Source organism: Salvelinus alpinus, chromosome 12 (genome assembly GCF_045679555.1).
Source record: "Salvelinus alpinus chromosome 12, SLU_Salpinus.1, whole genome shotgun sequence".
Classification (NCBI taxonomy): domain Eukaryota; kingdom Metazoa; phylum Chordata; class Actinopteri; order Salmoniformes; family Salmonidae; genus Salvelinus; species Salvelinus alpinus.
In genome coordinates, this window is record NC_092097.1 from 36842624 (window position 1) to 36913903 (window position 71280).

A 71280-nucleotide genomic window follows, 5' to 3' on the forward strand; every position below is an offset into this window, starting at 1 on the left:
TTGTTCAATGACCCTAAGTACACAGCCAAGACAACGCAGGAGTGGCTTCGGGACAAGTCTCTGAATGTCCTTGAGTGGCCCAGCTAGAGCCCGGACCTGAACCCGATCGAACATCTCTGGAGAGACCGGAAAATAACTGTGCAGCGACACTCCCCATTTCAAGCTGACAGAGCTTGACAGGATCTGCAGAGAAGATTGGGAGAAACTCCCCAAATATAGGTGTGCTAAGCTTGTAGCGTCATACCCAAGAAGACTCGCGGTTGAAGTCTCTGCCAAAGGTGCTTCAACAAAGTACTGAGTAAAGGTTCTGAATACTTATGTAAATGTGATATTTCAATTTTTCATTTTTAATATATTAGCAAACATTTCTAAACACCTGCTTTGTCATTATGGGGTATTGTGTGTAGATTATGGGGGGAAAAAGCTGTCATCAAGGCAAAGCGTGGCTACTTTCAAGAATCAAAAATATAAAATATTTTCATTTGTTTAAAACTTTTTGGGTTAATACATAATTCCATATGTATTATTTCATAGTTTTGAGGTATTCACTATTATTCTACAATGTAGATAATAGTAAAAATAAAGAAAGACCCTTGATTGAGTAGGTGTTCTAAAACAATTGACCGGTAGTGTATGTTGTATATTGTAAACGTTTGCCATATTGTGGATTCAGAGCTGTCTATCTAATATAACTAAGAGGGTTTTATTTAATGGAAGCTTCTCTAATGTCAAATATGTAGGGTGTGGTGTACCACTGGGTAGCTCTCTAGGTCCTCTACTCTTTTCTATTTTTACAAATTACCTGGCACTGACATTAAACAAAGCCTGTGTGTCCATGTATGCTGATAATTCAACCATATACTGTACGTGTCAGTAACCACAGCTAATGAATTCACTGAAACCCTTAATAAGGAGTTGCAGTCCGTTTTGGAATGGTTTGCCCATAATAAACTGGTCCTGAGCATCTCTAAAACTAATAGCATTGTATTTGGTACAAATCATTCCCTAAGCTCTAGACCTCAGCTGAATCTGGCAATGAATGGTGTGGCTATTCAACACTTTGAGGAGACTAAATGACTTGGTGTTACCTTAGATTGTAAACTGTAAATCGTCAGAACATAGAGATTCAATGGTTGTACAAATGGGGAGAGGTCTGTCCATACTAAAGAGATGCTTTGCTTTTTTGACACCGCACTCCAAAAAGCTAGTCCTGCAGGCTCTAGTTTTGTCTTATCTTGATTATTTTCCAGTCACGTGGTCAAGTGCCTCAAAGAAAGACCTACTTAAGCTGCAGCTGGCCCAGAACAGAGCGGCACATCTTGCTCTTCTTTGTAATCAGAGGGCTAATATAAATACTATGAATGCCAGTCTCTCTTGGTTAAAAGTTGAGGAGAGAATGACTGCATAACTTCTTCTTTTATAAGAACCATTGTGTTGAAAACCCCACCAGACATGCCACCAGGGGTCTTTTCACAGTCCCCAAATCCAGAACAAATTCAAGAAAGCCTACAGTATTATATATTCCCATTATTATATGGAACTCCCTTCCATCTCATATAGCTCAAATTAACAGCAAACCTGGTTTCAAAAACAGATAAAGCAACACCTCACGGCACAACACCTCTCCCCTATTTGACCTAGATATTTTTTTGCTATATGTGTCTTTTTTTAATGTATGTAGTTCTGTCCTTGAGCTGTTCTTGTTCTATTAATGTTCTGTATTATGTCATGTTTAGTGTGGACATAGGAAGAGTAGCTGCTGCATTCACAACATCTAATTGGGATCCTATTACCAAAAAAAAGACCCATAACATGATGCAGCCACCACCATGATTGAAAATATGAAAGTGGTACTCAGTGATGTGTTCAGGATATAAAATATATTTATTTGACATGTTTTTTTAAAGTTTAAGTTTAGACACTATTATTGAACACAGAGTGAGTCCATGCAACTTATTTTGTGACTTGTTAAGCACATTTTGTGGAGTAACTCCAATGTTCTTGATTCATCCTCAGTTTCTCCTATTACAGCCATTAAACACTGTAACTGTTTTCAAGTCACCATTGGCCTCATGGTGAAATCCCTGAGTGGTTTCCTTCCGCTTCGACAAATGGACGCCTGTATCTTTGTAGTGACTGTGTGTATTGATACACCATTCAAAGCCTAATTAATAACTTCCCCTTGCTCAAATGGATATTCAAAAGAATATTACATGTGGGATATTCACCCATCTACCAATAGGTGCCCTTCTTTGTGAGGCATTGGAAAACCTCCCTTGTCTTTGTGGTTGAATCTGTGTTTAAAAATCACTGCTCGGGTGAGGGACCTTACAGATAATTGTGTGTGTGGGGTACAGAGATGAGGTAGTCATAAAAAAATCATGTTAAACACCATTACACACAGAGTGAGTCTGTGCAACTTATTATATGGCTTGCCATAACAAAGACGTTTTGTACGTATTTTTTCAAATTAATTTGTAAGAAATTCTAAAAACACAAGGGGTCTGAATACTTTCTGAAGGCACTGTATGTTGTTCAACAGCACGCTGGCTAAAACATGGCCTCTGGTATTTAGAGTACATATCTTAGTGATGTAGGAAGGCCTTCTTGCAACTCTTTTCCAGGCAGCTACTGATGTGAAATACCTGTCTATTGTCTCATCAGATCTGGCCACACCACTGTCATGACTGTCCACGAGAATCCAAATATGTCAGATCAGGTTTGCAATGAATAACTTCAATCAGACCCCCTCTCACCCTTTAGGGGGAAGGAAGAACTAGTGGGGGTTAACAACCCACGCCCTGTTGTAAATCAAGGGCGCAGATTCAGGTCTGCGCACTCAAGATTCACCAAAGGAATGTGCTTTGTTTCAACAGACTATTCCCGCTGAAACTCTAACACGTTCAAAAGCGAATACTGGAAAAATATTTCAAAACATAGAATGTGGAGAATGGTCACAGGCGATCTATAGATTACTAATGTCATGTTGTTTGTTATTTTATGATTTCATAAAAAAATGCTATAAAGGAAATACTGTAACTTGGAAAGTATACCCCCTGCATATACGAAGTTTCCATACTATGCGTATGTGTTTTTGATAAAAGAGGGATGTGATTTGAGAAACTATGAGAGATTATTGTTTTCCATAAACTTTGCAGTAGTAGTCACCGCCCCGAAGTGAGGTCAGAGAGGTTGTTAGCTGTCCGGAACCGCCCCTTTTGAGCAATCTGCATGAATGACGGGTTGAGAAAAAAACACATTAGACAAAAAAACGTTAAGCTGCATCTGCACGTTTAAAGTGGTTTGAACTTTGAATCTCAACACGAGGTGGAGACGATAAATGCACTTCCCGGACAATCACTGGTACGGCTGATTAGCTGTCTTAATTAAAGTATATTTGAAAGTGAATTTAAGTAGGACTATCCTGTTACTCTGCTCAAACCATCGATATGGCTGGCTAGCCTATCTTCAAAGAAGCCTCTTCAAGAGTGAATGGAAGAAAAAGTCAACTCTGTAGTTCTGTTCAGGACTACATGACAAGTCACTGAATACAGGACAACTACAAAGAAGGACAACTATAGAAGAGCTTTACACGCGTGACCATGAAAAGGCCCAATCTTCTTTCCAAGGCTGCTCTTTTCAGCGAGAGACCCCGGCGAACCCAGGCATTTCACGTAAATACATTCCTGATTTCTTACTCAAAGTGGGCGGCGGTTCGTGTGCAAAGTATGTACCAATGTGAAGTGCCTCTGTCCCTCTCCATCTCTTCTTTAACAAGCATCAATGTTGTTGTCATTCTACTAGGGACCTGTTTTCAGCGTATTACGTCTCCAGTCAATAACCGGTGCAGAGTGTGTATGTTTATCCTGTGTTCCCATTTAATTAGCTAGTAAATAAATAATTTTACCAATTTGTGTAGTACTGAATCATAAGCAAGGCTCTGGTTTTTGCAGATGCAAAGAGGTTACGACTGTTCAGAATGATGATATGATACGATATGAGGATATGATTAATAAGTTTACTGTTTATAGATGTGATAGATGTAACGGCTGATGTCCTCCTCTTCGTCTGAAGAGTGGTAAGTGTCCATGTTTTAATATAATCCACTGAACACAACAAAAAATACAAAATAACAAAGTAACCTAACCGAAACAGTCCCGTGTGGCATGAACACAGACACAGGAAACAAACACCCAGAAACCAACAGTGAAAACAGGCAACCTAAATATGGTTCCCAATCAGAGACAATGCAAAACACCTGTCTCTGATTGAGAACCATATCAGGCCAATAAACAAACCTAAACATAGAAACACATAACATAGACTGCCCACCCCAACTCACGCCCTGACCATACTAACTAAAGACAAAACAAAGGAAAATAAAGGTCAGAACGTGACAATAGAGTTTAATTTGGGAGATGGTAACTTTTGAAAGAACCGCTCTCGTGGTGCCCCAGATCCTAACGAGTTAATTGTTGCATGATTCATTTAATTTGGAAACAATTAAACATAGTTAGCTAATTAGATAAATAAGAGTCTTCAAGTCACGACACCACACACACACACACACACACACACACACACACACACACACACACACACACACACACACACACACACACACACACACACATTCCCAGTAGCAGGCTGTGTGTTGATGATGGTGACAGAGTGACTGCATCAGCTCTGTCTGTCATGCTCTGTAAATAAAACTGGTTTCTATATATAGAACAGAACCCACTGAAACTGGATCCTAAATACTGTATATGTTTTGCAATAGGATCATGTAGGTGATTATGACAAGACCAACTATCCAAATTTCTCTCAATAAAATACCCCCCAACCGCCACGTGGTACCTTCCTTGATCGCCAGTTGATCGCTGATGAGTCTGCTTAGAAGGGTATATAACCATACCTAAAGCATCCCTGACAACAATTGAGCCAGAAGACACTAGACTGCAGCTGGAGCAGATTCTCCACTTTTCATCTCAACCACTCCCTGGTTAAAGATGCAGAACGGCACTGAAGGAAACAACTTCTACATCCCCATGTCCAACAGGACTGGACTTGTAAGAAGTCCCTTTGAATACCCTCAGTACTACTTGGCAGATCCATGGCAATTCTATCTGCTTGCCTTCTACATGTTTTTCCTGATCTGTTTTGGATTCCCCATCAACGGTCTGACCCTACCTTTTTTTCCTGATATCCCCCACACACATGCAATACAAATATATTTTTTCCTACTAGTTCAGACTTTTCTCATAACTTCTGTATTAAGGAAAATGTGCTTTCTAAGACTGCGATATGTGGTTATCTCACTGGATAAAAGCTTATTTCTGTAATACAGCCAAACTAAATTAAATTATTGTTATTTTGTTGCTATATTTACATAATACCATTTATGTCTCAAGTAACCGACTGATATAAGCAACCAATCCTGGTCTACAAAACATTAATTGTTTGAGATACACACATTGATGGAGATGCTGGAAGCCAAATGGAAAACATGTTATAACTACTGTATTTCTCTCTTTCCTTGTCTCATTGAAGGTCAGGTTTCTCTGTGGTCTCTGGTGGTGTTGGCCATTGAGGGACACATTGTGGTCTGCAAGTCCATGGGAAGCTTCAAGTTCAGTACCACCCACGCTGGTGCCGGATATGACCTGTGCTGCCCCCCCCCCCCCATTGGCTGGCTGGTCTAGGTCACTCAAAACTTTGATTAATAAGACGTCTCACAAATCTATACATTGCAAGGGGGTAACTGATGTTGGGCACCACAAATGTCAGTTTCTGTTATTTGCTAAAGAAACCATGCCACATCAGCCTTTATTGTGGAGAGGTGAGGAAAGATAATGCCAATTTTAGGCTAGAGATGATTGCATTGCAAGGATAGTATGAACATATTTCGAATTTAACCATGTCCAACCAGACCCAACCAGGCCCAATCTTGAGTAGTTTAGCAAATTATAACCTTACCACGCTGCATTCCTATTTTTGGCCAAGTATGTTTCCTCGAGGTAGTTCACTGAACCTTAGCTGAGACGTTGAGTTTGGGAAACCCTGGTCTGAGTTTGGGAAACCCTGTCTAATGTAGTCTTGAGGTGTGAGTACCACCAGGGTTTGATACCTTGTTGATCACATTGGTGCAAATTCTAACTTCCATTTAAGTTTCACCTAGTCAGTTTTTGATTTCAATGGGAGACTAATTGAACATTTTAGATAAGTGGAAATTAGGATTCATCCATAATGGATAGATAAATTACAAACTGTGCCAAATACCCAGTCTGATTAGTTAATTCATAATTGGATGAGAAGTAAATTATTGATATTGGTTTGGTACTGTATGTACACTGTAGAGAGGGCAGGCAAGCAATCTGCAGGCAATCTGCCACCCTTCCCCCATTTCAATAGATTTAGAGCTTAAGACTGGGAGAGTTTAAGTAGTTCTTTACTACAGTACTGTAGAGGAACTCTTGTCAACCTTGGCCTCTCAGTTCTCTCAATTTGTTGTTTCAATGGTATTCATAAAACTTAACAGGCACAGTAAATTGACCACTTCCTCTTCCAAATAAGATGAAAATTGTATTTGGAATAATGAATTCCATTTACACCAGATATTTAAATCCTATCTGGTACTCTAAGATCCAATCATAGTGGCCAGGAATGTTTTGGGAAAGATTGTGATCTGATTTGTTGAGACTACCCCCTGAGGTGGAAGTATACATATTGAGTTTGTGTTTTTAGGATGTTGACAATAGCCTCTCAACATTCTGCCCTTCAGGATTGGATTTGGCACTAAAACAGGGCAAAACCATCCCATCTGCTAATACTGCATACATATAGTTAAACAGCATCTAAGTCAATAATCGTATTAATGCATTTGACAAATATAGTATTTATAGTAATGGCCCTTGAGAAAGAAGTTTAAAATTTAAAGACTTCATTCAAGGGATAACTGTGATAACCTTTTATACATTTTAAAGTAAAATATCTTAACAGGCTTATTTGTCTTTCCCACATAGATACATCCCCGAGGGCATGCAGTGTTCATGTGGACCTGACTACTACACAATGGCCAAAGGCTTCATCAATTAATCATATGTCTTGTACTTGTTCTCCTGCCACATCTGTGTTCCTGCCATCGCCATCGTCTTCACTTAAAAGGTCCTCACAGTCAATGCTATCAGACCTCAGGATAAGACCCAGATACAGACAGTTTGAAGTAACAAAAGTTTATTACAAAAACAGGGGGCAGGCAAACGACAGGTAAAGGGCAGGCAGAGGTCAGTAATCCAGAGCAGAGTCTGAAAGGTACAGAACGGCAGGCAGGCTCACAGTCAGGGCAGGCAGAGGTCAGTAATCCAGGGCAGTGTCACAAGGTACAGCATGGCAGGCAGGGTCAGGGCAGGCAGAATGGTAAAAACAGGAAAACTAGAAAACGGGGACTAGAGAGAAAAACATGAGTACGGGAAAACGCTGGTAGGCTTGACGAGACAAGACAAACTGGCAACAGACAAACAGAAAACACAGGTAGAAATGCACAGGGGATAATGGGGAAAATGGGCGACAAGCACAAGACAGGTGAAACAGATCAGGGTGTGACAAAAGAGGTAATTGTAGTACACTGCTCAAACACATCCACACAGACACACAGTATGTCTACCTTATTTTGCTACACATAACAAATCAATCAATCAATATTTGGTGGTTGAAAGTAGTTTAAATACATTGAGTGTAAAAAGTGCACGGTGGGGAGGGGTGGTCGAGGTGAGGAGGATTATTTAAGATACTGTTTGAAGAGGTAGGGTTTCAGATGTTTACAGAAGATAGACAGAGACCTGAAGTAGCAGAAGGGAGTGCTCAGTGTAGGGTTTGAGTATACCTTGAAGGTAGGGAGTGGCAGTTCCTCTTGCTATTCTGTAGGTAAGCACCATGGTCTTGTAGTGGATGCGAGCTTCGACTGGAAAGCAGTGGAGTGTGCGGCGGAGCGGGGTGACATGAGAGAACTTGTTAGGGTTAAAAAACCAGGAGGGCTGCAGCATTCTGGAGAAGTTGCAGGGGTTTCATGGCTCAAGCGGGGAGCCCAGCCAATAGCGAGTTGCAGTAGTCCAGGTAGAGGACAAGTTCCGGGATTAGGACTTCCGCCTCTTCCTGTGTGAGATAGGACAGTACTCTACAATGGATGTTGTAGAGCATGAACCTGCAGTAGTGAGACATTGCTTTGATGTTAGCAGCGAACGACAGGGTGTTGTCCAGGGTCACGCCAAGGTTCTTTTCACTCTGGGAGTGCGACACTGTGGAGTTGTCAACCGTGATGGAAAGGTCTTTGAGCGGGCAGGCCTTCCCCGGGAGGAAGAGCAGTTCTGTCTTGTTAAGGCTGAGCTTGATATGGTGGGCCGGAATCCAAGTTGAGATATCTGCCAGGCACGCAGGGTGTCAGAAGGGGGGAAGGTGGAAGGCAGTTGTAGAAGGGGAGAGAGTAGTGGGAGAGAAAGAGCGAAGATTTCAATGGTGCATGACCATCTGGGTAGGGGCTGAGTGATTAGGGCTGGAGGATAGGGAGACAGAAAAGCAAACAATGTAGTGATCAGAGACCTGGAGGAGGGTTGCAGTGAGAATAATAGGCGAGCAGCCTGTAGTAAAGAGGAGGTCAAGTGTATTGCCTTTCTTGTGAGTTGGAGGAGACTGGGAAATGGTGAGATCAAAAGAGGAGAGGAGGGGAAAGAGAGAGTTGGAAATAAATTATTTGAAGACAGACATCGGGAGGTTGACGTCGTCAAGTACGAAGAGCCATCGTCAGGAAATGAGCTTATCAAGATGTCAAGCTCATTGAGGAACTCTTTACGAGTACCTGGTGGGCGATAGATGACAATAATGTTAAGCTTGGGTGAACAAGTGACAGTGACAGTATGGAATTCAAATGAGGAGATGGACAGGTGAGAGAGAGAAAATAGAACATTTCCACTTAGGAGAAATGAGTAGACCTGTGACACCACCGCAATGACCAGATGCTCTCGGACTATGAGAGAAAACATAGTCAGAGGAAGAAAGAGTTGCTGGAGTAGCAGTGTTCTCTGAAGTGATTAATGTCTTAGTCAAGGGACAGAAGGGCAGCATAGGCTCAGATGAATTCGGTGTTCTTGACTGCAGATCGGCAGTTCCAAACGCTGCCAGAGACCCTGCATTCCACATAGGATTTGTGTGCAGGGTACACTAAATTAGAAGGGTTGAAGCCAAGGGGTGGGGAGCGTATGTAATGCCTACCGGACAGAGGTGGGAACAAGTATAGAAAACACACACATAGTTGACAAAGCTGCAAAATCTGTAATCTGCAAATATCTAGGTGAGTGAGTCATGTCGCGCCTTCCTCTCTTTCATTCCTCAAACAACTCGGCAGAACCGTCTATGTTTTGGCGATGGTCTTAGATTTGCGACAAAACCACCGCTGACACGACCGCCACTTACACCTGTTGCTGAGAAACCAGGGGAGACTGAAGAACTAACACTAATTGCCTAGCAGAGGTGGAGAGTACATCTCCCTGTACTAATTGCTGATTGCTTAGGAGAGGTGAAACCACTCCCCCCAAATACAGCCACTGATTAGCAAAACAAGTCACAAATTGCCCTGCCCCTTGATCCTGGTTGTGTCAACAACTATCTGTAAATTAAGAGCAGTCAGCAGTTCACACTCCACGTCGGCAACTGGGAAGACAGGCAGCACTTAGTGTAGATGACCCTAGCAATTAAAAATATAGTACTAGACCACAACAGATAAAGACAAAAAACACCTAAAAACGGTGTGCCCCGCACCTACTACCATGCCCTGTTCAAAGGCACTTAAATCTTTGTCTTGCCCACTCACCCTTTGAATGGCACACATACATAATCCATGTCTAAATTGTCTCAAGGCTAAAAAATCATTCTTTATCCTGTCTCCTCCCCTTCAGCTACACTGAACAAGTGACATCATAGCTTCAAGGAAAGAGAATGTGTTCCTAATGTTTTGTACGCTCAGTGTATACTGCCCATACATTTTTTCAAACAATTACTTAATTACCTGATTTCATGTGTCTTTCCTTGTTTGTTTTCAGGCTGCAGCTTCCCAGCAGGACTCAGCATCTACCCATACGTGACACGTATGAGGTTTGTTATGGCTTGTTTTGTCACGATCTTTCAAGATCGAACCCAGAAGCAGACCAGGACAAGGAGCGTAGGAAGAAGGTGAGTATGTATTTACAGTGAAATGTGAAAAGGTAGATATATCCAGATGGCGTAACGGGCAGCGGTGGTGAGTAGATGAGAGGAAATAGGTGAATCCAATGTAGTAGCAGAATCCTCTGTCAACCAGGCGGGAATGGAGTGAATGATCCAGGTGAGTAATATTCATGGCTAACGATCCGGCAGGGAATGGAAGTCAGGTCAGAGCTTTTGAAGGGTAGAGATGATGATCAGGACAGGTGTGCAGATTACTGACGGGAAACAGGTGCGGGTGAAACCAATCTCCCAATGAGCTAATTCGCCCGGCAACCAGACAGGATGCGTTCCAGGACACCTGAAACACACTCCAGGACAGACACACAGGCAAACCCAGACTCAGGAAGCGGGATTCGTGACAGTACCCCCCCTCCGACGAACGCCACCGGGCGGACTACCTGGAGCGCCAGGATGGAGGCGGTAGAAGTCACGAATCAGGTCGTCATCCAGAATCTGTCGCCGAGGAATCCAACTCCTCTCCTCTGGACCATATCCTTCCCAGTCCACTAGAAACTGGTACCCTCGACCCCGCCGTCTGGAGTCCATGATGCGGCGCACCGTGTAGACAGGACCACCTCCGATCATCCGAGGAGGAGGAGGACGAGGAGGAGGAGGCAACAGAGGACTGAGGTGAACCGGCTTGAGACAGGAGACATGAAAAGTGGGATGCACTCTAAGTGTTGCAGGCAACTTGAGTCGAACCACCATAGGATTTATGATTCTCTCCACTACAAACGGACCAATGAACTTAGGTGACAACTTCCTTGACTCCGTCCGTAGAGGAAGATCCCATGTAGCCAACCAAACCTTATCTCCAACCGTATAAGCTGGGGCAGGAATACGGCGACGGTTCGCCTGTATCTGATACCGGTCAGAAACTCTAAGGAGAGCCTTCCTGGCCCGATGCCAGGTCCGGTGGCAACGACGAATATGGGTCTGGACAGAAGGAACCGAGAGATCCCTCTCCTGAGAAGGAAACAAAGGAGGTTGGTATCCGTAAAGGCATTGGAAGGGGGACATCCCAGTGGCAGATGAAGGAAGGGTATTATGGGCATACTCAACCCAGGGTAATTGAGATGACCAAGAGGTGGGATCAGAGGAGACAAGACAACGCAGCGTGGACTCCATCTTCTGGTTGGCTCTCTCCGCTTGACCATTAGATTGTGGGTGAAATCCAGAAGTGAGACTGACTGTAGCTCCAATGGCCAAACAGAAGGATTTCCAGACAGCAGAGGTAAACTGAGGACCACGGTCAGACACAATGTCACTGGGCAATCCGTGAACCCTGAAAACCTCCCTGACCAGGATCTCGGACGTCTCCGTAGCCGATGGAAGCTTGGAGAGAGGAACAAAATGAGCAAACTTGCTGAATCTGTCCACAATGGTCAGAATGACCGTGTTCCCAACAGAAGGGGGCAATCCCGTGACAAAATCCAGGGCCAGATGCGACCAAGGTCGCCGAGGAATAGGTAGGGGATGAAGAAGCCCAGAGCTGGGCCGATTGGTACTCTTGTTCTGGGCACAAACAGGACATGCGGCAACAAACCTCCGGGTATCTTCTCCCATGGCAGGCCACCAAAAACGTCTGCGCAGTAGTGCCATAGTCCGAGCAACGCCAGGGTGACAAGCTATCTTGCTGGCGTGGGACCACTGAAGGACAGCAGAACGGACCGACTCGGGTACGAACAACCGACCGGGTGGACCGTTACCGGGGCCGGGCTGCGTCCGAAGGGCCGCCATCACATCCTCCTCTATCCTCCATGTAACGGCTCCCACGACAACATTCTGGGGAAGAATCGTCTCAGTCTTGACCCCACTCTCCTCCGTCTTAGAGAACATCCGGGACAGGGCGTCCGCCTTCCCGTTCTTAGACCCAGGTCGGAATGTCAGGGAAAAATTGAAACGTCCAAAAAACAAGGCCCACCTAGCCTGACGGGCGTTGAGACGTTTAGCCGATTGTACGTAAGCCAGATTCTTGTGGTCAGTCCAGACCACAAACGGTTGCTCCGCTCCCTCCAACCAGTGCCGCCACTCCTCCAAGGCAAGCTTCACAGCGAGAAGCTCCCGGTTACCCACATCGTAGTTTCTTTCAGCTGGAGAAAGACGACCAGAGTAGAAAGCGCAGGGATGGAGTTTACCGTCAGTGGAGCTACGCTGGGACAGGATGGCGCCCACACCCACATCAGAAGCATCCACTTCCACAACGAACTGACGGGAAGTGTCAGGTTGAGAGAGAATCGGGGCGTTGGTGAATCGGCTCTTCAAGTCCAGAAATGCTCGGTCTGCCTCAGGAGTCCAACAGAACTTTCTGGTGCAAGACGTCAGGGCAGTTAAAGGTGCAGCCACCCGGCTGTAGTCACGGATAAACCTCCGATAAAAATTCGCAAACCCCAGGAATCTCTGGAGCTGCAATCTTGTACCGGGCTGGACCCAATCCCGAACCGCCCGAACCTTCTCTTGGTCCATCTTGATCTCTCCCCTGGATATGATGTACCCGAGGAAGGACGTTGTATGGGCGTGAAAATCACACTTCTCCGCCTTCACGAACAGACGGTTCTCCAATAACCGCTGCAGGACCTGCTTGACATGCAGAACGTGGCTAGAAAGCTCCTTTGAGAAGATGAGGATATCATCCAGGTAAACGAACACAAAAATCCCAATCATATCTCTCAAAACGTCATTCACCATACTTTGGAACACCGCCGGAGCGTTGGTCAGTCCAAACGGCATCACCTGGTACTCAAAATGTCCCATCGGAGTATTGAACCCAGTCAACCACTCGTCCCCCTCCTTGATCCGAACCAAATGATAAGCATTACGTAAATCAAGCTTCGTAAAAACCGTAGCACCCTGTAAGGAATCGAAAGCCGAGCTCATCAAGGGCAGGGGATACTTGTTCTTAACCGTAATCTCATTCAAACCCCGATAATCAATACACGGTCGAAGAGAACCATCCTTCTTGCTCACAAAAAAAAATCCTGCTCCCAAAGGTGATGACGATGGCCGAATGAGACCTGTAGCTAGAGACTCCTTGATGTAGGTCTCCAAGGCCTCACGTTCCGGTCGAGAGATACTGTATAACCGTCCCTTGGGAAAGGCAGATCCAGGAAACAGATTAATCGCACAATCATAAGGTCGGTGGGGAGGAAGAGACAGAGCCTTCTGTTTACTGAATACCTCACCCAACTCGTGATATGTTTCTGGAACCAGGGACAAATCAGGAGGAGCAGAGTCACTGACCTGACTGGAAACAGCAGGAGAACAGGCAGTCCTAAGGCAGTTAGCATGACACTCAATGCTCCAACTAGTTACCTTCCCTGTCACCCAATCAAACGAGGGATTGTGTTCCTTCAGCCAGGGGTAACCAAGAACCAGAGGAACATGGGGCGAGGACAAAATGAAGAAAGAGATAAACTCTGAATGATTTCCCGACACCAACATCTTAACCGGTTCAGTCCTCATAGTGATCCGTGCCAGACTACTGCCGTTCAGAGTGGTTGCTTCAATGGCTTCCGGCACTTGCTCCTTGGAAAGCCCCAGCTGTTCCACCAAGTCGGCATCCATAAAGTTGCCATCGGCACCTGAATCGATAAAAGCGTTCAGGTCAAAACTCTGATCCTTATTCATAAGGGTCGCAGGAAAACGGGGTCTGACAAGATCCTTGAGAGATTGAAACTGGCTCGCTAAAATTCCTCCCAAATTTAGCGAGCCGGGCAGTTTAACGGGCGCTGTGGACAAGCGGAGTTGTAATGTCCCGATCTACCACAGTAGAAAGAGCTATTGGTCTCACGTCTACTTTGGCGCTCCTCCTTAGTTAGCCCGTGTCGCCCCACTTGCATTGGTTCAGAATCTGGTGGCAAGACTCCTCCACTAATCCCTTGTGGAGAATAACGATCAATACGTCCTGGTTCACCTCCTGAACCGAATGGTAACCGAGTTACAGATTGATTGGATAGACCCCACTGCTTCTCCCTCCTTCTCTCTCGGACTCTATTATCAACCCGAATAGATAAAGCGACCAAGCTGTCTAAGTCACTAGGCTCTGGATAAGAAATCAGCTCATCCTTAAGTTCATCTGACAACCCCTTGTAAAAAATCGCTTGTAGTGACTCCTCATTCCAACCACTCTCCACAGCCAATGTCCTGAACTCAATCATAAAATCTGCCACCCTGCGATCTCCTTGGCGAAGAGAGAACAAACGTTTAGCTGCGTCCTTACCTCGGACTGGATGATCAAAAAGCTTCCTCATCTCTCCCGTGAACTCCTGATATGAAGCCGTGCAGGTTCCCTGTCGTTCCCAAACGGCTGAAGCCCATTCCAGAGCTCTTCCACGCAACAGTTCAATAACAAAGGCTATCCTAGCCTTGTCAGTGGCGTAAGAATGGGGCTGTAGATCAAACACTAACCCACACTGCATAAGAAACGAACGGCATTTTCCCAAATCCCCTTCATATTTATCAGGCGTCGGTACCTTGGGTTCACGAAATGGAACCGCTTCAGACACGGCAGGTGAGATGGGTGAAACCGGTAGTGAATGAATCACCTGCAAACTGAGCTGATCCTGGACTTGTGTCAAGCTAGCAGATAAATTCTGGATCGAACTCGCTATCTCCTGTAGCGCCGTATTGTGTTGTCCCAATTTCTTCTCCTGCAGGGTAATGGCATGGCAAACGGAGTCCAGGTCCGCTGGGTTCATTACTGGCCGGATCGTTCTGTCACGATCTTTCAAGATCGAACCCAGAAGCAGACCAGGACAAGGAGCGTAGGAAGAAGGTGAGTATTTATTTACAGTGAAATGTGAAAAGGTAGATATATCCAGATGGCGTAACGAGCAGCGGTGGTGAGTAGATGAGAGGAAATAGGTGAATCCAATGTAGTAGCAGAATCCTCTGTCAACCAGGCGGGAATGGAGTGAATGATCCAGGTGAGTAATATTCATGGCTAACGATCCGGCAGGGAATGGAAGTCAGGTCAGAGCTTTTGAAGGGTAGAGATGATGATCAGGACAGGTGTGCAGATTACTGACGGGAAACAGGTGCGGGTGAAACCAATCTCCCAATGAGCTAATTCGCCCGGCAACCAGACAGGATGCGTTCCAGGACACCTGAAACACACTCCAGGACAGACACACAGGCAAACCCAGACTCAGGAAGCGGGATTCGTGACATGTTTCCTGATTGCCTGGACCCCCTATGCCAGCTTTGCTGCCTGGATCTTCTTCAACAAAAGAGCTGCCTTTGCAGCGATGGCGGCACATATCCTAGTGGTTAAGAGCGTTGGGTCAGGAACTGAAATGTTGCTGGTTCAAATCCCTGAGTCGACTAGGTGAAAAATCGGTCGATGTTCCCTTGAGTAAGGCACTTAACCATAATTGCTCCTGTAAGTCGCTGTGGATAAGTGGGTCTGCTAAATGACTCAAATATAAATGTAATTACACTGCACACTTCAAAGCACCTCTACTCTTTCACATATCTGAACTGACTGTAATTTATGTTAAGACAGTGACATGCATACCAAATTAGGACCATTTTTCATTGCTTCATACAAAACCTTCTAATTGCTTTTCATAGCTAAGGAGGTAAGAAACCTACTGTGAAATGATGACCTTGGGATGACATAGTGAACTACTCTCATGTTTTGTCTTGAAGGATTGAGATTTTATTGGTAGAAAGTGAGAACACATACACTGAGTGCACAAAACATAAAGAACACCTTCTTAATATTGAGCTGCACTTTTGGTCCTCATTCTTTCTCTACAGTTTCATACATGCTGGCCATGTTGTTTTGTGGAAAGAACTCAATGGGTGATGAGGGGGCTTCTTCTGTGTCAACAAGCAAGACAGGACTCTTCTCTTCTGGGCCAAGCACAGAGTCTTCTGTTGTCTTTTGGGACTCTGAATCCTCTCTTCATTCTATTCTAAGCTGCTCTTATGTGTCTGACAGTCACTGTTGGTGTCAGATATCGGTGATTGATTGTGCTGACAGTGACACTAAGCTCTGTGTTTAACCTATAGTGTCACCATGGATTTTCTCAATCAGCTAATGTATAAACGGAAAGGCCATATTAACCTTTTACTGCAGTGGGCTAAATCAGGGTCACACACAGTGTTTCTTGTTAGTCTTAAAGAAATCTACTTTGAAACAAAAGTATACACCTCACACACATGGTTATTGGCTTACAAAAAATAACACACCTGTACCATGTCAGATATATAATTGAAATGCATTCAATTTTGAGTTTGTATTCCAATATTACACTTTATATACATCACAGAAGACTGAAAAATAACAAAAGTGTTTGACATAGAATATTTTTTTTTTTGTCATAAAAAACAAAAAAACATGTTTATTAATGATTAAATAATGAAAAATATTAATAACATTCCACCCATGAGGCCAATAGGTCATTTAACTACAGGAGAGGGTTTTTGCACCACTCTGTAACTGTATATAAGAAGGTACACCCCAGGCCAGAAGCGTTCTTTTTAACGCTCCTCTAAAGGTTTGCTCAAACGAGTTGTTTTTACTTGGTGGTAAGACATATGTGGAACTTTATTTAAATGAACTTGGATGCATTAATACCTTCTGAGAAACCATTGAATATATCTTTATATTTATGTACTGTAACTGTTAGGCCAGAATCTAATAATGTACGTACTTTATTATAAAACATACAAATGTAGGTCGGGACAAATAAATGGATGCTTAAATCATGCATCCAATCATGCATTATTTTTTACTTTGCTATTTCAATTTGTTTAGCTGATCACTTTACAAACGATTCGTCAGTGAAATTATGAAATGTTGTATCTGGAAATACACCCAAATGAGGGATCAAAAGCATAGTAATGTTATGATACAATCTCACTGACTTTTGACCATTTTCTTTTATAAATGTCTTCAGTGGTGGAAAAAGTACCCAAATGTCATACTTGAGTAAAAGTAAAGATACCTTAATAGAAAATGACACATGTGAAAGTCACCCAGTAAAATACTACTTGAGTAAAAGTCTAAAAGTATTTGTTATTACATATACTTAAGTATCAAAAGTAAATTGAATTGCTAAAATATACTTAAGTATCAAAAGTAAAAGTATAAATCATTTTAAATTCCTTATATTAGGCAATCCAGATATCCCCATTTGTATATGTATGGATAGTGAGGGTTACACTCCAACACTCAATTTACAAATGAAGCATTTGTGTTTAGTGAGTCCGCCGGATCAGAGGCAGTAGGGATGATATGGGATGTTCTCTTGATAAATGTGTGAATTGGACCATTTTCCTGTCTTGCTAAGCATTCAAAAAGTAAAAGATGTCAAAAATATAAATAGTAAAGTAAAGTACACATACCCCAAAAAAACGACTAAAGTAGCACTTCCAAGTATTTTTACTTAAGTACTTTACACCACTGAATGCCTTATAACAAAAGCCTTTCTCCTGAGGTCTTCATCCTTAATTTCAGAGGTGGTTCGGAGAAATCTTGCCTGAAGAGTTGTGTTACCTCCCAAAACTAATGTATAGGCTTTAGCTCAAGGGACTTACACTCTCTTGTGGCATGTAGGAGACCCGGGTTGAACCCCAGTTGGTCACATGTTAGTGGTCATATCCTGTGTCTGTATCTAGTACCTTGTTCACTGATTTTTGGTTCTCATTCTCTCCCTTAATTTCCGTAACTGCATGCTGTGATCACCTTGTTCTGTAGCAAGAACCCATTGTGTGATGAAGAAGCTTCTTCTATGTCAAATAGCAGGACAGAGGTGCCTTCTGTGGACCCTGCATAGAAACATACAGTATCCTCATATATGTCCTCATTGGTGTCTGGCAGCCATTGGTTGTGTCTGGGATTTGTATTTGTGATTGACAGTACTGACACTAAACTCTGTGTTAATTAAGCAAGGATGGATATTCTCATGAAGCTAAGGTGTACACCTATAGGTCATAGAGGCCTTTCCTGCAGTCAATGACCGAAACCAGCCTCTTTGGCTTCATGGGTGGAATGCTATTCATCATTTGTATATTTTTTTTAAACAATGGAAATCTGGTGTTTATTTATCAAGACACTTTGTTTTATTTTTAGTCTCCTCTGATTTAAATATATAAAACATAATATTGGGATGCAAACTCAAAATGTAATATATTTCAACTCTTTATATCTGACATGGTACAGGTCTCTTCTTTTTTTTCCTTTCTTTTTTGTCCAAAACTATGTGTGTACTTTTGTTTCAAAATAGATTTGTTTTTTAAACTACCAAGAATCACTCCATGTGACACTGATTTAGCCCACTGCAGTAAAAGGTTACTTTCACCACATTTAAGCACAACACAATAACTGTAAATAAGACGGTAAAGCCCAGTCAATACTTCATGAAATGACTGCTCTCAACTAGTTTGCTGAACTGAGTTGTTATTCTTGTTGTGGAATACATGTGGTAGTTAATTTAAACATCTGAAGAATGGATGTCTCAACCTTGAGTTTGTGATCTGCACATGGATGCGTTGAAGCATCGTGAGAGACCTTTTCCAATCTATGGTGTTTTTGTGAACTTTTTGGGGCCTTGAATCAAATGCTGTAGATATTTTGTAAAATCATAAAAATGTAGAACAAATAAAGGTATGCATAATAATGTGTTTGGTGGTTTCGTTTTTTGTTGTTTTGCTTTTTGTATTTGTTCAGCTGATCAGTTGGCAAAAATATAACTTTATTAGATTCCTCAGGTTGATCAAGACCATTGAAATTGTATGATACAAAATAACTGACCATTGGTTTCAAGAATTTCCTTTTGTATATGATATAAACAAGTAATAGACTATTCCAATCATGAATTGTTCATGGGAAAGCAGTCTACTATCTAGCTAGCTAACCGACAGACGGTTAGCTTGCCAGCAACAGATCTATAACAGTGCCTTCTATTGGTAACATTATGCAAAGTGAATATAATCCAACATTCTATTTTCATTGTAAATAATAGCCATACACAGTACATACTGTATAGATTGTGACAAGCAGCAAAAACTATTAGTTATATTCAGTTATTAAATAGCTGTAACGACTTTCCTCTTCTTCTGACGAGGAGTAAGAGATATCGGACCAATTTGCAGCGTGGTAAGTGTCCATTTTAATATGTAAAACTGAACATTACAAAAATACAAAATAACAAAGTGAATGAACAAACGAAAATCGAAACAGTCCCGTATGGTGCAAACACAGACACAGGAAACAACCACCCACAAAACACAAATGAAAACAGGCTACCTAAATATGGCTCCCAATCAAAGACAACGACTGACACCTGCCTCTGATTGAGAACCGTACTAGGCCAAACACATAGAAAATCACCTACAGAACAAAACATAGAAAAACAACATAGAATGCCCACCCCAACTCACGCCCTGACCAACCTAAAAATAAAGACATAAAAAAGGAACTTAGGTCAGAACCTGACAATAGCTACATATTGGTTTACTGAATATACTGTATGTTGCTTCTTGCTAGCTAACCTGCAGCATACAATACTGGTCTTGAGATTATCATACTATATACAACTATTAAACATTAAACATGCAATTTTTAAACATTCAATGTAAATGGGTGTTTATCATTCAAAATACATTATTGATTGAGATGACAAGCAAGAACCAGTCAGAAAGGAACTGATAGTTGTACCAGAAGCAAAAAACATATTTTGGTTGATCCTGAAAGCTGCAATAAATATACATATATACATTTTAACTATAAACCTTACTTTTTGCTCAACATACAAACACACAGCGTGTAATAAATAAGCTTCAATTTTAATTCAGCATCAAATCATTTTGATATTCTGGTACTCCTTTTGAAAACCATTGAGAGATAAATGTGTCTCTGGCTGATTGAGATAAAGCATTAAGCCCCATTTTCTCATGTGAAAGGTGCACACACACACACACACACACACACACACACACACACACACACACACACACACACACACACACACACACACACACACACACACACACACACACACACACACACACACACACACACACACACACACACACACACACACACACACACACACACACACACACACACACACACACACACTCTCAGTAACAGACTGTGTGTTTGTGATGGTGACAAATCAACTGCATCAGCTAAATCTGTCAGGCTCTGTGAATAAAACTGGTTTCTATATATAGAACAGAACCCACTCTGAACTGGATCCTAAATATATATGTTGTTGTGATAAGATCATCTAGGTGTTTATGACAAGACCAATTATCCAAATCTTTCTCATTCAAATCCCCCCACCCCCCACGTGGTATTCTCCTTGATCACCAGTTGATCACCAGTTGATCCCTGATGAGGCTGCTTAGAAGGGTATATAAACATACCCAGAGCATCCCAGATAATAAAGGAGCCAGAAGACACTAGACTGCAGCTGGAGCAGATTCTCCACTTTTCATCTCAACCACTCCCTGGTTAAAGATGCAGAACGGCACTGAAGGACACAACTTCTACATCCCCATGTCCAACAGGACTGGACTTGTAAGAAGTCCCTATGAATACCCTCAGTTTTACTTGGCAGATCCATGGCAATTCTATCTGCTTGCTGTCTACATGTTTTTCCTGATCTGTTTTGGATTCCCCATCAACGGTCTGACCTTGTATGTCACAGCGACAAACAAGAAGCTCCAGCAACCCCTCAACTTCATTCTGGTCAACTTGGCTGCAGCTGGAATGATCATGGTAATCTTTGGATTCACCATTACATTCATTACCGCCATCAAAGGCTACTTCGTCTTTGGACCTATGGGCTGTGCCATTGAGGGTTTCATGGCTACAATCGGAGGTAAGAGAACATACAGTCACATACACACACCCCCCACACGCAAGACAGTTTTGTATTTTCCTACTAGCACTGACTTTGTTCATAACTACTGGATTATGGGAAAATGTACTTTCTATGACTGTGATATCTGGTTGTCTCACCTGGTCTCACTGGATAAAAGCGTATTTGTGTAATACAGCCAAACTAAGTCAAATTCTAGTTATTTTGTTGCTATATTTACATAATACTTTTGTGTCTCCACTTACGACTGATATAAGCAACCAATCCTGGTCTACGAAACATTAATTGTTTGAGATACACACATTGATGGAGATGCTGGAAGAAGTCTCAGCTACCAAATGGACAACATATACAGTGGGGAGAACAAGTATTTGATACACTGCCGATTTTGCAGGTTTTCCTACTTACAAAGCATGTAGAGGTCTGTAATTTTTATCATAGGTACACTTCAACTATGAGAGACGGAATCTAAAACAAAAATCCAGAAAATCACATTGTATGATTTTTAAGTAATTAATTTGCATTTTATTGCATGACATAAGTATTTGATACATCAGAAAAGCAGAACTTAATATTTGGTACAGAAACCTTTGTTTGCAATTACAGAGATCATACGTTTCCTGTAGTTCTTGACTAGGTTTGCACACACTGCAGCAGGGATTTTGGCCCACTCCTCCCTACAGATCTTCTCCAGATCCTTCAGGTTTCGGGGCTGTCGCTGGGCAATACGGACTTTCAGCTCCCTCCAAAGATTTTCTATTGGGTTCAGGTCTGGAGACTGGCTAGGCCACTCCAGGACCTTGAGATGCTTCTTACGGAGCCACTCCTTAGTTGCCATGGCTGTGTGCTTCGTGTCGTTGTCATGCTGGAAGACCCAGCCACGACCCATCTTCAATGCTCTTACTGAGGGAAGGAGGTTGTTGGCCAAGATCTCGCGATACATGGCCCCATCCATCCTCCCCTCAATACGGTGCAGTCGTCCTGTCCCCTTTGCAGAAAAGCATCCCCAAAGAATGATGTTTCCACCTCCATGCTTCACGGTTGGGATGGTGTTCTTGGGGTTGTACTCATACTTCTTCTTCCTCCAAACACGGCGAGTGGAGTTAGACCAAAAAGCTCTATTTTTGTCTCATCAGACCACATGACCTTCTCCCATTCCTCCTCTGGATCATCCAGATGGTCATTGGCAAACTTCAGACAGGCCTGGACATGCACTGGTTTAAGCAGGGGGACCTTGCGTGCGCTGCAGGATTTTAATCCATGACGGCGTAGTGTGTTACTAATGGTTTTCTTTGAGACTGTGGTCCCAGCTCTCTTCAGGTCATTGACCAGGTCCTGCCGTGTAGTTCTGGGCTGATCCCTCACCTTCCTCATGATCATTGATGCCCCACGAGGTGAAATCTTGCATGGAGCCCCAGACCGAGGGTGATTGACCGTCATCTTGAACTTCTTCCATTTTCTAATAATTGCGCCAACAGTTGTTTCCTTCTCACCAAGCTGCTTGCCTATTGTCCTGTAGCCCATCCCAGCCTTGTGCAGGTCTACAATTTTATCCCTGATGTCCTTACACAGCTCTCTGGTCTTGGCCATTGTGGAGAGGTTGGAATCTGTTTGATTGTGTGTGGACAGGTGTCTTTTATACAGGTAACGAGTTCAAACAGGTGCAGTTAATACAGGTAATGAGTGGAGAACAGGAGGGCTTCTTAAAGAAAAACTAACAGGTCTGTGAGAGCCGGAATTCTTACTGGTTGGTAGGTGATCAAATACTTATGTCATGCAATAAAATGCAAATTAATTAGTTAAAAATCATACAATGTGATTTTCTGGATTTTTGTTTTAGATTCCGTCTTTCACAGTTGAAGTGTACCTATGATAAAAATTACAGACCTCTACATGCTTTGTAAGTAGGAAAACCTGCAAAATCGGCAGTGTATCAAATACTTGTTCTCCCCACTGTATATATAACTACTCACTTTCCTTGTCTCATTCTAGGTCAGGTTTCTCTGTGGTCTCTGGTGGTGTTGGCCATTGAGAGATACATTGTGGTCTGCAAGCCCATGGGCAGCTTCACGTTCACTACCACCCACGCTGGTGCCGGATGTGCATTCACCTGGGTCATGGCTATGACCTGTGCTGCCCCTCCATTGGTTGGCTGGTCTAGGTAACTCAAAACTTTGATTACAGTTTTTTTTACAATGACTAGGACCCATTTCTCAATACTTAGGTCACCTTTTCAAAACTCTTCAAACAGCAGTCTATGTGGGCTAAACTGTGGATACTTTTTCATTGCTTTGGCACAACATGCATTCAATGACTACATCTTTCAAATTTCATGAATAATTTTCTCAGACACAATCACCACCAAAACTCTGTTTAGTTAACATACTCTTTTCAAAACTGTTAAACTTAAGTAAAAAACCTAACATAACACAAAATTGAATAAGACAGCAATTTGCTATATTTCTACAGTAATACTCTATTGAAATATATTCCAAATCTAAAAAATGAAATACTATCAAAACAATTAGACCAACCACAGCTGATTCCCATTGTGGCTGAACACCTACCCGGGTGTTAGTCTTTCAATGTCATTACCATCTATACAAAGGTGTACATCTTTCGAATAATGCTGTACTGTAATGTAAACATGGACCCAGCCAGAGATAGAGAAGTGGCTGACAGAGGAAGAAGAGTGGCTGGGAGTGGGAGAGGGAGAGGGAGAGGGAGAGGGAGAGGAGTACATACGCGTGGTGAAAGAAGACTGAGAGGAAGATCAAGAGCTGTAGTGTCAGATGAGATTAGGGCCACTATAATTGATCATGTAATAAATCATGGTCTATCAATGAGAGAGGCTGGTCTAAGAGTGCAGTCAAATCTGCAACGCTCAACAGTGGCATCTATTGTGAGAAATTTCTGGCAAAAAAACAGGTGAGATGTGCATTCTGCAAGGGCATCTGACTGAACTGCACATTACAGAAGTAAATTGAGCAAAGCCTCCAAATCCACTTGTGTGTAAATGTATTTGTATTTCTGCTTAGAACCCAACGGTTACCTCCCACAGGTGGGAGAGGTAGAATTTTCACTGCTGTGCAGGAAACTGCATTCGTTGATATGGTCATCAGAAACAATGGCATAAAACTCACAGATTTTCGCGACAGAGTGTTGGCAGACAACATTACATTTGGAAATATTCACAATGTAAGCATAACAAATATTTCTAGAGTCCTGAAACAACATCAAGTCAGGATGAAGCAGTTGTACACTGTCCCCTTTGAGAGGAACTCCGAACGAGTCAAGCAACTCAGAAACCAATATGTCCAGGTAAGATGACTGTAAAATATAGAACTGGTTTTGAACAAAACCAAACAGGGCAGAGGCACACAATGGCATGTTTTTAGGTATAATGTAAACTACCGTAATATTATTTTAGAGAGTCATGGAGATTGAAGCCAGGGAAACACCCCACATATTCATCTTTCTGGATGAGGCTGGTTTCACTTGGCCAAAACACGGCAGCGAGGAAGGAATGTGATGGAATGTGATTGGGAAAAGAGCCACAGTAGATGTCCCGGGCCATGGGGGTGACAACATCACAATGTGTGCAGAAATATCCTCTGATGGATTGCTGTTACACAAACCGCTAATTGGGCCATACAACACAGAGCGTCTCATTTCATTCCTGGATGACCTCTATGGAAGGGTTGTGCCAGGTGAGGAAAGGGTTGCAGTGAGGCGAAATCGGCTAACGTTTGTAATTGTATGGACAATGTGGCATTTCACCACTCCCATGCAGTCACAGAGTGGTTTGCAGGCCATCCCAGGATGGTGTCATTTTTCCTCCCACCTTACTCTCCATTCCTCAACCCCATAGAGGAATTATTTTCCTCATGGAGGTGGAAGGTTTATGACCACCATCCACATGATCAAATGTCCCTCCTGGATGCAATGAATACTGGATGCCTGGACATATCTGCAGAAGATTGCCAGGGATGGACCAGTCATGCCAAAATATTCTTTCCCAGGTGTATTGCCCAAGATGACATAAGATGTAATGTGGATGAGAACCTGTGGCCAAATGCAGAAGACAGGGTTGACTAGTATTGCTACTGTATCTGTATCGGTGGATGGTGTATATATAAATTCTTTTATTTTGGAATGACTCAATGCCAAAAAATGACAGAAAACATATTGAAGCATATTGCATCATGTCTGATTCATTCCTGTAACATATACTGCAGTAGATTCTAAACAGTAGAGAGGTGTCATTCTTGTTTTGTAAAGACATTTTACAAAAGAAAACATTATGTAATGCTACGTGTTGTTAGTTTTTTTTAGGTCATTGTTTTATGAGTGACAAAGTGTGTTTTTTAGGTGACAACCTTTGCTAGTGTTATGGAAGAATGAGTTGATTTGAGACATGTATGAAGTGTTTTGGTAGTTTTACTGCATTTTGTATGTGAAATTAATTACTGTGCCAGGCTGAAAGTTGGTTAGGAGAACTGTGTGAAGAGTTTTTTTTAAAGTGACCTAAGTATTGAGAAATGGGTCCTAGCGATGGTACAAACCTGTAATAAGAGGTCTCACAGAACTATACATTGCAAGGGGGTAACTCATCTTGCTCACCACAAATGGCCTTTTCTGGTTTTACTCAAAAAACCTTGCCACATCAGCCTTTTTAGTGGAGAGGTGAAGAGGGATAATGCCAATTTTAGGCTAGAAATGATTGCATTGCAAGGATAGTGTGAACAGATTTGAAAACCAGACCTAATGAGGCCCAATCTTGAGTAGCTTAGAAAATGATAGCCAACAAAAGAATGCAGGGTGTTAAGGCCAAGTATGTTTAGTCGATGTAGTTCAGTGAACCTTAGCTGAGACCTTAGCATGAACCTAAATACTCTCTCCCATAGGCTAGGCTAGACCTTAGGTCAGTGGGATAGCTTACATGATCTTGAGGTGCATAGGACAACCTGAGTTGGATATGTGGTTATCTGACTCAGATCACTTTACTGATGTTGTAACTGCAACTTAGCTTGTCTGATTGTTAACTTCAAATCATTCTATAGCTAGAAGACTCCTGATATCTCCAGGAGTGATAAGTATCATGTTTTGGTCTTTTTCTGTCTAGTACTGTCTTCCCAGTGGCCTACTTGGTGTGTGAACTGCTGACTGCTCATCATTTGCCGACAGTTATTGACACATCAACCAGGATCAAGGGGCAGGGCAATTTGTGACTTGTTTTGGTAATCAGTGGCTGTATTGGAGGGGGAGTGGTTTAATCTCTCCTAAGCAATCAGCAATTAGTACAGGGAGGTGTGCTCTGCACCGATGCTAGGCAATTAGCAATTAGTGTTAGTTCTTCAGTCTCCCCTAGTTTCTCAGCAGCAGGTGTAAGTGGTGGTCGTGTCTCAAAACTAAGACCATCACTGAAACATAGACGGTTCTGCGGCGTTCTTCGAGAGAGAGGAAGGCTCCACACCACTCTGTCACTTGTGTATCTTACCTAGTTATTTACAGATATCATTTTGCTCTTTTGTAGCTTTGTCAACTGTGTGTGTATGTTTTCTAGACTTTAGACTTTACAGATGCTCCCCACCTCTTGGCTGCAATGATTTGTCATTTCTCCTAAGTGGAGATATTTTCTTTTCTCCCTCTCTCATCTGTCCATCTCCTTATTTGAATTCCATGCTGTCATTGTCACTTGTCCACTCAAGCTTAACATTATTGTCATATATCACCCACCAGGTGCCCTTGGAGAGTTCCTTAACCTCATTTCTTGATGATGGCTCACCGCTCTTCGTACTTGGCTACTTCAACCTCCCGTCGTCTGACCTTGATTCATTCCTTTCCAACTCTCTTTTTCCTCTCCTTGCCTCTCTTGCCCTCTCCAGGTCTATGATCACTACATTGTTTCCTTTTCTGTCTACCTTTCCTCTAATCCTAACTAATCTTCCCCTACCTAGATGGTAATGCGTCATTGCAGTCTTCGCTCTCTCTCCTCTTCTACCCTATCATCTCCCCCTTCTGCTAAATCATTCTCACTCCGGTCTCCTGATTCTGCCTCTTCGACTCTGCTCTCCTCCCTTTCTGCATCCTATAATTCGAACTGTCTCCTTTATTTCTGGCCGGCTCAGCCCTCCCCTCCTGCTCTGTGGCCGAGTGACTCGTTACAAGCAAAAAGAGCTTACAGAACAGGGGACGCTGAGCGAATATGGAGAAAAACTAAACTTCTGGAGGACCTATCATACTTTCACTCCCTCCTCTGTATCCACTGCTAAAGGTCACGTTCTACCATTCTACATTTCAAGCTTCTGTGTCTAACCCTATGAACCTCTTCTCCCTCCTTAATCCTCAACCCCTCCCTCTCCGTCCTCCTTCTCTGCGGATGACTTTGTCAACCACTTTGAAAAAAGGTTGAGGACATCCGCTACTCATTCACTCAGCCTATTGAGTCCACTTGTCTCATTTACACAGAACTACCCCACGCCTTGACCTCTTTCTCTCCAGATGACATCCTGTGACTAGTGAGGTCTGGCCGCCCGACAACCCGCCCACTCGACCCCATCCCTTCCTCCCTTCTCCAGACAATCTATGGAGACCTTCTTCCATTCCTCACTTCCCTCATCAACTCATCCTGACCACTGGCTGCATCCCCTCTGACTTCAAACTGGCCCGAGTTGCTCCCCTCCTCAAGAAACCAACACTCGACTCATCTTACATCAAAAACTATAGACCTGTATCCCATTCTTTTCTTTCCAAAACACTTGAGCGTGCTGTCTCAAATCAAATTATATTTGTCACATGCGCCGAATACAACAGTTGTAGACTTACTGTGAAATGCTTACTTAAAAGCCCTTAACCAACAATGCATTTCAAGAAATGGAGTTAAGAAAATATTCACTAAATAAATTAACTAAAGTAACACAATAAAAAAGCAATACTGAGGCTATATACAGGAGGTACCGGCACCGAGTCAATGTGCGGGGGGTACAGGTTAGTCGAGGTAATTTGTATATGTAGGTAGGGTTAAAGTGACTAAGCATAGAAAATAAACAGCAAGTAGCAGAGTGTAAAAATAAAGTGGTGGGGTTGGTCAATGTAAATCGTCTGGGTGGCAATTTGATTAATTATTCAGCAGTCTTGTGGCTTATGGGTAGAAGCTGTTAATGAGCCTTTTGGACCTAGACTTGGTGCTCCGCTTGCCGTGCGGTAGCTGTGAGAACAGTCTATGACTTGGGTGACTGGAGTAAAAAAAAATTCGGGCCTTCCTCTGACAGCGCCTAGTATATAGGTCCTGGATGGCAGGAAGCTTGGCCCCAGTGACGTACTAGGCCATACGCACTAACCTGTCGTGCCCTCTTCACGACTGTCTTTGTATATTTGGACCATGATAGTTTGGTAATGTGGACACCAAGGAACTTAACTCTCAACCGCTCCACTACAGCCCAGTTGATGTGAATATGGGCATATTCGGCCTTCCTTTTCCTGTAGTCCATGATCATCTCCTTTGTCTTGCGCACGTTGAGGGAGAGGTTGTTGTCCTGGCACCACACTGCAGGTCTCTGACCTCCTTATAGGCTGTTTCATCGTTGTCGGTGATCAGGCCTACCGCTGTGATGTCAGCAAACTTAATGAGGGTGTTGGAGTTGTGCTTGGCCACACAGTCGTGGGTGAACAGGGAGTACAGGAGGGAACTGAACACGCACCCCTGAGGGAACCCCGTGTTGAGGATCAGCGTGGCAGATGTGTTGTTGCCTACCCTTACCACCTGGGGGCGGCCCATCAGGAGATCCAGGATCCAGTTGCAGAGGGAGGTGTTTAGTCCCAGGATCCTTAGCTTAGTGATGAGCTTTGTGGGCACTGTGGTGTTGAACACTGAGCTGTAATCAATGAACAGCATTCTCACATAGGTGTTCCTTTTGTCCAGGTGGGAAAGGGCAGTGTGGAGTGCAATTGAGATTGTGGATTTGTTGGGGCGGTATGTGAATTGGAGTGGGTCAAGGGTTTCTGGGATGATAGTGTTGATGTGAGCCATAACCAGCCTTTCAAAGCACTTCATAGAGACCGACGTGAGTGCTACGGGTCGATAGTCATTTAAGCAGGTTACCTTCGCTTTCTTGGGCACAGGGACTATGGTGGTCTGCTTGAAACATGTAGGTTTTACAGACTCGGTCAGGGAGAGGTTGAAATTGTCAGTGAAGACACTTGCCAGTTGGTCCGTGCTTGCTTTGAGTACACATCCTGGTAATCCGTCTGGCCCTGTGGCCTTATGAATGTTGACCTGTTTAAAGGTCTTGCTCACACCGGCTACATAGAGCATAATCACACAGTCATCCGTAACAGCTGGTGCTCTCATGCGTGCTTCAGCGTTGCTTGCTTCGACGCGAGCATAAAAGGCATTTTGCTCATCTGGTAGGCTCACATCACTGGGTAACTTGCGCTGACTTTCCCTTTGTAGTCCGTAATTGTTTGCAAGCCCTACCACATCCGATGAGCGTCAGGAACCGTGTAGTAGGATTCATTTTCATTCCTGTATTGACGCTTTGCCAGTTTGATGGTTCATCTGAGGGCATAGCAGGATTTCTAATAAGCGTCTGGATTAGTGTTCCGCTCCTTGAAAGCGGCAGCCATAGCCTTTAGCTCGGTGTGGATGTTGCCTGTAATCCATGGCTTCTGGTTGGGAATGTATGTACGGTCACTGTGGGAACAATTTTGGCAACACACCTGTTGACGCAGCCGGTGACTGAGGTGGTATACTCCTCAATGCTATTGGATGAATCCCGGAACATATTCCAGTCTGTGTTAGCAAAACCGTCATGTAGCTTAGCATCCGTGTCATCTGACCACTTCCGTATTGAGCGAGTCACTGGTACATTCTGCTTTAGTTTCTGCTGGTAAGCAGGAATCAGAAGGATATAATTATGGTCAGATTTGCCAAATGGAGGATGAGGGAGAGCTTTGTTTGCGTCTGTGTGTGGAGTAAAGGTCTAGAGTTTTAAACGTTTTTTTCCCTCTGGTTGCACATCTGACATGCTGGTAGACATTAGGTTTTCCTGCATTAAAGTCCCCGGCCACTAGGAGCACCACTTCTGGATGGACACTGTCTCTGATCAACTTTCTCGTTATCTCTCTCAGAATGATTTTCTTGACCCTAACCAGTCAGGCTTCAAGACGGGTCACTCAACTGAGACTGCTCTTCTCTGTGTCACGGAGGCTCTCCGCACTGCCAAAGCTGACTCTTTCTCCTCTGTTCTTTTCCAACTAGATATATCCGCTGCCTTCGACACCGTGAACCATCAGATCCTCTTTTCCACCCTAAAAGCTGGGCATCTCAGGCTATGCAGGCCGCCCCTACCAGGTGACGTGGACAGGATCTGTCTACACCACGTACTCTCACTACTGGTGTCCCCCAAGGCTCGGTTCTAGGCCCTCTCGTCTTGGCTCTATGCACCAAGTCACTCGCCTCCGTCATATCCTCAAATGGTCACTCCTGTCATTGCTATGCAGATGACACTCAACTACTTTAATCCTTCCCCCTTTCTGACACCCAGGTGGTGACACGCATCTCTGCGTGCCTGGCAGATGTCGACCCACCACCTCATGCTCAACCTTGACAAGACGGAAATGCTCTTCCTTCCGGGGAAGACCTGCTCGCTCAAAGACCTCTCAATCATGGTTGATAACTCCACAGTGTCGCCCTCCTAGAGTGTGAAGAACCTTGGCATGACCCTCGACAACACCTTGTCATTCTCTGAAAACATCAAAACAGTGACCCGCTCCTGCAGTTTCATGCTCTACAACATCCGTAGAGTACAACCCTACCTCACACAGGATGTGGCGCAGGTCTTAGTCCAGGCACTTGTCCTCTCACGTCTGGACTACTGCAACTCGTTGTTGGCTGGGCTCCCCACTTATGCTATCGAACCCCTGTATCTTTTCCAGAATGCTGCAGCCCGCCTGGTTTACAACCTTCCCAGGTTCTCTCATGTCACCCCACTCCTCCGCACACTCCACTGACTTCCAGTCGAAGCTTGCATGCACTACAAGACCATGGTGCTTACCTATGAAACAGCAAGAGGAACTGCCCTACCTCTAAACATCTGAAACCCTACCTCTTCTAACAGTCTCTTAAATAATCCTCCTTGACCCCCCCCCCCATTCTAGATCTGACTGTACTGATAGTTACGTTGAGGAACATTTGTATTTTTATGCCTGTGATATGAGGTTGTCCCACATAGCCATTTTAAGATTAATGCTCTAACTGTAAATCGCTCTCGATTAGAGCATCTGCTAAATTACTAAAATGTAACTGAGACGTTCTGGAGACCACTGTACTCAGAAATAATGGAGCATGAATAGGTCTTCAAACTAAAAAAATATATTAAAGTCGTTTTACGTGGTTTATTCATTCAGCCTTAGTGGAAAGACTAGAAGAAACATGTTGGCCATATCGGCTTAAACCAGTGAATGCATCAGTGCAGCCTTGCCTTAGAACCGGAGACCCCAATGGTCTAATATAGTCTTGAGGCGTGAGTACCACCAGGGTGTGACACCCCGTTGATTACATTGGTGCGAATCGCAACTTCGACTTAAAGTTTCACTTTTTTGTGCATTGGTTTAAATAGGAGACTAAGTGAATATTCGAGATAAGTGGAAGTTAGGATTCACCCTCAATGGATAGATAAATTGCAAACTGTGTCAAATACCCAGTCTGATTAGTTAATACTTAACTGGATGAGAAATTAAAGATTGGTTTGGTACTGTAGAGGGAGCAGGCAATCAATCTGCAGACAATTTGCCAACCTTTCCCCACTTCAATAGACTGGGGAAAGGCAAGTCAGTTAATAAGAACCAATTCTTATTTACAATGAAGGCATACCCCAGCCAAACCCCGATGATTCTGGGCCAAATGTGCACCGCCCTATGGGACTCCCAATCACGGCCGGATGTGACGCAGCCTGGATTCAAACCAGGGACAGTAGTATCGCCTCTTGCACTGAGATGCAGTGCTTAAGACTGCTGCGCCACTCGGGAGCCCACTTGAGTAGCTCTCTACTACAGTACTGTACAGTAGCTCTTTTCAGCCTTGGCCTCTCAGTTTTCTCGTTGTTATGTTATTCATAACTTAACTGGCACAGTAAACTGCCCACTTCTTTCAAATAAGGTGACACATTATTCTAGATTCAGTTATTTAATTTACACCTGAAGTTAAAATAGTATCTGGTTCTCAAAGATCCGATCACAGTGGCCAGGAAGGTTTTGGGAAAGATTGTGATCTGACCTGGTGACATTTTGAGTTTGTGTTTTTAGGATGCTGACAATAGCCTCTCAACATTCTGCCCTTCGGGATGGATTTGGCACTGAGACAGGGCAAAAACCATCTCATCTGGTTATACTGCATCAGTATAGATAAACGGCATCTAAGTCAATAATCTGATTTTATACATTTGACAAGTATTGTATTCATAGTAAACTCCTTTCTGAAAGACTATCATTCAGAGACTTAATTCGAGGCATAGCTGTGATAACCTTTTATACATTTTAAAGTAAAATATTTCAATACAGGCTCATTTATTGTCTTTCCCATATAGATATATCCCAGAGGGCATGCAGTGCTCATGTGGACCTGACTACTACACCTTAGCCGAAGGCTTCAACAATGAATCATATGTGATCTACATGTTCACCTGCCACTTCTGTGTTCCTGTCATCACCATCTTCTTCACGTATGGAAGCCTTGTCCTCACAGTCAAGGCGGTATGACGGTTAATGCTAGTACACTGCTGACAGACAGACAGTTTGTCTATCCCTTTTTCCTAAACACAACAAATTAATCCCTCGATATTCGGTGGTTGAACGTAGTTGAGATATACTGCCCATACTTTTTATCAAACAATTACCTGATTATCTGACTTCATGTGTTTTCCCTTGTTTGTTTTCAGGCTGCAGCTTCCCAGCAGGACTCAGCATCTACCCAGAAAGCTGAGAAGGAAGTGACACGTATGTGCTTCCTGATGGTTTGTGGTTTCCTGATTGCCTGGACCCCCTATGCCAGCTTTGCTGCCTGGATTTTCTTCAACAAAGGAGCTGCCTTTACAGCCACAGCCATGGCTATTCCAGCCTTCTTCTCAAAGAGCTCAGCCATCTTCAACCCAGTCATCTATGTGCTGATGAACAAACAGGTTGGTAACATATTTTGATCTCTCTCTTTTTGTGCATCATGGTTTATGTTGGGCAACTTGAGAACGTTAACAATCTATTCCTCTAATTATCCTTCTCTCTCTACAGTTCCGTAGCTGCATGTTGGCTGCTGTAGGAATTAGTTCAGGAGCTGATGATGAGACCTCTGTGTCAGCAAGCAAGACAGAAGTGTCCTCTGTGGGCCCTGCATAACAACTTCAAAGGATTACATTTTTTACATGGACTGGCATATTTTCAATTAGGTAGATTGATTTTATAATCAGAAGATGCCCTCTTACAGTACAGTCCTCAAAACATTGCATAATCAATCATAGCCCATTTTTATTCTGCATTTTATGTTGCAGTTTCTTAGATCACCGAAGCACAGGAGAACTTTCACACTGTGATTTTTCATTTTTTCCCAGCAAGGTGAATCCTCAAGAGTTTTCATGAATAACCACTTGAAGGTTTGGTTTATGCTCCATAGCTTTGGGCACCCGTCACATTGAGACACAATTCCCCTCTGAGCATCACCTGCTGTAAAGGACAGCAATACCACTAAAAGGCAAGTCATGCTACTGTGACAGAAAGTGGATTCTTGCCAATTACAGGGGAGGGGGGCAGCAGGTAGCGTAGCGGTTAAGAGCGTCGGGCCAGTAACCAAAAGGTTGTTGGCTTGAATCCCAGAGCCGACTAGGTGAAAACTGTTGATTGAGCAAGGCACTTAACCATAATTGCTCCTATATGTCACTATGGATAAAATTGTCTGCTAAATGATTAGAATGGAAATGTAATTACGCTTCAAGGCATCTCTACCCTTTCACAAATCTGCACTTGGTATACTGACTGTCATTCTTTTTCAAAAGAATGACATACATACCACATTAGGACTCTTTTCCATTGCTTCACACAATACCTTCTCTACATAATTGCTTTCATAGCTGAGGTGGTAAGATGCCTGTTGTGAATGGATGACCTTGAAATGGCATAGTGAACTACTCTCATGCTTTTGTCTTGAAGGATTGAGATTGAATTGGTACGAAATGAGGCTACATACACTGAGTGTACAAAACATTAAGACCATCTTCCTAATATTGAGTTGCTGATTGTGCCCCTAATGTCCCTTCACATGTGGGAAATCCAGGAAGAGAGAAGTCTCCAATAACAACTATGTGGATTGTTGGGAGTTTTAAATTGCTTAGGAGCCGACAACCATAATTGTTCTATTTATTACACACCTTTGCCCTCAGAACAGACTCAATTTGTCAGGGCATGGACTCTACAAGGTGTCGAAAGCATTCCACAGGGAGGCTGGCCCATGTTGACTCCAATGCTTCCCACAGTTGTTTTAAGTTGGCTGGATGTCCTTTGAGTGGTGTACCATTCTTGATACACATGGATAACTGCTGAGTGGGAAAACCCCAGTAGCGTTGCAGTTCTTGACACAAACTGGTGTGCCTGTCACCTTGTACCATACCCTGTTCAAAGGGACTTCAATATGTTGTCTTGCCCATTCACCCTCTGACTGGCACACATACACAATCCATGTCTCAATTGTCTCAAGGTTTAAAAACCCTTCATTAATATGTCTCCTCCCCTTCATCTACACTGATTAAGTGACATCAATAAGGGATCATAGCTTTTACCTGGATTCACCTGGTCAGTCTTTTTCATGGAAGGAGCAGGTGTTCCTAATGTTTTGTACACCCAATGTACATGTGGCTTTTGTTGGCCACCTTTATGCAATAATTTGCTGAAAACATTTTATAAATACTTTTTAATGTTATTTTAGATTAATAAATGCATGCATCAAAAGGTTTTTGTGTCGTTGAATGTTTTTGAATGGATATGTGCAAAAATATAATTATATGAGAATTAATGTTTGGTTGTTTTGATCCCAGTTGGTCACATGTTAGGCGCGACCAACAATATTAATTGATTTATACACAAGGTACTACCAAATAAGTAATTCATTTATTGCAAATTCATCTTAATTGCCATGTCCTATACAAGAGTCTGTATCTAGTCCCTGGCATGTGGTCCTCATTCTTTCTCTACAGTTTCATACATGCTGGCCATGTTGTTTTGTGGAAAGAACTCAATGGGTGATGAGGGGGCTTCTTCTGTGTCAACAAGCAAGACAGTACTCTTCTCTTCTGGGCCAAGTCTTCTGGGACTCTGAATCCTCTCTTCATTCTATTTACTTCTTCCTAAGCTGCTCTTATGTGTCTGACAGTCACTGTTGGTGTCAGATATCGGTGATTGATTGTGCTGACAGTGACACTAAGCTCTGTGTTTAACCTATAGTGTCACCATGGATTTTCTCAACAAGCTAATGTATACACGGAAAGGCCATATTAACCTTTTACTGCAATGGGCTAAATCAGGGTCACACACGCTGCTTATTGGTAGTCTTAAACAAATTTACTTTGAAACAAAAGTATACACCTCACACACATATAGGTAATGGCTTACAAAAAAGAAGACACCTGTACCATATCAGATGTAGAGTTGAAATGTATTCAATTTTGAGTTTGTATCCCAAAACTTTATATACATCACAGAAGACTGAAATATAGCAAAACAGTTTGACATAGAAACAATATTAATTGTTAAATTATGAAAAATATTAATGACATTCCACCCATGAGGCCACTAGGTTATTTAAATGCAGGAAATGGTTTTAAGATATGAAACACGTCTGAAATTCTACTCTAAACACAGCTAAGTACCACACTGTAACAATATGTAAGAAGTTACACCCCAGCCCAGAAGTGTCCTTTTTTAATGCTCCTCTGAGTTTGCTCAACCGAGTTGTTTTTACTTGGTGGTAAGACATATGTGGAACTTTATTTAAATGGATGTCGCAATCTTGATTTTGTTGTCTGCACTTGGATGCATTCTAAGAGACCATTGAATAAACATGTATTTACAGTATATGTAACTTATAGGACATGAATCTAATAATGTACATACTTCATAAAAAAACAGACAATGTAGGATGGGACAAATAAATGGATGCATAATTAATGTATTTATTTATACAGCTAATTCATTTCTTTTTTTTACTTTGCTATTTCAATTTGTTTAGCTGATCACTTTACAAACGATTCATCAGCCAAATCATGAAATGTTGTATCTGGAAATACGCCCAAATGATTGATCAAGACCATAGTAATGTTATGATACAAACTCACTGATCAGTGACCATTTTAAGAGATTTATTTTATAAATGCCTTATAACAAAATCCTTTCTCCTGAGGTCATCATCCTTATTTTCAGAGGTGGTTTGGGGAAATCTGTCCTGAAGAGTTGTGTTACAAACACAAACTGTAAAACAAAAGTCTTTCTCCTGAGGTCTTCGTCCTTATTTTCAGAGGTGGTTCGGAAAAATCTGTCCTGAAGAGTTGTGTTACAGTACCTCCCAAAACTAACGACGCTGTCTTGTGTCATGCTTGAGACCCAGGTTGAACCCCAGTTGGTCACATGTTGGTGGTCATATCCTGTGTCTGTATGTAGTACCTTGTTCACTGACATTTGGTCCTCATTCTCTGATACCTTTTCCAATGTATGATATTTTGTGAATTTTTGGGGGGCCATGAATAAAATGCTGTAAATATTTTGTAAAAACATTCAAATGTAGGACAAATACAGTGCCCTCCGTAATTATTGGACACTGTAGATAACAAGCAAGACCCAGTCAGAAAGGAACTGATAGTTGTACCAGAAACCAAAACCATATTTTGGTAGATCCTGAAAGCTGCATTAAATATACATATATACATTTTAACTATAAAGCTTACTTTGGCTCAACATACAAACACGCACTATGTAAAGAATGATTGTAAATAGCTTTGGAGTACCTTAAATTACATTTTTGGGGAAAAATACAACTCGCCTCCATCATTCATTGAATAAGGTGGCTAATTCATCACAAAGCCCACTGATATTGCCAACTACTTTAATGAATTTTTCATTGGCAAGAAAAAACAAACTTAGGGATGACATGCCAGCAACAAACGCTGACACCACACATCCAAGTATATCTGACCAAATTATGATAGACAAGCATTGTGCTTCTGAATTCCGTAAAGTCAGTGTGGAAGAGGTGACATTTTTTGTTGTTGTCTATCAACAATGACAAGCCACCGGGGTCTGACAATCTGGATGGAAATTACTGAGGATAATAGCGGACGATATTGCCACTCCTATTTGCCAAATCTTCAATTTAAGCCTACTAGAAAAAGTAGTTAGGTAGTTGTCAAAAAAATTGGCTAACTGAATCTAAATCCAAATCATATAAACCTGTTCTGCTAACTGCCTGGCTGATTGAGATAAATCATTATGCCCTATTTCTCTTTTGAAAAGTGCTGATCCTGTAACAGTATCCTATGGAATCTTACTCAAATTACGTATATTTGCCTTTTTACTGCAGATGGTGACATGTGGTTAACTTCATTTTAGGTTAAAACAAACAGCACTATTTCCCTCTCAACATTATATTTTTGGCGACAGCCCTCAATCCCTAAATGTTAAACCCCCTCCCAAATTTGAAACTGGATACCAAATATGCAGTACCAGTCAAACGTTTGGACACACCTACTCATTCAAGGGTTTTTCTTTATTTTGACTATTTCCTACATTGTATAATAATAGTGAAGACATCAAAACTATGAAATAACACATATGGAATCATGTAGTAACCAAAAACAAATGAAAATATATTTTAGATTTTAGATTCTTCAAAGTCGCCACCCTTTGCCTTGATGACAGCTTTGCACACTCTTGGCATTCTCTCAACCAGCTTCATGAGGTAGTCACTTGGAATATTTTTCAATTGACAGGTGTGCCTTGCTAAAAGTGTATTTGAGCCAGTTGTGTAGGGGTGGGATACAGAAGAAAGCCCTTGAAGCCTTTGAAGAATCTAAAATCTAAAATATATTTTGATTTGTTCAACACTTTTTTGGTGAATACATGATTCCAAAAGTGTTATTTCATAGTTTTGATGTCTTCACTAATATTCTACAATGTAGAAAATAATGAATAAAAAAACCTTGAATGAGAAGGTGTGTCCAAACTTTTAACTGGTACTGTATATGTTTTGCAATAAGATCATCTAGGTGATTCTGAGCAGACCAATTACCAGATCTCTCTCATTAAAACCCCGAATGACTGGCCACACACACACACACACACACACACACACACACACACACACACACACACACACACACACACACACACACACACACACACACACACACACACACACACACACACACACACACACACACACACACACACACACACACACACACATTCATTCTCAGTAGGAGGCTGCGTGTTATGGTAGTGACAGAGTGACTGCATCAGCTCTGTCTGTCATGCTGTGTGAATAAAACTGGTTTCTATATATAGAACAGGACCCAAACTAGAACCCATACTTACCAAATTGATCAGTTCAGTGATTGCCTAAATTGAAAACACCTGGTCTTCCATGTCAGATAAATCAATAGCATGAAATGCCAGCGGCACTCCAGGACCAGGGTTGCTTACCCTTGATCTAGGTGATTATGACAAGACCAATTATCCAATCACTCTCATTCAAATCCCCCCGCCCGTCTCCCCACGTGCCCCCACCCCCTGCCTCCCCCCTCCACGTGGTATTCTCCTTGATCACCAGTTGATCCCTGATGAGGCTGCTTAGAAGGGTATATAAACATACCCAGAGCATCCCAGATAATAAAGGAGCCAGAAGACACTAGACTGCAGCTGGAGCAGATTCTCCACTTTTCATCTCAACCACTCCCTGGTTAAAGATGCAGAACGGCACTGAAGGAAACAACTTCTACATCCCCATGTCCAACAGGACTGGACTTGTAAGAAGTCCCTTTGAATACCCTCAGTACTACTTGGCAGATCCATGGCAATTCTATCTGCTTGCTGTCTACATGTTTTTCCTGATCTGTTTTGGATTCCCCATCAACGGTCTGACCTTGTATGTCACAGCGACAAACAAGAAGCTCCAGCAACCCCTCAACTTCATTCTGGTCAACTTGGCTGCAGCTGGAATGATCATGGTAATGTTTGGATTCACCATCACCATTACATCTGCTGTCAATGGCTACTTCGTCTTTGGACCTATGGGCTGTGCCATTGAGGGTTTCATGGCTACACTTGGAGGTAAGAGAACATCTAGTCACATACACACCCCCCCCCCCCCCCCACCCACACAAACACACATAAGACAAATTTGTATTTTCTTACTAGCACAGACTTTCCTCATAACTAATGGATTAAGGGAAAATGTACATTCTATGACTGTGATATGTGGTTGTCTCACCTGGTCTCACTGGATAAAAGCGTATTTGTGTAATAGCCAAACTAGGTCAATTTCTAGTTATTTTGTTGCTATATTTAGATCAACAATTTATTTCTGAACAAACCGACTGATATAAGCAACCAATCCTGGTCTAAAAATATTAATTGTTTGAGATACACACATTGATGGAGATGCTGGAAGAAGTCTAAGCAACCAAATGAAAAACAAGTCATAATTACTCACTTTCCTTGTCTCATTCTAGGTCAGGTTGCTCTGTGGTCTCTGGTGGTGTTGGCCATTGAGAGATACATTGTGGTCTGCAAGCCCATGGGCAGCTTCACGTTCACTACCACCCACGCTGGTGCCGGATGTGCATTCACCTGGGTCATGGCAATGGCCTGTGCTGCCCCCCCATTGGTTGGTTGGTCTAGGTAACTCAAAACTTTGATTAATAAGAGGTCTCACAGAGCTTTACATTGAAGGGGGTATCTCATCTTGCTCACCACAAATGGCAGTTGCTGGTTCTGGAATCGCAACTTCCACTTAAGTTTCACTTTGTCGTGCGGTGATTTCAATGGGAGACTAAGTGAATATTTGAGATAAGTGGAAGTTAAGATTCACCCACAATGGATAGATAAATTACAAACTGTGTTAAATACCCAGTCTGATTAGTTAATGCATAACTGGATGAGAAGTAAATGATTGATATTGGTTTGGTACTGTATGTACACTGTAGAGAGGGCAGGCAAGCAATCTGCAGGCAATCTGCCACCCTTCCCCCATTTCAATAAAATGGGAGCGCTTGTTTAGTTCTCTACTACAGTACTGTACAGTAGCTCTTGTCAGTCTTTGCCTCTCAGTTCTCTCGTTGTTGTTACAATGTTATTCATAAAACTTAACTGGCACAGTAAACTGACCACTTCTTCTTTCAAATAAGGTGAAAACTCTATTTGAAATAATGAATTATATTTACATCTGCATTTAAAATCGTTTCTGGTTCTCCAAGATCCAATCATAGTGGCCAGGAATGTTTTGGGAAAGATTGTGATCTGATCTGGTGAGATCACCCTTTGAGGTGGAAGTAATGTTTTTAGTAGTGAGTTTGATTTTTTAGGATGCTGACAATAGCCTCTCAACATTCTGCCCTTCAGGATTGGATTTGGCTCTGAGAAAGGGCAAAAACAATCTGATTGGATTATACTGCATAAGTATAGTTATACAGCATCTAAGTCAATGATCTGATTAATACATTTGACAAGTATAGTATTTACAGTAATGGTCTTTCAGATGGGAGTTTACAATTAAAATACTTCATCAAATGAATAACTGTGATAACCTTTTATACATTTTAAAGTAAAATATTTTAAAACAGGGTCATTTATTGACTTTCCCACATAGATATATTCCTGAGGGTATGCAGTGCTCATGTGGACCTGATTACTACACCTTGGCTGAAGGCTTCAACAATGAATCATATGTGATCTACATGTTCACCTGCCACTTCTGTGTTCCTGTCGTCACCATCTTCTTCACGTATGGAAGCCTTGTCCTCACAGTCAAGGCGGTATGACGGTTAATGCTAGTACACTGCTGACAGACAGACAGTTTGTCTATCTCTTTTTCCTAAACACAACAAATTAATCACTCGATATTCGGTGGTTGAATGTAGTTGAGATATACTGCCCATACTTTTTATCAAACAATTACCTGATTATCTGACTTCATGTGTTTTCCCTTGTTTGTTTTCAGGCTGCAGCTTCCCAGCAGGACTCAGCATCTACCCAGAAAGCTGAGAAGGAAGTGACACGTATGTGCATCCTGATGGTTTGTGGTTTCCTGATTGCCTGGACCCCCTATGCCAGCTTTGCTGCCTGGATTTTCTTCAACAAAGGAGCTGCCTTTACAGCCACAGCCATGGCTATTCCAGCCTTCTTCTCAAAGAGCTCAGCCATCTTCAACCCAGTCATCTATGTGCTGATGAACAAACAGGTTGGTAACAAACACTGACTATACCAAACATCCCCCCCCCCACACACGTGAAAATGTTGAGTGTGAAAACCCCAGCAGCGTTGCAGTTCTTGTCACAAACCGGTGCGCCTACTACCATAACCTGTTCAAAGAAATTTAAATATATTAACTTGCCCATTCACCCTGTAAATGGCACCCACACAATCCATGTATCAAATGTCTCAAGGCTTAAAAATCCTTCGACTACATTGATGGAAGTAGATTTAACTAGTGACATCAAGAAGGGATCATAGCTTTCACCTGGACAGTCTATGCCATGGAAAGAGCAGGTGTCTTTAATGTTTTGTATACAGTGTATTTTGGGCTCTCTCTTTTCTGCATCAATAAACAATGCTTCATGTTGGGCAAAGTGAAAAATGCTAACAATCTATTTCTCTAATTATCCTTCTCTCTCTACAGTTCCGTAGCTGCATGTTGGCTGCTGTAGGAATTAGTTCAGGAGCTGATGATGAGACCTCTGTGTCAGCAAGCAAGACAGAAGTGTCCTCTGTGGGCCCTGCATAACAACTTCAAAGGATTACATTTTTTACATGGACTGGCATATTTTCAATTAGGTAGATTGATTTTCTAAACAAAAGATGCCCTCTTACAGTGCAGTCCTCAAAACACAAAACATTGCATAATCTAACATAGCCCATTTTTATTGTGCAATATATGTTGCATTTCCTTAGACCACCGAAGCACAGGAGAACATTCAAGTTGTGATTTTTCATTTTTTTCAGCAAGTAAATCCTCAAGAGTTTTCATGACGAACCACTTGAAGGTTTGTTTTAGCTCCGTAGCTTTGGGCACTCTTCAAAGTGAGACAAACAATTCCTCTCTGAGCAACACCTGCATTAATGAACTGCAATACTACTAAAAGGCAAGTCATGCTACTGTGACACAAAGTGGATTCTTGCCAATTATTGGTGGGGGCAGGTAGCATAGCAGTTAAGAGCGTTGAGCGAGTACCCGACAAGTCACTTGTCCGAATCCCTTAGCCAACTAGGTGAAAAATATGTCGGTGTGCCCTTGATTGAGCGACGCATTTAACTCTAATTCCTCCTGTACAGTAAGTCGCTCTGGAGAAGAGCGTCTGCCTAATTACTAAAATATAAATGTAATTACACTGCACACATCAAGGCGTCTCTACTCTTTCAAAAATCTGCACTTGGTATATTGACTGTCATTTATGTTAAGAGGGTGACATACATACCAAATCATAGCTGAGGTGGAAAGATACCTATTGTGAATGGTTGAGCTTGGAATGACATACTGAACTACTTTCATACTTTGACGATGAAGGATAGAGATTTAATTGGTACAATGTGAGGCTACATACGTGTGGCTTTTGTTGGCCACTTGTATATTATCATTTGCTGAATACATTTTATAAATACTTCTTATGAAAATGTTATTCTAGATTAATAAATGCATGCATGAAAAGATTTGTGTCATTGAATGTTTTTGACTGGACTATGTACAAAAATATAATTATTCCTCAATGACAATTCATGTTTCTTCACAGTTGGTCACACGTTAGGTGCTACCAAAAATATTATTATTTATACACAAGGTGCAAGGTGCTACCAAAAAAGTGTTTGATATAGTACTAATTCCTCTTAATGGTCAGGTCTGTACAATTCTGTATCTATTCCCTGGCTTTTGATCCTTATATTTTCTCTACAGTTTCATACACCCTGACTATGGCAAGAACTCAATGGGTGATAAGGGGGATTAATCTGTGTCAACAAGCAAGACAGGACTGTCTTCTCTGGGCCATGCACAGAGTCTTCTGTTGTCTTTTGGGACTCTGAATCCTCTCTGCAATCTATTTCCTATTTCTAAGCTGCTCTTATGTGCCTGACAGTCACTGTTGGTGTCAGATATCGGTGATTGATTGTGCTGACAGTGACACTAAGCTCTGTGTTTAACCTATAATGTCACCATGGATTTGCTCAATAAGTTAATGTATACACGGAAAGGCCATATTAAGATACAAAACACGTCTAAGCACCACGCTGTAACTGTGTATAAGAAGGTACACCTCAGCCAAGAAGCGTCCCCTTTTTTAATACTCCTCTCAGGGGTTGCTCAACAATTGTTTTTTTAACTTGGTGGTAAGACATACAGTGCATTCGGAAAGTATTCAGACCCCTTGACTTTCTCCACATTTTGTTAGGTTACAGCGTTATTCTAAAATTGATCAAATCGTTTCCCCCCCCTCAGAAATCTACACACAATACCCCATAATGACAAAGCAAAAACAGGTTTCTAGAAATGTTTGCTAATTTATATTTAAAAAAATGAAATACCACATTTACATAAGTATTCAGACCCTTTACTCAGTGCTTTGTTGAAGCACCTTTGGCAGTGATTATAGCCTCGAGTCTTCTTGGGTATGATGCTACAAGATTGGCACACCTGTATTTGGGGATTTCTTCTCTGCAGATCCTCTCAAGCGCAGGTTGGATGGGAGTGTTACTGCACAGCTATTTTCAGGACTCTCCAGAGATGTTCATTGTCCTGTTGGAAGTTGAACCTTCACCCCAGTCTGAGGTCCTGAGCACACTGGAGCAGGTTTTCATTAAGGATCTCTCTGTACTTTAATCCGTTCAGCTTTGCCTCGATCCTGACTAGTCTCCCAATCCCTGCCGCTGAAAAACATCCCCATAGCATGATGCTGCCACCACCATGCTTCACCGTAGGGATGGTGCCAGGTTTTCTCCAGACTTGACGCTTGGCATTCAGCCCAAAGAGTTCAATCTTTGTTTCATCAGACCAGAGAATATTTTTTCTCATGGTCTGAGAGTCCAAGTGGGCTGTCATATGCCTTTTACTGAGGAGTGGCTTCCGTCTGGCCACTCTATCGTAAAGGTCTGATTGGTGGAGTGCTGCAGAGATGTTTGTCCTTCTGGAAGTTTCTCACATCTCCACAGAGGAACTCTATGTGGGACCTCATATAGACAGGTGTGTGCCTTTCCAAATAATTTACAATCAATTGAATTTACCACAGGTGGACTCCAATCAAGTTGTAGAAACATCTCAAGGATGATCAATGGAAACAGGATGCACCTGAGCTCAATTTCAAGTCTCATAGCAAAGGGTCTGAATATTTATGTAAAGAGTCAGCCCGAGAATTGAACCTTGTGGCACCCCCATAGAGACTGCCAGAGGTCCGGACAACAGGCCCTCCGATTTGACACACTGAACTCTATCTGAGAAGTAGTTGGTGAACCAGGCGAGGCAGTCATTTGAGAAACCAAGGATATTGAGTCTGCCGATAAGAATGCGGTGATTGACAGAGTCGAAAGCCTTGGCCAGGTCGATGAAGACGGCTGCACAGTACTGTCTTTTATCGATGGCGGTTATGATATCGTTTTGGACCTTGAGCGTGGCTGAGGTACACCCATGACCAGCTCGGAAACCAGATTGCTTAGTGGAGAAGGTACGGTCGGATTCTAAATGGTTGGTGATCTGTTTGTTAAATTGGCTTTCGAAGAAATTAGTAAGGCAGGGCAGGATGGATATAGGTCTATAACAGTTTGGGTCTAGAGTGTCTCCCCCTTTGAAGAGGGTGATGACCGCGACAGCTTTCTAATCATTGGGGATCTCAGATGATACTAAAGAGAGGTTGAACAGGCTACTAATAGGGGTTTTCAACAATTTCAGCAGATAATTTTACAAAGAGAGGTTCCAGATTGTCTTGCCCAGCTGATTTGTAGGGATCCAGATTTTTCAGCTCTTTCAGAACATCAGCTCTTTGGATTTGGGTGAAGGAGAAGTGGGGGGGAGGTGCTGCAGGGGGTGCTGAGCTGTTGGCCGGGGTTGGGGTAGCCAGGTGGAAAGCATGGCCAGCCGTAGAGAAATGCTTATTGAAATTATTGATTATCGTAGATTTTTTCGGGGGTGGACAGTTTCCTAGCCTCAGTGCAGTGGGCAGCTGGGAGGAGGTGCTTTTAAATTATCTACATCATCAGAATATTTTTTATCTACCAGTTGGCGCTGAAACAGAGACGAATATGCATATACACTATTTAGATGGCTTTCTTCCGTTAGCCCTATATTCTGAACCCGTGGTCTTGATGTATCTGTCGACAAAAATTATAATTAAATGTAAACTGTATTTAAAGGGATGGCTTATGATAACCATGTTGAATGAACAGTCCATAAGAAAATCTGTTGACCAGCAAGTGGGAGGGTTTTCAGCGGTTTAATTAAATGTATTCAGTGCTCGGAAGGGAACTACACTTGCAAAGCCTGTTATGCACCTGCATAAGGTAAATCGGAATACCAACTTATGAGAATTGCGTAGGAAAGATGTACATTTACTAAGTCTCAATCGGCCCATAGTGAACTACTCTGATGGTTCTGTCTTGAGGGATTGAGACTTCATTTGTATTATGTGAGGCTAGAAATGACTTTGTTGGCCGCCCGTATGTCAAAATTTGCTTTAAATATTTTATAAATACTGAAAATTTAATTCTAGATAAATTAATGCATGTACAAAAAGTGTCTGTGTCATTGAATTCTTGTTTTTGATTGTTTGGTGGTTCGTGCACTCAACAAGAAAATATTTGTAGTTCAAATGCACAAAATAGTAAAATGACCAGGTATGAACTGAGAAAGAACATGGTAAAATGGTAACAACAACCTAATAACCCAAAAATGTATCATAAAACATATGGTTTTGAAGTGTCTGTGCTAAATCAAGGAGATATAAAAAAAAGATTGGGGCTTTAAACAACCATACTTCCATTTGTTTTTTAACCCTTGTGTGGTGTTCATGTTTTTGTTATTCACCCAATGTTCGCAGGTCTGATGGACCCACAACATTATTGGGTTTTTAAAACAATACAGCCATAACAATTTAAGTAAAAATTCTTAATACTTAGATGTTGACTTATATCAATTGCAAGCGATATAGACAGCATACACGGTTAATATTTGCCATTTACCTCTGCTCGATCACATTTATCAATAAAATCGCTGTTAATAAAATAAAAAAAATTGTAATCAAGAGATGGGTGGAATAAATCATGTTTATCTTGAACAAATATAAATGAAACAAGATTTTAATTACTATAGATATTTATTTTCTTTGAACTGAGCAAATTGGAAGGACAAATGTTACGTACAGTATTTTATGGACACGATAAACGAGCCCCATTGAACACAAATTAAGGCCGGTCTGCACACCACATGAAGGACAGAGTTTACTGTGTGTGTGTGTGTGTGTTGCAAATGTATTTCTTGCACTTGTGTACTGTGTCTTCCTGTCCTATTTGGGTCCACACACATCGCAGCGCTTCTTGTTGCTACCAGCTGCAATCTAAAATGATGAAAACACTTAGTTCAGGAATTTTGCTAACATCTCACTCACTCACTCACTCACTCACTCACTCACTCACTCACTCACTCACTCACTCACTCACTCACTCACTCACTCACTCACTCACATATATAGTTACAGCAGGCCAGGGTAGGAGAGTCAGACACAAACACATGCAACATCACACTTACTTCAGGTGTTGTTGGTTCTGTGGGTCGGGCGGATGGGGCACCAGCATCCTCCTCCTGAATCCTCCTCACGATGGCTGCAGAAGATGGTGTCCTTGGGATATGTTGCTTCCTCTGGATTTGAGGTCTTACCAATGCCTTGCCCAGCTCTTCAAGAAAGAGCTGTCTCCTCTGGACCTTCCCTCTGTTCCAATCTGGGTTCAACGCCATCCAGATGGCAAACGCGTTGTACACCGAGATGTCCAACATGTTGAAGAATATCACAAGTGGCCAGCTTAGGGTTCTTCTTTTGCTGCTGTAACCAGTCCCCAGTTTGTCTAAATTGTCCACCCCTCCTGTTGTGGCATTGTAATCCATTATGATTTATGGTTTTTGATGTTCCTGGCCACATATTCTCCCATCCTTATGCAGTGTACTTTGCGGGATGCACGGGGGATATGGTCACTAGTGTAACCAGGAGGTGAGGCCTCATTTAACACAGTAAATTCATCAGGCTTAAGCCATGTTTCAGTCAGGCCAATCACATCAAGATTATGATAAGTGATTAGTTCATTGACTATAACTGCCTTTGAAGTGAGGGATCTAACATTAAGTAGTCCTATTTTGAGATGTGAGGTATCACGATCTCTTTCAATAATGGCAGGAATGGAGGAGGTCTTTATCCTAGTGAGATTGCTAAGGCGAACACTGCCATGTTTAGTTTTGCCCAACCTAGGTCGAGGCACAGACACAGTCTCAATGGGGATAGCTGAGCTGACTACACTGACTATGCTAGTGGCAGACTCCACTAAGCTGGCAGGCTGGCTAACAGCCTGCTGCCTGGCCTGCACCCTATTTCATTGTGGAGCTAGAGGAGTTAGAGCCCTGTCTATGTTGGTAGATAAGATGAGAGTACCCCTCCAGCTAGGATGGAGTCCGTCACTCCTCAGCAGGCCAGGCTTGGTCCTGTTTGTGGGTGAGTCCCAGAAAGAGGGCCAATTATCTACAAATTCTATCTTTTGGGAGGGGTAGAAAACAGTTTTCAACCAGCGATTGAGTTGTGAGACTCTGCTGTAGAGCTCATCACTCCCCTTAACTGGGCGGCGGCCAGAGACAATTACTCGATGCCGACACATCTTTCTAGCTGATTTACACGCTGAAGCTATGTTGCGCTTGGTGACCTCTGACTGTTTCATCCTAACATCGTTGGTGCCGACGTGGATAACAATATCTCTATACTCTCTACACTCGCCAGTTTTAGCTTTAGCCAGCACCATCTTCAGATTAGCCTTAACGTCGGTAGCCCTGCCCCCTGGTAAACAGTGTATGATCGCTGGATGATTCGTTTTAAGTCTAATACTGCGGGTAATGGAGTCGCCAATGACTAGGGTTTTCAATTTGTCAGAGCTAATGGTGGGAAGCTTCTGCGTCTCAGACCTCGTAACGGGAGGAGTAGAGACAAGAGAAGGCTCGGCCTCAGACTCCGACTCGCTGCTTAATGGGGAAACCCGGTTGAAAGTTTCTGTCGGCTGAATGAGCGACACCGGTTGAGCATTCCTACAGCATTTCCCTCCAGAAGCCATGAGAAAGTTGTCCGGCTGCGGGGACTGTGCGAGGGGATTTATACTACTATCTGTACTTACTGGTGACACAGACGCTGTTTCATCCTTTCCTACACTGAAATTACCCTTGCCTAATGATTGCGTCTGAAGCTGGGCTTGCAGCACAGCTATCCTCACCGTAAGGCGATCGTTCTCCTGTATATTATGACTACAGCGACTGCAATTAGTCTATCGTTGTCTCTGATTGGGAATCATACTTAGGCAGCCTTTTTCCCACCTGTGTGGGTAATTGTTTATTTTCTGTGAGTGTTTGTGTGCGCCTTGGTTGCGTCACGTTCTGATTCTGTTTACCTGTTTTTTTTGTGAAAAGGTTTCACTTCGATTAAAGATGTGGAATTACATGCACGCTGCGCCTTGGCTCATTTATGATAGGGAGTTTGAAGACAGCGAACGTGACAGCTTGAACCAATACTGTAAGATGTACTGGCTGGTATTATTAACCTGGATCTCTTAGTGTGTAACTTAAATTCATACTGCCCTCCAATGGCATGGTATGTTCATAGTCAACACTTTATTCCTATAGAGATGGATTGTGTCTACAACATACATGATGAAAACCATTTGCACCACCACCAAATGTTCATGGAGTAGCAGGAAAGTCTTAATTAGCTGTTACGAGTGGCGCCTGGCTGTAAACAGCTAATCATGTGTAATAATGCTTTTCTAATCAAGTAATATGTTTAGACGTGCAGATGTGTAGCAGCTGGTAACTCACAGACAGCATTTGATTGTATTCATATATTTACCTTTATTTATCACAAGAAAGTCAGTTAAGAAAATATTCTGATTTGCACTTGATTGTGACAAGTCACACGTGGCTAGTGTGTCACTAAATGGAAAAAAGCTATGTCAGTTAAGTCTTTTACTAGATTTTACTGTTGACTTTTAGGTAGCTTTTCCTTTCACTGACCTGAAATGGGGTCAGTTTCTGTTCAACTCACGTTCAAGCTAAATTCTATTCAATAATGTTTATTTGTCCTTGAGACACTCAATTGCAAGTTGACCCCTCACCCCTGAGGCTTCAACACAGTACATTACAGATACATAACCAACAAGGTTGGTAGGCAACACACAACTACAAGATAGATACATAACCTTTAATATTCATAGACACACGTTAGCAAGAAACTCATACGAGTCAATATTGGTAGGCATGAAAGCTATTCATACAATATTGAATTGTATCAGTTTCTTGCTAAACTATGTCTGAATTCAGACATATTAGTGATACTTAAAATATCGCTTAGCACTACAAGTGGTGACCTTGATGTGATATGCCACACCGCATCAAAGATCCACCACCATATTTTACAGTAGGCATGGTGTTCTTTGCATCCTTCGTTCGATGCCAAACCCACCAATGTTATGCATGGCGAAAGAGCACTATTTTCATGTCATACAACAAATGTAATCTACTGAAGTTTGCTGAACAGCATTGGCACTTGGATTGGAACTGGTGCTATGGTCAGAAGACATCAAAATAGAGCTCTTTGGCAACACACACCAGTGGTGGGTTTGACATCGAAAAAAGGATGCAAAGAACTACCTACTATGAAATATGGTGGTGAATCTTTGATGTTATGGAGATATTTTGCTTCCACTGGTCCTGGGGCCCTTGTTAATTAAGGTCAATGGCATCATCAATGGCATCATGAACTTTTTTTTTTTTTTTTCACAGGTGCCAATAATTTCAGTCATGACTGTAGTTGTTTTTGGCTGTGGAGTTGAAAATAGTCAAACACATTGAAAAGTGTACTTTCAAATACTAATGCTTTACCCCTAGAAGCCCACACCCAGTTTGCCTTGCATTCAAATTAAGATGAGCCTAGGACAACAAGGGGGCTCCAACATACTAGTTTATGGATTTCTTTAATGTATTTCTATAGCAGAATATTTAATGGATATTTTAAATGTCTTTGAAAAACAATATTTAAAAATTGTTTCAATTACCATTGGAAGTATTTGGTAGACATTCAGAAACTTTGGCCAGTGTATTTGAAAATACTTAAATACACAGAAAATGAATTCAGCAAAAAAAGAAACGTTCCTTTTTCGGGACCCTGTCTTTCAAAGATAATTAGTAAAAATCCAAATAACTTCACAGATCTTCATTGTTAAGGGTTTGAACACTGTTTCCGATGCTTGTTCAATGAACGATAAACAATTAATGAACATGCACCTGTAGAACGGTCGTTAAGACACTAACAGCTTACAGATGGTAGGCAATTAAGGTCACAGTTATGAAAACTTAGGACACTAAAGAGGCCTTTCTATTGACTCTGTAAAAACACCAAAAGAAAGATGCCCAGGGTCCCTGCTCATCTGCGTGTATGTGCCTTAGGCATGCTGCAAGGAGGCATGAGGACTGCAGATGTAGCCAGGGCAATAGATTGCAATGTCCGTACTGTGAGACGCCTAAGACAGCGCTACAGGGAGACAGGATGGACAGCTGATCGTCCTCGCAGTGGCAGATCACGTGTAACAACACCTGCACAGGACCGATACAGCCGAACATCACACCTGCGGGACAGGTACAGGATGACAACAACAATTGCCCGAGTTACACCAGGAACGCACAATCCCTCCATCAGTGCTCAGACTGTCCGCAATAGGCTGAGAGAGGCTGGACTGAGGGCTTGTAGGCCTGTTGTAAGGCAGGTCCTCACCAGGCATCACCGGCAACAACGTCGCCTATGGGCACAAACCCACCGTCGCTGGAGCAGACAGTACTGGCAAAAAGTGCTCTTCACTGACGAGTCGCGGTTTTGTCTCACCAGGGGTGATGGGTCGGATTCTCATTTATCGTCGAAAGAATGAGCATTATACCGAGGCCTGTACTATGGAGCGGGATCGATTTGGAGGTGGAGGGTTCATCATGGTCTGGGGCGGTGTGTCACAGCATCATCGGACTGAGCTTTTGCCATTGCAGGCAATCTCAACGCTGTGCGTTACAGGGAAGACATCCTCCTCCCTCATGTGGTACCCTTCCTGCAGGCTCATCCTGACATGACCCTCCAGCATGACAATGCCACCAGCCATACTGCTCGTTCTGTGTGTGATGTCCTGCAAAACAGGAATGTCAGTGTTCTGCCATGGCCAGCGAAGAGCCCGGATCTCAATCCCATTGAGCACGCCTGGGACCTGTTGGATCGGAGGGTGCGGGCTAGGGCCATTCCCCCCAGAAATGCCCAAATCTGGTGCTGTCCATGAGGAGGAGATGCACTGCAGTACTTAATGCAGCCGGTGGCCACACCAGATACTAACTGTTACTTTTTATTTTGACCCCCCTTTGTTCAGGGACACATTATTCCATTTTTGTTGGTCACATGTCTGTGGAACATGTTCAGTTCATGTCTCAGTTGTTGAATCTTGTTAGGTTCATATAAATATTTACACATGTTAAGTTTGCTGAAAATAAACACAGTTAACTGTGAGAGGACGTTTCTTTTTTTGCTGAGTTTATGTACTTGACATACAATATGCATGTATTTGAACCCAGGTCTGCACACTACTGTAAGTTGCTTTGGATAAAATGGTGTACTAAATGGTATATATTATTTTGTATTATATATTAATGGTAATATATTATTATATATTATCAAGTGAACATAATATGACCCCCATCTCACAATGTGGCAGAATTGAATAACAGTATAACGTATAGATTTTATTTGAGAACACCAAAGAGCTATGCCCACTTTTGCTGCATACTGTACGTTGTGAATGCTTTTATAGGCTACTGTATATACATTTATCAGCTCAACAAACCACAGCATAAAGGACCCAGCCTCCAGGCAATCTTAGTTGCTGTATATTTTCACTTCATATTTGAATTTTAGTAGTGTTTTTGTGGACATATTTGACTGAAGTTATTTATAAGATGTATAATTGGGTTTATAAATTAAAATGTGCAATCTCTTACTCAACTACAAGTCTATACATTGACCTTTGAGGTAAATTGACATTTTAGTGTGATTTAAATGTTTTGAAATTATTGTGTTTTAGGGGTGCTGAGTGCAAAAACAGACAAACAAATAAACAAACAAATCAATAAAATAAAGGGAATAATTGGGTGCATATACAGCCTTTCTGTTCTTGTTATACCAACCTGGGAAATGTCTCTACAACTTGTATTATCATAGACACTTCAAAGGCCTATGAATAAATATCCAAATCCTCTGGAATCAGAGGTTAGTAAACTATAAGACTTTGATTCGCATAATCCCAGACTAATCTAATTAACAGATTTTAAATCCCCTGAAAGCAGCCTCCACAAAACTGTATAAAATCAATCTCAAGACAACATTTGCATAAGAGAGCTGCTGCATCCAAGGAGACAGGGTTGACAGGGTTGACCAAATTAATCAACTTTTTCTTCACCTTACCACCCGTCCATTTACTCAAAATGAACGGCACTGAGGGCAACAACTTCTACATCCCCATATCCAACAGGACTGGGCTTGTAAGGAGTCCTTTTCTATACCCTCAGTACTACTTGGCGGATCCATGGCAATTCTATCTGCTTGCTGTCTACATGTTCTTCCTGATCTGCTTTGGATTCCCAATCAATGGTCTGACCTTGTACGTCACAGCCACAAACAAGAAGCTCCAGCAACCTCTGAACTTCATTCTGGTCAACTTGGCTCTGGCTGGATTGATCATGGTCCTCTTTGGATTCACCATCACCATCACATCTGCTGTCAATGGTTACTTCATCTGGGGACCATTGGGCTGTGCTATTGAGGGATTCATGGCTACACTTGGAGGTGAGAAATCTTTTGTGCAGGTTGTTGTCTTTGGCTAGCATGGATGCCAGTCTGTTTCTTATTGAATTGGCATTACAATGACAGCAATGAAGTTGGCGAGAGCATAAAGGCTCACTCTCCTGCTGTCCATTCTTCTCCCCATATGGTACATTAGTTAAATAGTGTTCACAGCAAAAGAGTTTTCTTGACTTCATTGTTTAACATGTGAAGAAGTAGTTTCAATAAAGTTCACGGATTGGGTATGCATTTAGATTTTTGTCAAATATACTTGGATAGTCTCAATCAAGATTAAATAATTTAGATTTAATGAAATAATAGTCTGGTCATTTAGAAATAACGTTGTATCGTAAGATCCATTAAGTTACAGTCCATATTATGCAGCAATTAGATCCCCTTCTCTGTTGTTTGCATCTCCATGCTCCAACCTCTTTTACCTAACAAATGCAGGACAAGCAAAAACAAATCTCTTCCCTTTCCTATTCTCAATTCAAGGTCAGGTGGCTCTGTGGTCTCTGGTGGTGCTGGCAATTGAGAGATACATTGTGGTCTGCAAGCCCATGGGCAGCTTCAAGTTCAGTGTCGCCCATGCTGGTGCTGGTGTTGCATTCACCTGGGTGATGGCTGCCACTTGCGCTGTTCCCCCACTGGTAGGCTGGTCCAGGTACAGTGCATGTCATATGATATAAAAGTAAAACACAAAGATACTACATTTCTCTGATACAGATTAAGCTTAGTCCTGGACTAAAAAGCTATTTCAATAGAGACTCTTTATTGACCACACTTTCTAATCCAGTAGAAGGCTTAAGAGAAACCATCCCCTTATGTTGCAAGTTGCAATTCATATAATTGTCTGATCTTTTAATCACATCAATTACACACTCATTATAAATTTAGGTGTAATGTCTATGAGATGAGATCAAACAATGATGTAAAGACAATAATAGGTTACATACAATGCATCACACATATAATGCATTTGGTCAATCATGGTATTCTCTAGCAAAAAAAATTGGCTTTTTTGTGTTGTTGCATTTTAGTGACATTAGCTAGGTTTCCATCCAATTGGCGACAGATTTCCATGCGAATATTCTAAAATCTGTATTAAAACAATACACACATTTTCCCACCAATGATGTATTTCTATCAAATTGACTTGTTGTAGATAAAAGGTTCGCGGGATGACGAAGTTCACATAAAATACCTTTTGCGGTTAAATTCCATGTTTGCCAAATAAAAAATACAAGTTAAATGGGTTTCCATCGCATTTTCAACTCTACTGATGGTTTTCTCACAACAAATGTTGTGTCATATAATGAGTGGTATTGGCACGCAGTTGGCTAGAGCACACATATAGCCTAAATGATGAGATTATTATTATTTGTCAAACGGCAGCCTAAGCACCAATTATCATGTCACCAGAATAAGACCTTTGCTATTTATTGGAAAGAAGCATCACGCTCATCACTTTGCGCTTTCACCACCCTCTGAAGTTCATCATCATTTATTGAATCTGTAACCTAATAAAGTGCATGCTTTAGCGATGAGTCATAGTGGAGGGGACCACACAACATGTCATTGCGTGACTCCAAGTTTACTTTGATGGTTATTATATAAATATTTGCTTGTAAAAGCTTTTCCACCGGCATTTCTTCGTATAATTAATTTTACAGACACAAAAAGATCCCACCTTGTCTCGTGTATTTTGTTTTGTCGACATACCAAAATATTTTCTGTAGAGATTTTGGTTGTTAGTCAAGGTTAACACTGATGATCTTCTAATAATGTATAATCTAAAACGGTCTCATCAACTGACTTTCCCTCATAGATACATCCCTGAGGGCATGCAGTGTTCATGTGGACCTGACTACTATACTCTGAGTCCAGGCTACAACAATGACTCATATGTCATATACATGTTTGTCTGCCACTTCATGGTTCCAGTCTTCATCATTGCCTTCACTTATGGAAGCCTTGTCCTCACAGTCAAGGCGGTATGTTGTTCTTAGACACAGAAAATGTAACTAGCAGACTCACAAAGTCGTAGCATTTGGATTCTTGTGCTAAGGATATGATTTCTAATAAGTCACACAAGCATTTATCTTGCTTCTCTTCATTTTCAGGCGGCAGCTTCCCAGCAGGACTCAGCATCCACCCAGAAAGCTGAGAAGGAAGTGACACGTATGTGCCTCCTGATGGTTATGGGTTTTCTGATTGCCTGGACCCCCTATGCCTCTGTTGCTGCTTGGATCTTCTTCAACAAAGGAGCTGCGTTCACTGCCCAGTTCATGGCTGTCCCAGCCTTCTTCTCAAAGAGCTCAGCCATCTTCAACCCAGTCATCTATGTGCTGATGAACAAACAGGTTGGTACCATGGGATTTTGGTCTTTCCTTTTTAGTGTTCATCAAATAGGTTGGTCACAGGTCACCAACAACATAAGCCTACTTATATCATAAAAGTAATTTCTACTGTCTGTGCTAGTACTCTAGCATCTTGACTCTTCCATCTCTGACATTGTGGTCTCACTCTCTCTGTACAGTTCCGTAACTGCATGCTGGCTGCTGTAGGCATAGCAGCCCCTGAGGATGAGACTTCTGTGTCAACAAGCAAGACAGAAGTGTCTTCTGTGGGCCCTGCATAGAGACTTCCCTCATGCTGCACTTCCTGCCCTCTAATTTCTACCCTTGTCTGATGCTCTACATTGACTGCTTTTGAAGACACACTTCTTTCACCAAATGGACATTAAACTGTACTGACATGTAATGATTGGGCTCTGTTGTTCTCTCTACGCTCACAGACTGTGCCACTTAATGTAGTTGAGAATAGACTTGACATACATTTTATACTCATCCAAAAGAAACAGCTGATTTGCCTCTTATAGGTGGTAACAAATGGATGAGCCTCAGACTTGCAGAACAGCTCTAATGTTTGTCTTGATGGATCATGAGATTGTATTTTTATCTTATGGTGAGTCCAGCAATTATTTTGTTGTCATCATTTCCTGTGTATACAGTATTTTATAAATAAATCTAGTACTAGATAAATACATGCATGAAACTACTACTTTTTGTGTGTCATTTACATTTGTTTACTGATTTCTAGTCCAGATCATTAGCACTAATGTTGCATATTGTACACATTCCTAATATAGGCTAGCCAATTTTGACTTTGTGGCTGTGTTAACTAGTTCACACGCATATCTGCTTTCTCATTGTTTAGAATGATCCCACCTCATCTTGCCTCCCAACTGCCTTGCTTTTTAAAATACATGTATTTTCATTGTTAGAGTATCTAGTCAATATACACTTAGTGTACCAAACATTCACGCTTCATGATTTCAATTCCACCCACTGTTGCTGAGGTCTTTCCTTCGGAGATCCATGCTGACCCACTGTTGATCCAGGCTGAACTCATTTTGAACTTGCTAATGTTATTTAAGCAATTATTTAAAATATTTTCAAATACATTCCAATACTAAACTATTTGTATTTTCAAAGAAACTTTGTCAAATACTTGTTTCGAAATGTATTTGATACTAATTAAAATACAGTAAATAGTATTTGAACTCAGGTCTGATGGATTTGAGGTTAAAATGCAGTGAATTGCCCCTTTAACTACATTCCCATTACCTTGGTTATAGAGATCTACACATTTATCACACTATAACTCATGGAGCTGAGCTATCACTTTAAAAACCATTCTATTACTACCTTGCCGTAGTTCTAGTGTGCCAGTCCAAAATAAAGGCTATAGTCCTTTAGTGGCACAGTATTATCCCTATCCTGTTCCACTATTTATGCAAGATTAGTGTAATCTAGACACATAGGCTTGCAGAGCAGATGTAAAAATATCCCATGTGATTACACAAGGCAAGCTTAACCTCATCAATTGAGTTCACAATGTTTATTTCTGCATGGACAACCTTTTGTTAGAAATAACTTAAAAGTCATGTAAGAAATCACAGCATATACACTCATTAGCCTCTTTGAGATTTTCAGACACTCATTAGCCATTTCAAATAATGAAATAAAGGCCTACACCTTGACGTATATGGTGACTTGTAAACAGCTTAAGGAGATAGTTCAACTAGTTTGACCTTAAAGTGACCAAAACAAAAACATACTCAATTGCTAATCTTTTTATTGTCACAAGCAGACTTTGTGAACAAATGGTGGAAAGTACAACAATCAAATATTGGCCTCATGTAAATGTCCTTGTGTTAAATCAGATTTACTGTTAAAACAGTTTTCTGACCAGAGAGTAGCTAGTCATGTAGCAGTGGTGTTTTATGAGTAATGGAAGGGCTTATGTAGCAACACAAATAAGACAGACACACTTTGGTATTGACTTACTGTTCATTGTGTCATCAGCCTTAAACATGTATGTTTAGCTTTAAAAGTGTAACAGCTCTTTAGAACAGAAAAAGAGGGTGTAAAAGAATAACATGCCTAATAATGAGTATGCTATAGAATATCAGGAGAGTTCCATTCTTATCAGATAAAAGGAATAAAATGCATTTTCCTGGATGTGAATATCTTCATGGTTCCTTCATGGTCTGCAAAACCTTTCTTGTGGATCCAACTTTGTCCATCTCTCCACCTGAAATAGTCAAAACAAAACATAAGGATAACAAATAATCAATTTAAAGTCAGAATATGGAGTTTGAGTTTCAGCAAAATGGCAGCTGGAGTAATGCAACCTCAAAGTCATTGCTATGGATGTAAAGAATGACAGTTAATGAGTTTGAGATGATTGCTTTAATGCCGCAATCCTGAATTAGTTCAGTGCTTTTTTCAGCCAGAATGATGTCCTGCACCGATTTGCTATACAAATGAGGGATGGGGCTGGAGAAATGTTGGGCTATGAGTGTGAGTACTCACAGTCCATGAGATCATCATAATAATTTTAACCACATTTTGTAGTTATACGTTTGTTTACGAATACATTTTTTCACAGTTGTATTAAGATCATTAGTTATTTACAAGCCTATATTCTCCAAGAATCACAGAAGCACTAGATATTGCATACTATAGCCTACCTTTAGCTTCAAGCACTTGTGGCACACCGTACGGATGTGTGTTTGGGAAAAAATGCTCATAATTTTCAGATGATCTGCGAGGCCCCAGAGACTATATATATTGTTCAGTATCGACCCGGAATAAACTTAACTTCTGCTGTGTCGCCAAAATCCAGTGTAGTATCCATGTGCAGTGATATCTCTCTCAACGTTTCCATGACTTGTGTTTCTACAAAGTCCAAAAACATTCAGTAGTTTAAGGCTACTGAAAGTGACCGTCACATTTTGCATAGGGGCTCTGGAGCTTAAAACACTCTAGACCTGACATCATGTTCCGGACGGGATCAAAGGTCGCCAGCATAGTCTTCCGAACAGAGTATATGAGCGGAGCTGGAGCGAGAAGCGTGCCTAATTTGACTGGAGCGCAGAGCGAGTTTCCCAAAGGCTGCAGCGCCGGGCATTCTCACCCTCTCCAATTTCGCTCCAGTGCAGCTCCAGTAGAGCTCACTTCACATCAGGAGCTCAGGGCATGCTTGGCCCAGCATGCACTTGTCAATTAGCTCGCAGTCTCAAGTCAGAATTAGATGTTCATCCATTTCTGTCAAACTTCGAAATTGTTGCAAATGTCAAATGTCGAAGTATTTAAGGTTACGTTTAGGCATAAATTCTGAATTTTTTAGGTTAAGTTTACACATTATCTCCAAAATCTTAAGGTTAAGCATTAAATCCTAATGGTTATTAAGGTAAGAGTGAAGGTTTGGGATAGTTTTTTTTTTAAATGCCAAAAAAACATTCTATCGCTGGACTTGAACTTGCAATCTTTGGAATCAGAGGCAGATGCTTAAAAACCTCTAAAGGATCCGCCCCTTTTTTCAATCTTCGCCTAAAATGACATACCCAAATCAAATTGCCTGTATCAAATCAAATCAAATTTTATTGGTCACATATGCATGGTTAGCAGATGTTAATGCAAGTGTAGCGAAATGCTTGTGCTTCTAGTTCCAACAATGCAGTAATATCTAACAAGTAATCTAACAAATTCACAACTACCTTATACACACAAATGTAAAGGATGAATAAGAATATGTACATACAAATATATGGATGTGCGATGGCCGTGCAGCATAGGCAAGATACAGTAGATGGTATAGAGCATTATATTCGGGCGGCAGGTAGCCTAGTGGTTAGAGCGTTGAACTTGTAACTGAAAGGTTGCAAGAACAAATCCCTGAGCTGACAAGTTTGAAAGTTGTTGTTTTGCCCCTGAACAAGGCAGTTCATCTACTGTTCCTAGGCCGTAATTGAAAATAAGAATTTGTTCTTAACTGACTTGCCTAGTTAAATAAAGGTAAGGTAAAAAAATAAATATACATATGAGATGAGTAATGTAGGATTTGTAAACATTATTAAAGTGCTGTTATTTACAGTGACTAGTGATACCTTTTAAGTCCATTTATTAAAGTGAACGGTGATTTGAGTCTATGTTGGCAGCAGCCTCTCTATGTTAGTGATCTGATGGCCTTGAGATAGAAGCTGTTTTTCAGTCTCTCGGTCCCAGCTTTGATGCACCTGTACTGACCTCGCCTACCGGATGATATCGGGGTGAACAAGCAGTGGCTCGGTTGGTTGTTGTCCTTGATGATCTTTTTGGCCTTCCTGTGACATTGGGTGCTGTAGGTGTCCTGGAGGGAAGGTAGTTTGCCCCTGGTGATGCGTTGTGCAGACCGCACTACCCTCTGGATAGCCTTGCGGTTGAGGGCGGTGCAGTTGCAGTGATACAGCCCGACAGGATGCTCTCGATTGTGCATCTGTAAAAGTTTGTGAGTGTTTTAGGTGACAAGCCACATTTCTTCAGCCTCCTGAGGTTGAAGAAGCCCTGTTGCGCCTTCTTCACCACACTGTCTGTGTGGGTGGACCATTTCAGTTTGTCCGTTATGTGTACGCAGAGGCACAATGTATTTTTCCAGCCCAGGTGGAATTGAGATTTTGGCCACTAGATGGCAGCAGTGTATGTGCAAAGTTTTAGACTGATCCAATGAACCATTGAATTTCTGTTCAAAGTCTAGGCATTAACTCCAAATGTTTAAGGTTTAGCCATTAACTCTAAATCTTAAGGTTAGGCATTAACTGTGATGGTTAAGGTATGGGTTAAGTTTTGGGATAGGCTTTAAACAAAAATCTCAAAAACAACTTCTTATTGTTAGATTCAAACTTGCAACCTTTGGCAGTTGATTTCTTTCTTTCACTGGATTCAAAATTGCATCCTTTGCAATGTCCACAACTAAAGAATCATTGTGAAATCTGAAAATACATTTATCCCGAAAGCATGATGGTGTACTATATGCACTTGCTAACAGAAAGGAAGGAGGTGGTTAGCTTGCGAAGTGTGTCATTTTAGCAAAGTAATTATAAACTAAAAATCAGATCTCTTAAAAGTTTCGTTCATTTTCGTTCTATTTTCTATACAATAGGTTATCATTGATTTTGGACCAATAGGCCTGACAAATTACCTCTTTCAAGGAGTTTTTGGTTTTGATTGGGTTATTTTGCCAAATCTTTTAAAAACCACTCCGCATCCATAACCAGCCTGGCAAGAGTGGCCCAAAGGGTGTTTTGCATCCCCAGTGGCTCTGCATGTGCAGAAAGGGAATTCTACGCTGCTTGCCTCATCTCCAGACACCATCGTATGAGCCTGAAGCCACAGACTCTGTCCAAACTTGTGTTTCTAATAGTGAATTAAAAGGCACTGGCGACTGAGCCTAATAAGGCATTTTTTGTTTCATATTTAAATCTAAGTAAGTCACAGCCTATATGCACAATTTATAAACTATAATGATTTAATACAACAAAATGTTGTTTAAATGCTGGGTAGTTCATGTTCCTGCCATCCCAGTGTGTTGCACTCACAAATGCTTCACAATTTATTTATTTGTAGGCTCCCATTCAAATCATATGGTTTGGTTTCAATACTTCAAAACCAAATGGTGGGTCCAGTTAGACACAAAAATAGATGGGTGTGATTTTGTTGATTTTAATTAATGGATCGAATTCGGAGTGGCAGTTTTTTTTCCTGTGAGTGAGGAGTGGTTTTTAGCGGAGCGGTTGGAAAGAACCAGGAGCTCTGGAGCGGTGCACAAGCACCGCTCCGTGAGCGTTGAGTGGGATTTCCAACAGCTCAACTCTGCTCACATACTCTGCTTCTGACAGTTGCCAGGAGCCATTTCAGCCAGATCATTGCAGACAGTTGTTGTGCTATCTAACCTAAGACAATGGGGTCGCCAGATGCTTATAAATGTCTCTCTTTTTCTGGAAAAAAAGGGCTTAGGTGGTGGGTGTGCCATGGGACGTAGCAAGGGGCGTGGCAATAGGCACTGTCAGCCCATTGGTACAGCTGGATTTTTTCAAATATTTATTAGGCCCACATCTTGGCGTAGTATAAACATTTTTGAAAATGCAAGCCAATTTCCTGTAAATTCTGGATGGAGCTGAGAGAAAATGTTTCCATTTTAAAGCTAATTTCCTGCATTTCTATGCATTTTGCCATGGCTAATCCTGTGTTCTTTTGCTCAAACATAACAACAAAATCAATACTGATACATTCATTGTTTTGGGAATTTTCATGTCTCTCTGACTGTCTGGTTTTTATTTTGGTGATTGCTAGTTCTCAAAGATGATATTATTTTTTTTAAACAATATTTTTACTACATACTCGATGTCTGGTTTTAGTCATTTAGTCCCAAAAAAGAATTATAATAATATCACATTATATAATATTTTTTACACTGTTCGAACATACGCATCCTGAAAAACGCTTACGCGGTAACTGGGTGCAAGCAGAAGCTATACACTACCTATCCATACCTAGCTACATTATCCTGCAGAGGTATAGTAATAAAAAACAAACAATAATAAAACATGTTTTACATTAAAAACAAATGTTTAAACAAGGTCAGTGTGATAATCTTTATTCCCTGATGAGTTAGACAAAATCCACAGTGATTACGTGTTATAAACCCTTCCCTAATATCTGAGGATAAGATCAATTAACGAATTAGTTCGTAACAACCCCGCCTAAGCTAATTCAGCCAATTTTAGCCAATGACATAGGGCCCCAAAAGGGTATAAAACTCCCTGCCAGGACACCCTAGCATAGGCAAAAGGTTCACAGCCAGATCAGATCTCATCTTGCCTTTCTCTTGCATTCATTGGACATCCACTGAGTAAAGATGCAGAACGGCACAGAAGGAAGCAACTTCTACATTCCCATGTCCAACCGGACTGGGCTTGTAAGGAGTCCTTTTCTATACCAACAGTACTACTTGGCGCCTCCATGGCAATACTATGGTCTTGCTGTCTACATGTTCTTCCTGATCTGCTTTGGATTCCCCATCAACGGTCTGACCTTGTATGTCACAGCCACAAACAAGAAGCTTCGGCAACCCCTTAACTTCATCCTGGTCAACTTGGCTGCAGCTGGAATGATAATGGTCCTCTTTGGATTCACCATCACCATCACATCTGCTGTCAATGGTTACTTCATCTGGGGACCATTGGGCTGTGCCATTGAGGGCTTCATGGCTACACTTGGAGGTAAGAAATAAAAAAAATACAGAACCTATAGAAACCACTTTAGATTAAACGGATGTAAATTAATGATAAGCTGTATCCAAAGCAATTGTTAATCAATTTGGAACTAAAAGGACTGCACTAAAAGTTATTTAAATCCATTTAGAACTGAAGTAACTGACTTTGGATTGTGGTTTCATTCTCCAGGTGAGGTTGCCCTGTGGTCTCTGGTAGTGCTGGCTGTCGAGAGATACATTGTGGTCTGCAAGCCCATGGGCAGCTTCACGTTCACCTCCACCCACGCTGGTGCTGGTGTTGCATTCACCTGGATAGCTGCTATGGCTTGTGCTGCTCCCCCACTGATTGGCTGGTCCAGGTAAGCTGTAACCAGTGTAGAAAATGTAAAGTAACATCAAATGTTATTCACATGCTATTCAAGTCATGCTCCATCCACCACCAATCCTACTCACTCACACACAATGATACTTTTGTGCATTTCTATTTTTCTTTAGGTACATCCCAGAGGGCATGCAGTGCTCATGTGGACCTGACTACTACACCTTAGCCGAAGGCTTCAACAATGAATCATATGTGATCTACATGTTCAGCTGCCACTTCATCATCCCAGTCTGTTTGATCGCCTTCACTTATGGGAGTCTTGTCCTCACAGTCAAGGCGGTAAGTGACTTATTACACAAACCACATTTATCTAGCAGTTCCACATAGTGTGCATAGTACAAAATGATAGTTCTCCACTCTGATGTCTTGATTATCTTCATTTTCAGGCTGCAGCTTCCCAGCAGGACTCAGCATCTACCCAGAAAGCTGAGAAGGAAGTGACACGTATGTGCATCCTGATGGTTTGTGGTTTCATGATCGCCTGGACCCCCTATGCCACCCTCGCTGCCTACATCTTCTTCAACAAAGGAATTGCCTTCAGTGCCCAGTCCATGGCTATACCTGCCTTCTTCTCCAAGAGCTCAGCCTTGTTCAACCCCATTATCTATGTGTTGATGAACAAACAGGTTGGTAACATTATACATTTTTACCTTTTCTATTTACTCTTTGAGTTTGACCTAGCAGCAACGTAATATATTGTTTGCTTAATGTGTCATGCTCAATGCTTTTCATTTGTTTCCCTCCCAGTTCCGTGGCTGCATGCTGGCCGCTGTAGGGATGAAAGCAGAAGAGGATGAAACTTCTGTGTCAACAAGCAAGACAGAAGTGTCTTCTGTGGGCCCTGCATAGACTTTCCCTCATTCTGCACTTCCTGCCCTCTGACTTCTACCCTTGTCTGATGCTCTACATGGACTGCTTTTGAAGACACACTACTTTCACCAAATGGACATTATACTGTTTTGAGCTGTAATGATTGGGCTCTGTCACTCCAGATAACACAGAAGTGACAAAAGCAGGGCAGTGTATTGACATTCATCTGAACCCATCTCTTGTTCTCTATGATCTCACCTGAGTCGACAGACAGTCCATTGGATAGTTTGGAGGGCTATAATTGGCAATGATGAAATCTTAAGCCGAGCTCAACAATAAGACAAAATCTAGTCAACCCAGTTCACAAGGCAAATCTATACACTCACATACTGTGTCACTCATCCAAAACAAACAGCTGATTTGCCTCTCATAGGTTGTAACAAAAGGATGAAACTCAGACTTGCAGAACAGCTCTCATTTTTGTCTTGATGTATCATGAGATTGTATTTTTATGTTATTGTGAGGCTAGCAATTATTTTGTTGTCATCATTTCCTGTATATATTTTATAAATAACAAAAAATTATAGTACTAGATAAATAAATCCATGCATGAAACTACTACTTTTTTGCTGTTATTATTTTCATTTGACAACTGATGTCCAATCCACATCAAATATCATAACATCTCATTAGCACAAATTCACAAATTCTAGTATGTAGTATACATCTTATCAGCTACAACTATACACTACTTCCAATCAGTAGATCTTAAAGCTGAAAATGATCATGAAACATCAGCGCATTGCTACTGGAAAACACTGTCACTGCAGTTTATTTAAAACCAAGCCATTTTACAGCATCAATGCCATTCTAACAGATGTGAGGGACTTGTCAATGTAATAATACATGTGAGTCAACATCTGAATCTCTCCAATATTTCACTAATGCAAATATTCCAATGCAAATTAAAGAAACACTGTTACAAAAGCCTTTCACTTACACTACATGACCAAACATATGTGGACACCTGCTTGTCGAACATCTCATTCCAAAATCATGGGTATTAATATGGAGTTGGTGCCCCCTATGCTGCTATAACAGTCTCCACTCTTCTGGGAAGGCTTTCCACTAGATGTTGGAACATTGCTGCGGGGACTTTCTCCCATTCAACCACAAGAGCATTAGTGAGGTCAGGCATTGATGTTGGACGATTAAGCCTGGCTCACAGTCGGTGTTCCAATTCATCCCAAAGGTGTTTGATGGGGTTGAGGTCAAGGCTCTGGCAGGCCAGTCATGTTTTTCAACACCGATCTTGAAAAACCATTCCTCTATGGACGTCACTTTGTGCACGGGGGCATTGTCATGCTGAAACAGGAAAGGGCCTTCCCCCAAAATGTTGCCACAAAGTTGGAAGCACAGAATCATCTAGAATGACATTGTATGTTGTAGTGTTAAGAATTCCCTTAACTGGAACTAAGGTTGACCGAACTATGAAAAACAGCCCCAGACTACTATTCCTCCTCCACCAAACTTTACATTTGGCACTATGCATTGGGACAGGTAGCGTTCTCCTAGCATCTGCCAAACCCAGATTCATCCGTCGGACTGCCAGAGAATGCATTTCCACTGCTCCAAAGTCCAATGGCGGCGAGCTTTACACCACTCAAGCCAACGCTTGGCATTGCACATGGTGATCTTGTGTGCGGCTGCTCGGTCATGCAAACCGATTTCATGAAGCTCCCGACAAACAGTTATTGTGCTGGCGTTGCTTCCAGAGGCAATTTGGAACTCGGTAGTGATTGTTGCAAACGAGGACAGACAATTTTCACGCGCAACTTACTTCAACACTCGGTGGTCCCGTTCTGTGTGCTTGTGTGGCCTACCACTTCGGCTGAGCCGTTGTTGCTCCTAGATGTTTACAGTTCACAATAACAGCTGACCGGGGTAGCTCTAGCAGGGCAGAAATTTGACGAACTGACTTGTTGGAAAAGTGGCATGACGGTGCCCCATTTAAAGTCACTAAGCTCTTCAATAAGGCCAATCTATTGCCAATGTTTGTCTATGGAGATTGCATGACTGTATACTCGATTTTATACATCTGTCAGCAACAGGTGTGGCTGAAATAGCAGGATCAATGAATTTAAAGGGATGTCCACATACTTTTGTATATACTAGTGTATGTCTTCATCCCTATTTCATGGCTGTAGATTCACAGGTGGACTAAGGTATCCATTCAGAGTGGAATTATGCAGGAATAGGGCACCATGCTCTTCCATAACAAAGTCATTCAACACACGTTCACGATTTTGATACTGGAGTATGCACTGGAGTCTACCACTCACTGTTACCCTTTGGGTACGCACCACCCACTGCTGCCCTTTGGGTATGCACCTTCCACTGTTGTGATTCCACCCAATGTTGCCCTCTGCTGCTGATGTCTTTCCTTCTGAGATCCATGCTGGCATGCTGTCGATCTGGTCTGAACTCATCTTCACCCTGTATACAGTGCATTCGGAAAGTATTCAGACCCCTTGACTTTTTCCACATTTTCTTACGTAACAGCCTTATTCTGAAATGTATTGAATCATTTTTTCCCTCATCAATCTACACACAATACCCCATAATGACAAAGCGAAAACAGGTTTTTATAAATGTTTGAAAATGTAAAACAAAATTGAAACCTTATTTGAATAAGTATTCAGACCCTTTAACATGAGACTCAAAATTAATCTCAGGGGCATCCTCTTTCCATTGATCATGCTTGAGATGTTTTACAACTTGATTCGAGTCCACCTGTGGTAAATTTACTTGTGATTTGGAAAGGCACACACCTGTCTATATAAGGTCCCACATTTGACAGTGCATGTCAGAGCAAAAACCAAGCCATGAGGTCGAAGAAATTGTCCGTAGAGCTCCAAGACAGGATTGTGTCAAGGCACAGATATGGGGAAGGGTACCAAAGCATGTCTGCAGCATTGAAGTTCCCCAAGAACACAGTGGCCTCCATCATTCTTAAATGGAAGAAGTTTGGAACCACCAAGACTCTTCAGGGGAGAAGGGCCTTGGTCAGGGAGGTGACCAAGAACCCGATGGTCACTCTGACAGCTCCAGTGTTCCTCTGTGGAGATAGGAGAACCTTTCAGAAGAACAACCATCTCTGCAGCACTCCACCAATCAGGCCTTTATAGTAGAGTGGCCAGACGGAAGCCACTCCTCAGTAAAAAGCACATGACAGCCAGCTTGTAGTTTGTCAATAGGAACCTAAAGGACTCTCAGACCATGAGAAACAAGATTATCTGGTCTGATGAAACCAAGATTGAACTCTTTGGCCTGAATGCCAAGCGTCACGTCTGGAGGAAACCTGGCACCTTCCTTACAGTGAAGCATGGTGGTGGCAGCGTCATGCTGTGGGGATGTTTTTCAGCGGTAGGGACTAGGAGACTAGTCAGGATCGAGGCAAAGATGAACGGAGAAAAGTACAGAGAGAACCTTGATGAAAACATGCTCCAGAGCGCTCAGGACCTCAGACTGGAGCGAAGGTTCACCTCCAACAGGACAACGACTCTAAGCACACAGCCAAGACAATGCAGGAGTGGCTTCAGGACAAGTCTCTGAATGTCCTTGAGGGCCTCAGCCAGAGCTCAGACATGAACCCGACCGAACATCTATGGAGAGACCTGAAAATAGCTGTGCAGCTACGCTCCCCATCCAACCTGACAGAGCTTGAGAGGATCTGCAGAGAAGAATGTGAGAAACTCACCAAATACAGGTGTGCAAAGCTTGTAGCATCATACCCAAGAAGACTCGAGGCTGTAATCGCTGCCAAAGGTGCGCCAACAAATTACTGATTAAAGGGTCTGAATACCTAAGTAAATGCGATTTTAAAAAATTTATATTTTTATACATTTGCACAGATTTCTAAAAACCCGTTTTGGTTTTGTCATTAACATCAAATCAAATTGTATTGGTCACATACACATGGTTAGCAGATGTTAATGCAAGTGTAGCGAAATGCTTGTGCTTCTAGTTCCGACTATGCAGTAATATCTAACAAGTAATCTAGCAAATTCACAACAACTACCTTATACACACAAATACAAAGGGAAGAATAAGAACATGTACATACAAATCTATGGATGAGCGATGGCGTGCGGCATAGACAAGATGCAGTAAAAGGGGCGTTATTTAAAGTGACTAGTGATACCTTTATTAAGTCCATTTATTTAAGTGGCCAGAGATTTGAGTCTGTATGTTGGCAGCAGCCTCTCTATGTTAGTGATTGCTGTTTAATTCTGATGGCTTTGAGATAGAAGCTGTTTTTCAGTCTCTCGGTCCCAGCTTTGATGCAACTGTACTGGCCTCGCCTTCTGGATGATAGCGGGGTGAACAGGCAGTGGCTCGGTTGGTTGTTGTCCTTGATGATATTTTTGGCCTTCCTGTGACATTGTGTGCTGTAGGTTTCCTGGAGGGCAGATAGTTTGCCCCCGGTGATGCGTTGTGCAGACCGCACCACCCTCTGGAGAGCCTTGCGGTTGAGGGTGGTGCAATTGCCGTACCAGGCGGTGATACAGCCTGACAGGATGCTCTCGATTGTGCATCTGTAAAAGTTTGTGAGTGTTTTAGACGCCATATTTCTTCAGCCTCCTGAGGTTTAAGAGGCGCTGTTGAGCCTTCTCACCACGCTGTCTGTGTTGGTGGACCATTTCAGTTTGTCCATGAAGTGTACGCTGAGTAACTTAAAACTTTCTACCTTCTCCACTACTGTCCCGTAGATTTGTATGGGGGGGTGCTCCCTCTGCTGTTTCCTGAAGTCCACGATCATCTCCTTTGTTTTGTTGACATTGAGTGAGAGGTTATTTTCCTGACACCACACTCCCAGGGCCCTCACCTCCTCCCTGTAGGCTGGAGTTGGAAGCGTGCATGGCCATGCAGTCATGCGTGAACAGGGAGTACAGGAGAGGTCTGAGAACGCATCCTTGTGGGGCCCAAGTGTTGAGGATCAGCGGGGCGGAGATGTTGTTTCCTACCTTCACGACCTGGGGGCTGCCTGTCAGGAAGTCCAGGACCCAGTTGCACAGGGCGGGGTTGAGACCCAGGGTCTCGAGTTTAATGAGGAGTTTGGAGGGTACTATGGTGTTAAATCCTGAGCTGTAGTCAACGAACAGCATTCTTACATAGGTATTCCTCTTGTCCAGATGGGATAGGGCAGTGTGCAGTGTGATGGCGATTGCATTGTCAGTGGACCTATTGGGGCGGTAAGCAAATTGTTGTGGGTCTAGGGTATCAGGTAGGGTGGAGGTGATATGGTCCTTGACTAGTCTCTCAAAGCACTTCATGATGACAGAAGTGAGTGCAATGTGGCGATAGTCATTTAGTTCAGTTACCTTAGCTCTCTTGGGAACAGGAACAATGGTGACCATCTTGAAGCATGTGAGGACAACAGACTGGGATAGAGCTTGGCTAAATATGTCCGTAAACACACCAGCCAGCTGGTCTGCGCATGCTCTGAGGACGCGTATAGGGATGCCGTCTGGGCCGGCAGCCTTGCGAGGGTAAACACTTTAAAATGTTTTACTCATGTTGGCCACGGAGAAGGAGAGCCCACAGGCTTTGGTAGCGGGCCGTGTCAGTGGCACTGTATTGTCCTCAAAGCGAGCAAAGAAGTTGTTTATTTTTTCTGGGAGCAAGACGTCGATGCTGGAACGGGGCTGATTTTCTTTTTGTAATCCGTGATTGACTGTAGACCCTGCTGCATGCGTCTCGTGTTTGAGCCGTTGAATTGCGACTTTACTTTGTCTCTATTCTGACGCTTTTCTTGTTTGATTGCCTCGGGAAAAGCTGTACTATTTGTGGGAGCAACAAATGGAGTTATGGTCAGATTTGCCGAAGGCAGGGCGGGGGAGGGCTTCGTATGCATCGCAAAAATTCGAGTAGCAATGATCCAGAAAGCTACCAGCTCTTGTCGCGCATTCGATATGCTGATAGAATTTGGGAAGTATTGTTCTTAGGTTAGCTTTGTTAAAATCTCCAGCTACAATAATACAGCCTCAGAATGTATGGTTTCCAGTTTACATAGAGTACAGTGAAGTTCTTTCAGTTCTTTCCGACAAGGGTTCTGCTTGGGGTGGATGTCACGGCTGTGACTATAACCGAAGAGAATTCTCTTCGAAGGTAATGCTGTCGGCATTTGATAGTAAGGAATTCTAGGTCAGGTGAACAAAAGGACTTGAGTTCCTGTATGTTGTTATAATTACACCATGAGTCGTTAATCATAAGGCATACATCCCCGCCCTTCTTCTTACCAGAGAAATGTTTGTTTCTGTCGGAGCGATGCGTGAAGAAACCGGGTGGCTGTACCGACTCTGACAACATATCCCGAGTGAGCCATGTTTCTGTGAAACAGAGAATGTTACAATCTCTGATGTCTCTCTGGAAGGAAACTCGTGCCCAAATTTCGTCCACCTTGTTATCTAGAGATTGGACATTTGCGAGTAATATGCTCGGAAGCGGTGGATGGTGTGCTTGCCTTCTGAGTCTGACCAGTAGGCCGCTCCGTCTGCCTCTCCCACGGCGACCCCGTTGTTTTGGGTCGGCCTCTGGGATAAGATTGCATGTCCAGGGTGGAGGTCCGATCAAAGGATCCGCTTCGGGAAAGACATATTTCTGGTCGTAATGATTATAAGTTGACATCGCTTTTATATCCAATAGTTCTTCCCAGGTTTATGTAATAACACTTGAGATTTTCTGGGCTAGCAATGTAAGAAATAATACAGAAAAAAACAAATAATTGCATAGTTGTCTGTCGGTGCCATCTGGGGTATTGTGTGTAAATTGATGAGGGCAAAAAAACGATTTAATCAATTTCAGAATAAAGGTGTAAAGTAACAAAATGTGGAAAAAGTCAAAGGGTCTGAATACTTTCCGAATGCACTGTATGTTGGTTAAGCAACGGTCTTGATTGATGTCCCACCATGCTTACAATACGACAAGCCATTTCTGACCAAAG

General features: G+C 42.2%; 5 protein-coding genes and 1 long non-coding RNA gene across 7 annotated transcripts; 5 read left to right on the forward strand and 1 right to left on the reverse strand.

Moving 5' to 3' along the window:
* The first annotated feature begins 4956 nt into the window (after positions 1–4956).
* On the forward strand, positions 4957–7095 carry LOC139535293 (green-sensitive opsin-3-like). Its single transcript, XM_071334603.1, has 3 exons — positions 4957–5219; positions 5466–5665; positions 7023–7095. The coding sequence occupies exons 1-3, from the start codon at positions 5010–5012 to the stop codon at positions 7093–7095; spliced, it is 483 nt and encodes a 160-aa protein (XP_071190704.1). The 5' UTR covers positions 4957–5009.
* Positions 7096–20672: 13577 nt separating this feature from the next.
* Positions 20673–35086, forward strand: LOC139536031 (green-sensitive opsin-like). The gene is made up of 5 exons (XM_071336133.1): positions 20673–21092; positions 23085–23253; positions 32681–32846; positions 33032–33271; positions 33378–35086. The coding sequence occupies exons 1-5, from the start codon at positions 20729–20731 to the stop codon at positions 33480–33482; spliced, it is 1044 nt and encodes a 347-aa protein (XP_071192234.1). The 5' UTR covers positions 20673–20728; the 3' UTR covers positions 33483–35086.
* Positions 35087–39031: 3945 nt separating this feature from the next.
* LOC139536030 (green-sensitive opsin-like) lies at positions 39032–43039 on the forward strand. Its single transcript, XM_071336132.1, has 5 exons — positions 39032–39452; positions 39854–40022; positions 40990–41155; positions 41341–41580; positions 42019–43039. The coding sequence occupies exons 1-5, from the start codon at positions 39089–39091 to the stop codon at positions 42121–42123; spliced, it is 1044 nt and encodes a 347-aa protein (XP_071192233.1). The 5' UTR covers positions 39032–39088; the 3' UTR covers positions 42124–43039.
* A 7511-nt stretch (positions 43040–50550) lies between these two features.
* Positions 50551–56403, forward strand: LOC139536033 (green-sensitive opsin-4-like). 2 transcript variants are annotated; one of them, XM_071336136.1, is made up of 6 exons: positions 50551–50567; positions 53121–53485; positions 53978–54146; positions 55311–55476; positions 55606–55845; positions 56022–56403. In XM_071336136.1, exons 2-6 carry the CDS (start codon positions 53125–53127, stop codon positions 56121–56123), a joined length of 1038 nt encoding a protein of 345 aa, XP_071192237.1. In that variant the 5' UTR covers positions 50551–50567; positions 53121–53124; the 3' UTR covers positions 56124–56403. The 2 variants fall into 2 exon arrangements, with proteins under 2 accessions (XP_071192237.1, XP_071192236.1); XM_071336135.1 differs by lacking the exon at positions 50551–50567 and having other exon boundaries at positions 53060–53485.
* A 1202-nt stretch (positions 56404–57605) lies between these two features.
* LOC139535243 (uncharacterized) lies at positions 57606–59070 on the reverse strand. The gene is made up of 2 exons (XR_011667092.1): positions 58521–59070; positions 57606–58081 (listed from the first exon to the last, which is right to left on the reverse strand). It is a non-coding gene; the product is annotated as an uncharacterized lncRNA (long non-coding RNA).
* Positions 59071–62670: 3600 nt separating this feature from the next.
* On the forward strand, positions 62671–64847 carry LOC139536032 (green-sensitive opsin-2-like). Its single transcript, XM_071336134.1, has 5 exons — positions 62671–63089; positions 63273–63441; positions 63578–63743; positions 63851–64090; positions 64212–64847. The coding sequence occupies exons 1-5, from the start codon at positions 62726–62728 to the stop codon at positions 64311–64313; spliced, it is 1041 nt and encodes a 346-aa protein (XP_071192235.1). The 5' UTR covers positions 62671–62725; the 3' UTR covers positions 64314–64847.
* The last annotated feature ends 6433 nt before the right edge of the window (positions 64848–71280 follow it).

Excerpts from the sequence above, each read along its gene's own strand:
- LOC139535293 (XM_071334603.1), top strand. The coding sequence starts at position 5,010 with ATGCAGAACGGCACTGAAGGAAACAACTTCTACATCCCCATGTCCAAC. Across the intron at positions 5,220-5,465 it reads CTGATATCCCCCACACACAT|ATACACACATTGATGGAGAT; the intron begins GCAATACAAATA and ends TAATTGTTTGAG. Across the intron at positions 5,666-7,022 it reads GCTGGTGCCGGATATGACCT|ATACATCCCCGAGGGCATGC; the intron begins GTGCTGCCCCCC and ends TTTCCCACATAG.
- LOC139536031 (XM_071336133.1), top strand. The coding sequence starts at position 20,729 with ATGCAGAACGGCACTGAAGGACACAACTTCTACATCCCCATGTCCAAC. Across the intron at positions 21,093-23,084 it reads TTTCATGGCTACAATCGGAG|GTCAGGTTTCTCTGTGGTCT; the intron begins GTAAGAGAACAT and ends GTCTCATTCTAG. Across the intron at positions 32,847-33,031 it reads TTGTCCTCACAGTCAAGGCG|GCTGCAGCTTCCCAGCAGGA; the intron begins GTATGACGGTTA and ends GTTTGTTTTCAG.
- LOC139536030 (XM_071336132.1), top strand. The coding sequence starts at position 39,089 with ATGCAGAACGGCACTGAAGGAAACAACTTCTACATCCCCATGTCCAAC. Across the intron at positions 39,453-39,853 it reads TTTCATGGCTACACTTGGAG|GTCAGGTTGCTCTGTGGTCT; the intron begins GTAAGAGAACAT and ends GTCTCATTCTAG. Across the intron at positions 40,023-40,989 it reads CCATTGGTTGGTTGGTCTAG|ATATATTCCTGAGGGTATGC; the intron begins GTAACTCAAAAC and ends TTTCCCACATAG.
- LOC139536033 (XM_071336136.1), top strand. The coding sequence starts at position 53,125 with ATGAACGGCACTGAGGGCAACAACTTCTACATCCCCATATCCAACAGG. Across the intron at positions 55,477-55,605 it reads TTGTCCTCACAGTCAAGGCG|GCGGCAGCTTCCCAGCAGGA; the intron begins GTATGTTGTTCT and ends CTTCATTTTCAG. Across the intron at positions 55,846-56,021 it reads ATGTGCTGATGAACAAACAG|TTCCGTAACTGCATGCTGGC; the intron begins GTTGGTACCATG and ends CTCTCTGTACAG.
- LOC139536032 (XM_071336134.1), top strand. The coding sequence starts at position 62,726 with ATGCAGAACGGCACAGAAGGAAGCAACTTCTACATTCCCATGTCCAAC. Across the intron at positions 63,442-63,577 it reads CCACTGATTGGCTGGTCCAG|GTACATCCCAGAGGGCATGC; the intron begins GTAAGCTGTAAC and ends ATTTTTCTTTAG. Across the intron at positions 64,091-64,211 it reads ATGTGTTGATGAACAAACAG|TTCCGTGGCTGCATGCTGGC; the intron begins GTTGGTAACATT and ends TTTCCCTCCCAG.